The 72,089-nt window shown below is 41.8% G+C and overlaps 1 protein-coding gene and 1 non-coding gene across 2 annotated transcripts; both read left to right on the top strand.

Moving 5' to 3' along the window:
* Window positions 1-24,175: 24,175 nt before the first annotated feature.
* On the top strand, window positions 24,176-62,971 carry LOC127221003 (leucine-rich repeat-containing protein 37A3). Its single transcript, XM_051182915.1, has 14 exons — window positions 24,176-26,608; window positions 28,703-29,937; window positions 30,331-30,990; window positions 31,696-32,081; window positions 33,392-33,463; window positions 34,857-34,928; window positions 39,534-39,605; window positions 40,808-40,888; window positions 47,374-47,445; window positions 49,405-49,479; window positions 52,157-52,275; window positions 55,295-57,027; window positions 57,805-57,909; window positions 62,779-62,971. The coding sequence occupies exons 1-14, from the start codon at window positions 24,313-24,315 to the stop codon at window positions 62,830-62,832; spliced, it is 7,032 nt and encodes a 2,343-aa protein (XP_051038872.1). The 5' UTR covers window positions 24,176-24,312; the 3' UTR covers window positions 62,833-62,971.
* LOC127221981 (U1 spliceosomal RNA) lies at window positions 37,113-37,273 on the top strand. Its single transcript, XR_007834517.1, has one exon. It is a non-coding gene; the product is annotated as a U1 spliceosomal RNA (small nuclear RNA).
* Window positions 62,972-72,089: the final 9,118 nt, after the last annotated feature.

The raw sequence follows: 72,089 nt of genomic DNA, 5'->3' as shown, positions 1-72,089 counted from the left end.
ACTCTCCTGGGCTTTCTTCAGGGAATCTGACCCTGCTACATGGTGCCAAGCCCCAATTTCTCACCATTACTCCTTCAATCCTGGGCGTTCTTCCGCAACCGAGGCTGCACTTTCACTGGTGGCCTCCCACAGTGCCAAACTTTAGCTTCTCTCCATGATCCCTTCAAGCCTTTAAGACTAGTACCACCCAAGAGAATCTTACACATTACCAAATTTCTCTGCCAGCACAAATTAACTGCCTCTGCCCCTCTGGATCACAGCTTCTGTGTGATGGCCCTGAGGAAACATTTCCCAGAAGATTTCACTTCAGTGATGCTAGTCTTAGTCACAGCTGATTCTTAGCTCCACATGACCAGCATCAGCTGATTCAACAAAGCAAATATTCCACTTTAGTGAATCTCTCTTTCTCTCTTCCTCTCTATTTTATTTTTTCCACTTTTAAAATAGTTTTTTCTCACATAATATATCCTGATTATAGTTTCCCCTCACTCTACTCCACCCAGTTCTTCCCCACCTCCCCTCCCACTTAGATCACTTCCTTTCTGTCTCTCATTGAAAAACAGACTTTTAAGCGATAATTAAATGATATGATATATAATATATGATAAAACAAAAACACATTGGAACAAAATAAACAGAAGAGGAAGGACCCAAGAGAAAGTCCAAGAATCAGAGGTCCACTCATTCACACATTCAGGAATCTCATAAAATCATTAAATTGAAAGCCATAATATATACACAGAGGACATGGTACAGAGCTGTGCAAGTCTTGTACATTTTACTTCAGTCTCTGTGAGTTCATATGAGCTTTGTTCGTGTTGATTTAGAGGACCTTGTTTTGTTTTGTTAGTGTCCTTTTATCCCCTCTGGCTCTTAGACTGTTTCTGCCTCCTTTTTCAAAGGGTTTGCGGAGCTCTGAGGAGAGAGATTTGATGCAGACATCTCATGTATGGCTGAATGTTATGAGGGCTCTCACTGCATGTTTGGCTGTGGGTCTCTGTATTTGTTTCTTCCTGCCACAGAAGGAATCTTCTCTGATGATGACTGAGTGAGGCGCTGGTCTATGAGTATAGCAGAATGTCACTAGAAGTCATTTTATTGCTATGTTTATTGTTGTTTGTTTGTTTAGAACAGTATTATTTGGTTTTACCCTAGGTGACTGAGCTATCTAGTCTCATGTTCTTGGTCACCCAAGCAGTGTTAGGTTTGGGTTCCATATCATGGAGTGTACCTTAAGGAATATGAAAGAGTGAGAGTCAATAGAAATGTCACTAGAAGGAATTTGAGTTCAGTAGCTTGGGATTCTCACATGCCTAATGTAATTGAAGATGATTATCACCTAGATTTTCTAGACTATGTCATTGTGTACTCAGAAGTTTACATGTATTTGAGATGAGAAATAGGAATCCAAGAGTTTATCCCCTAAAGTGTGTAGTACAGGAAATAGTTGGAATTACCTGACAGGGCTTGTCTTTAGTAGGGGTTTCTATTGCTGTGAAGAGACACCATGACAATGGCAACTCTCATAAAGAAAAACATTTAATTGTGGTGGCTCACTTACAGTTTCAGAGTTTTAGTTCATTATCATCATGACAGACAGACATGGTGCTAGAGAAGGAGCTGAGGGTTCTTGCATCTTGACTCACAGACACTTAGAGTGGCTTGAGCATATATGAGACCTCAAAGCCTGCCTCCACAGGGACACACTTCCTCTAACACAACTGTACCTACTCCAAAAAGGTCATACATCTTAATAGTGTCACTCCTTTTGCAGGCCATTTCCTTCAAACCACCACAGCTCCTTCTCTCTCTCTCCTCTCTCTCTCTCTCATCTCTCTCTCTCTCTCTCTCTCTCTCTCTCTCTCTCACACACACACACACACACACAATATGGGTCAACAGTAAGAGGACTTGCTCCTCTTGCAGAGGACCTAATGTAGGTTCAGTTTCCAGCAACCACATGGCGGGTCATGACCAGCTATAACTCAGTTCCGGGGATCTGATAGCATCATCTGGCCTCCTCAGGCACCAGGCATGCACATGGTATAAATATATGTGAGCAAAACACTCATACATATAAAAATACAAAATAAAGTTATATAACACACATTTGGATAAAACCTAAACTGGCTTCCAATAGCCCATTCAGGAAAGCAATAAGACATAAAAGTCTTATTTTCTAAGCTATTGTTTGTCAATGGTATATTGATTTTGTTTTGTTTTTGAGGTATAATCATACATAGCCCAAGTTAGCCTCACATTCACTTTGGGTAACTGGCTTTTGAATCTCCTGTCTCTGTCTCCTAAGGATTACTGGTATGACCACCATGCATGTCCATTTTTTTTTGTTACAAATAACTAGTTTTAGTTCTACATATCAGTGCTTTTAATTTTCACCTGTTATATTTATAGCCTTTTGTAATAGAAAACTTAATATATGTGATATGTATTGCTATATATAGATATATAATTAAGCTTGCTATAGCTAAAGGTGGTATATATTAAATATTATACACACACACACACACACACACACACACACACACACACATACACATTCCCCGTCTTTCAATTTTACTTTTGCCATACTTGAACCTTCTGGGTTTGTCCTCACTTTTCCCATTTTGGAAAAATCCTTTCCTAGGATAAAACATTATTTAAACTCTTCTCTAATCTAAGAACATGTCTTTTCTTTTTATCTTTTTTACTTAAAATAGCCTATTCTTTTCCTCCTTTGGTACTAAGGATTGTTGAGCCCAGATCCTAGAACAGGCTAGGCAAGCACCTGCCCACTGAGCTACACCTTCAGGTCTCCTCTTTCTTATTGTTATTTTGAACCAGGGTCTCAGTCACTTCCCTTGAACCCATTCTATACTCCACTCAACCCTTGAACTGCAATTCTTCTGAAACAGCACCCTGGGCAGTTAGAATCATAGACCTTCATCACCAGCCCAGCAAAAACACATTTGTCAGTGAAATACCCCAAGAGTTCGGAGTCTTTCAGGGAGAGGCCCTTGCCCCAAGAGACGAGACCAGACCACTGGATGCAAGCTCAAGAGGCTGTTTATTGCTCACACAGGTACCTGTGGATGCTTCAGTCTTTCGGGAGACTGAGCGTGCCGTGGTTAAAACATATGCAGTTTATATAGGGTTGGGGTGGCAAGAAGCAGGCTTACAGAAGCAGAAGCATGGTTACAGGGATTTCATTGGTCCATCTAAATAAAGCGATTGTGGTTAACCAAGGACAGAGTTGTTTATTCGGGTTGAGCACAAAGAATTCAGTTATGACTATCTCAGCATTCTGGTGGCCTCAATAGAATGCTCAGGACCTTCTGTTCCCAGATATCGTCCTGCTGACCTTGCTTTGGTCCAAGCTGCAGACCACCAGATATCTGGTTGGCATCAGATGAGAGGAACATCTGGTTCCCTTCTGTACTTTCCCATAACTTGACCTTGGCAAGTTAGCAAGAGCAGCTCAAACAGGCAATATGCATAGTGGGGGTCTTTCAGTCAGGGCTGGAGAGATGGCTCCATAGCTCTTGCTGCTCTCCCAGAGGTCCCAAGTGTGCTTCCCACCACCCATGTCAGGTGGCTCATAACTGCTTTTAAATCCATCTCAGGGGAATCTGAAGCCACTTATCCCCCTATTGCAGTTAAATAAGGATCAGGATAAACAAATAGGCTGAATAGATATTTATTCAGGGAGAAATAACTTACAACCTAGACAGATGAACACCAGGAAATTCAACCCGATGCTCTCCTGTCCGAGTCACGCCAGCAAGAGAGCTTTTCCCGGCTCTCTCTCCGAACTCCTTCCACGGGTCACTTCCGCCCATGGCTCCACCCCCCAATGGGCGTGGTCAGTGCCACAGAAGGACTATCTCACTACAATTCCCCTTTTAGTCTAAAGAAAAGATTTAGGCTTAATACAAAACTATATACAAAACAGTGAATAACAAGTGTGCTCTAAGAAAAGGAAAATCAAGAACAAAATGACCTACATATCTAGTCCTAAGGTGAAGGCATAATGGAGTTTACAATAGAGTTGTCCTAAGCTGGAAAACGTAAGTCTAGTACCTAATATATCTAACTAGGAAGAGAGAATAATAGTTGTGATAGTTTAATCTTCAACCTCATCAAGACCTGAGAAGGAAAATAACAATACTAGAGTAGACAGGAAGTGCGGATGGACAACTTCCAAAAGGTGCAGCAAGGACAGAAACAGCAAACCACCTGGATAGTCACCCTAGGTTTCACAGTAATGTTGGTACACCCAGTTTTGGCTAAGACCAAGAGAACTTGACAGACCACAACAACAGCAGGGAGGTAGAATGGCTGTCTTACCCTGACTTGGCAAGGTCAAGCAGTCTTCTATATTTGTCTCCTGCAAGCACATAGGACTTCATGTCCAAATCAGTGGTCAAGGTGGGGGCAATTCTTTGCCCAACAGGCCATTAGCTGAGGCGAGAATGAACTCCAGCAGGAGCAACAACAGTGTCCAACATATTTTCGGGAAAGTGCACGGTGCTGTCAGGAGCAACAGTGTCTCATGTCAATGGAGTACTAATATTAAAACATTTAAATGCCATGTTCTGCATGTCTATGAAGTGATTGAAGTCTATGAAGCATCTATATCTGACTGATCTCATAGGTACAGGAAACATGAGTGAAGATAATCTGTAATACTCAGGAACTTAGCTAAAAAACTGATTAAAACTTCCCTGAGTAAAGCAGGAACAAATACTTAAACAATATAACTATATACATATACATACATATAAATCCCTAAAATAGAGGTAGAGTAGAAATGTCAAGACAAGAGGTAGAACTATAAAGGGCAGTATGATAAATATCCCAAATTGTATCAATATACAAATGTCTTGAATATAAGAAAAGTATACATACATAGAATATGGTAAAAATAATGTGCATAAAACATTGTAAGTAGAAAGATTTCACACAATATAACAAAATATAAACTTAATTTTACATAGCTTACCACATATAAGAATACATAACAATGTAAACTGTAAAATACTATCTCATTCTTACTCAAATTCACAAGAAAATAGGCTAATCTACCTATATCCCATCTAAACCATACCTTTCCCAACCATTCCCTATTCCTGTCTAAAAGATAAACCCAAGTGTAAGCATCACCTTCCATACCCAACCCTAAATAACTAAAACCAACCCAAAGACGATGACTATTATCCCAAAATTCCAAGGGTAGGGAAAGGGGGCGTCGTTATCTTAAGGTTACTTCCTGCTGAAATGGGATGATGATTACTCCAATGGATCCTGTAGGAAGAAAAATTTTTAGCAACCAAATTTCTCAACAGAACTGGCTGTGACATATGTAGCTAGTCACTGTGTGGCAGAAAATTCTTGACTGTAGTTCTATCTGAAACTCTGGCCAGGGTGTAATAAAAAGGTGCACCATTACAGCTAGCTAGTCATGAGTTGTCTCGAGCAAAACAGTCTCAAACAGGTTTTAGGGTGATGTTTGTAGTTCAGATGCATCAGGTTGAGTCAAGTGGAAATGATGATGTGGGACCCCATCTTCTTTCCGAAGAGTTCAAAGACTGCTGTTAGGAATCGTTATTATTCCTTGTGGAAAAGTTACACATCAATATTAAAGTAAAATTTTCAAGTTTTAAGGTATGCATTAGAGAAAGACAACAATAAGCATTAAAAGTATATGAGAAAATTAGGATTTCAGAGAGAAAATTGCATATAAGAAATGAGTCCCCAGATTTTGTTTTCTTCTGCCTTACACCAATTGGCTTCTTGATTTAAGGCAGAAACCATGAATTTAATCTTAACAACATGCTTGAATTTAGAGAAGGAAAGCCAAATCCAACTCCAAAGACAGCATTGGTTTACATAAATTGGGACTTCAGGAATACTAGATAGTAGAGAGAAATAGATTTCTGTACAGAAATAGTTTACTACAATTAAATATTTTTTTACCATATATCAGATTCTGCTTCCTTAAGTGATTGTTTCTGAAGAGCTGTCTTCTCTTCTGTAGGCACCTACATGTTCAGTGTTTTTTGGCTGTTTGATGATAGGTTTTCTGTTTTCCTGTAAGAACAAGAACAGAACACTTCCCCTACCTTTGAGAGGCCTCTGCACACCTCATGGGACCTAATTTGTTGGATGACTTGTCATTTCTCTGAAGAGATGTTTCTCTTGTTCAACTCGGATCTTGATTAACTTAGATGGTATCCAACGTAACACATATCCTGCTTTCCATTCTGAGGTCAGTACATCCTTGAAGTACACTGGCTGATTTAGTTCAGAAGTTTTTTCTATTGTCCAGTGTCTTTCTGCAGCTGTTTTTCCTTTTTCATCAGCATTAAGAAAGTTTAATGTTAATAAAGCATTATGTAATCTGTGTTTGGGTGTCTTGGTTCCTCCTGCCTGTTTATGGAGATTTCTTTTAAAGTACGATTGGATCTCTCAACCACTGCTTGTCCTGTAGGATTGTGTGGTATACCAATTATGTGCTTTATCTTATAATACTCAAAAAACTGTTTCAATTTGCTGGAGACATATGCTGGAGCATTGTCAGTTTTTATTTGTGCAGGTATGCCCATAATGGTCATTACCTCTAATAGGTGTGTGATAACAGAATCAGAGCTCAGAGCAGTAGCCCATTGAAATCCTGAAAATGTATCTATAGTGTGATGTACATATTTTAATTTTCCAAATTCTGCAAAATGAAACACATCCATTTGCCATATTTCATTCCTATTTATACCTTTAGGGTTACTGCCTGGTGGTAAAGGAGTTTGGTTATAGAATGAGCAAGTAGGACATTTCCTTACTATTTCCTTGGCTTGTTCCCAAGTGATAGAAAAATCCTTTTTTAAACCTTTGCTGTTCACGGGGTGTTTCTTATGAAACTCTGAGGCTTCTAGCACACTTCCTATCAATAAACGATCAATTTCATCATTGCCTTGTGCTAGAGGACCTGGCAGACCCGTATGGGATCTGATGTGTGTTTTATATATATAGGATGAGTCCTCTTTCTGATAGTATCTTGTAACTGTATAAACAATGAAGTTAATTCTGTATTGTCAGGAATAAATCCTGCAGTCTCAATGTGCAAAACGACTCTCTCTGCGTATTGAGAGTCAGTAACTATATTGAGGGGTTCTTTAAAATCCATAAGTACCATGAGAATGGCATACAATTCTGCCTTTTGTACAGAATTGTAAGGGCTTTGAACCACTTTGCTAATTTTTCCTGATTTATATCCTGCCTTACCTGATTTGTTTGCATCAGTGTAGAATGTATGAACTCCAGAAATAGGTGTTTTTTTTACAATGTGTGGAAGGATCCAAATTGTTTTCTTTGTGAATTTGATTCTCTCGGTTTTGGGATAGTTGTTGCTAATCGTTCCCAAAAAGTTACTGGAAGCTCTCTGCCAATATTCGTTATCTTTCCATAAGGAGGAAATTTCCTCATTAGTTAAAGGTACTATAATTTCTGCTGGGTCCCTTCCTATTAGCTGACGAAGTCTTAATTTACCTTTTATAATCAAGTCAGAGATCTTTTCTATATATGTTTTTAGTTTTTTATTCTGTTTATGTGGTAGGAATATCCATTCTAATATGATATCTATTCTCTGCATCAAAATCCCTGAAGGATATTCTCTAGATGGTAATATAACCAGAATACAGTCTAGGTTTGGATCCACACGGTCCACATGTGCTTCTAGTATCCTCTTTTCTACCCATTCTAATTCCTTCTCAGCTTCAGCTGATAGTATTCATGGACTGTTCAAGTCCTTATCTCCTTTTAGGGCCATTTTCAGGTTTTTCAAATCATGCCCTTCTACTCCAATAATGGTTTGCAGTTGAGAAATCTCTCCTAGTAATTTTTGAAGATCATTAAGAGTCTGGTAGCGATATCTTCTGATCTGTACTTTTTGTGGTCTAATTTTCTGTAGACCTATTTTATATCCTAAGGAGTTGATAAACTCTCCTTTTTGTGTTTTTTTCAGGTGCAATTTGTAATCCCCAGCGAGGTAAAACTTCCTTTACTTTCTCAAACATTTTTTCTAATATTTCTCCTTTAGAGTCAGCTAACAATATATCATCCGTGCAATGATAGATTATGGATTGTGGAAACTTGATGGGAGATGCCATTATGTATATATGTTTCTCATACTGGTTAATAATAAATCACTGTTGGCCAATAGGAAAGGAAGATAGGAGGGACTAGGAGACAAGGAGGAAAAAGGAAGTAGTAAGAAGGAGTCAGCATGGAGAGCCTGGAGAGAACAGAACCGCCATTCCTCTGCTCTCGGTAAGACCACATGGAAATACATAGAAATGGGTTAATAATTAAGATAGAGCTAGCCGATAAGAAACTAGTAACTGGCCAACGGGATTATATCAAATACAGAGTCTCTGTGCATTATTTGGGGCTGGCGTGGCGGCGGGACAAGACCAGCAGCAGCAGGCGGGAAAACCGTACTCCTTACAAATGGCGCCCAACGTGGCTAATAAGAACTTACACTTAAAATTTAACAGAAGCTTTAAAAAGGGTTTTAAAAACAAAAGAACAGTGACAAGCAAGGTTTCTTGGTAGCAGCATTTTTCTCGGTTGGATTCTGTTTTTGTGAGACAAGCAAAAATTTCTGTGGCTCCTTTAAGGGAAGATTCCTGACTCAGCATAAGCGGCAAAAAACCACATGGCTTTAAAAAAAAGCACTGCTAACAATTTATTGGTGTATATGAGAGATGGCGATGGCAGTGACCACATCTCCAAGCTGGCAGCATGCCTGCTGCACGGCAGCATTGACCAGGGCAGTGACCACAGCTTTCATTGCTGGCGGTAAATGTACCAGCCACCATCTTTGATAACTGCTGCAGAAACAACAAAGACTTTCATTTTAACAATGTTATTGTTTAACAGATAAAGACTCATGGCCAGAAAAAGATAAAGATTTACAGTAAAGACAGATTCACATTAAGAAAACCTCTAAAGGTTTACAGTGTGTTTTAAAAAAATACATAGGCTTGGGAGAGAATTTAAAAAAAAATGGTTTTAAAAAGACAGAGAACAGCTGGGTGTGGAGGCACACGCCTTTAATCCCAGCACTCGGGAGACAGAGGCAAGCAGATCTTGTGATTTCAAAGTAAACCTGGTATGCAGAGGAGTGAATTCCAGTACAGATAAGAGTTACACAGAGAAACCCAGTCTCAAAAAATACAAAATAAAAGTAAAATAAACAGAGTAATAATAAAGCTATTGTGTAATAATAAATGCTATTGTGTTGTCTCTGCATTGTTTGACTGCTGAGGAAACAACTGTTAAAACAAATGCTGCTGAATTAATTCAATTTATATATTTTAAAAATGCTTTGACTCCAACATTTAAGTTCAAGGACAAGTTACTGGGGAAAAGAATTTCTATTTTTGTTTCCACAGAAAATAAAAAGCTGTGGATTCCTTCCAGACTTATGTGGTTTGATCAAGCCAGGCCCCCTGAAACAGAGTCGCTGGTGATCCAACATTCAAAACAGCTTGGACAAAGCAGCCTCGCAGACTACAACCAGGATTTCTGTGTCTTTTTAGGATTCCCCCATGATAGTGCCCCCTATCAGCAGGAAGTAGTTTGGAAAGAACAACGCCCAAATTCCCAAATATTGTTTATGAATGTTTGTTTTCATTTAAATGGTGTTGGTTATAAATGGTTAATGATCACAACCAATATCTTTTTAAAGGTAAAAAGGGAATTATGGTATAGATATGAATACTTTGTTTTGGAATAGATTTTCATTTGTTGATACAATTTAAGGTCAATTTTGTGATATGTATATTTCTCTTGTTTAGGTATTGCGTTTATATAGCTCATTTAGAAATGTAATGTATAATGTAGTACATACAGATTATAGATAATTGCCTATGATAGTCAAAGCTTAGAGTTAAGTTAGTTAGGTTTTCAAGATACACAGAGATGTATTTGAGATAGATAGGAATTCTTCAAACCTTTCAAAGACCTACAGAATATGGCATTTAAAATGGTTTAGGGTTTTTCTCGACAATAAGACATAAATGCTCCTGGCAACACCACCTTCATCAAAAAGGAAGATGGACATTGAAGAAACTCGTTATGGAGTTTACTTCCAATATGTCAAAACTAGCCATTTGGACAAGATACTGCTCTTGTCTGGACTGTTTGACTTTATGCTGTATAAACTGGATATGCAGGACCCACTGAAAAGTGACTGCTGATTCAATATGGACATTGCTACAGAGTTCCTGCTTCATGGAAGAGTCTGCCAGACAGTCTGCAGGACACAGAGAAAAGTGACCGACAAACTGCCAATACAAGAAGACAGTTTAAAGTTTCCTGCTTTGCTGAAGAGTCTGCCAGACACACTATGGGCTGAAGATGGAAGATTACAAAAGAACTTCGGGTGACCAGGCAGTGAGTTGTCTCTGTCATTTCTAGAGCTTATATATGTTATTTTTCTGTGGTCTTTGAAGGAGTTGAAGACAGAGAGTTATGGTTATAGTTTTCCTTAGTTAAGCTTAAAGATGAGTTACATATATGACTTTAGACTCACAAATATAGGATAGATGATAGAATAGTTTCTTTTAATCTTGCTAAATGTTAATGTACTAAATATTGTTAACTGTGATTCTTATTTGATAGCTGTTGTGTTATATATTTTGCTATGTTAAGCTTAAAACCCTTCTTTTTATTTAGACAGAAAAGAGGAGATGATGGGAGATGCCATTATGTATATATGTTTCTCATACTGGTTAATAATAAAGCACTGTTGGCCAATAGGAAAGGAAGATAGGAGGGACTAGGAGACAAGGAGGAAAGAGGAAGTAGTAAGGAGGAGTCAGCATGGAGAGCCTGGAGAGAACAGAATCGCCATTCCTCCGCTCTCGGTAAGACCACGTGGAAATACATAGAAATGGGTTAATAATTAAGATAGAGCTAGCCGATAAGAAACTAGTAACTGGCCAACAGGATTATATCAAATACAGAGTCTCTGTGTATTATTTGGGGCTGGCGTGGCGGCGGGACAAGACCAGCAGCGGCAGGCAGAAAAACCTTACTCCTTACAGAAACTGTTTACGAATTATTTCTAGCGGTTTTTGTACGAAATGTTGGCACAGGGTGGGGCTATTTAGCATTCCCTGTGGCAAAACTTTGCATGCCCTGTGGCAAAACCTTCCATTGATATCTCTTCACCGGTTGAGAATTATTGTAATTAGGTACCGTGAAGGCAAATTTCTCTTTATCTTGTTCTTGTAAAGGTATAGTGAAGAAGCAATCCTTTAAATCAATAACTATAATAGGCCATTCTTTGGGTATCAAAGAAGGCAAGGGCATTCCAGGCTGTAGAGAGCCCATTGGCTGGATAACTTTATTGATGGCTCTCAGGTCTGTAAGCATTCTCCATTTACCAGATTTCTTTTTGATCACAAATACAGGAGAATTCCAAGGGCTGGTTGATTCCTCAATATGTCCAGCATTTAGCTGTTCCTGAACCAGGCTTTCTAAAGCTACTAACTTCTCAGAGGTCATAGGTCATTGTCCTACCCAGACAGGTTCCTCTGTTAGCCATTTTAAAGGTAGGGCTTTTGGTTCCTCTGTTTGTTCAGCACTTGTATTCTGTTTTTGTACCGCCTGGATATTTGGTATCTGTCTTGTATAGTACTTAATAATATTTTTTCCACAATCATGAGGTGGTTTATGGTTCCTATCTAATACTGGAGGAATGTTAATCTGTGTATTCCATTGCTGTAATAAATTGCGACCCCATAAATTTATCACTACATCAGCCACATATGGTCTCAACCTTCCTCTCTGTCCTTCTGGTCCTATACATTCAATCCATCTCGTGCTTTGTTTTACCTGAGACAGGGTTCCAATCCCTAAGAACTGAACATTTACCTCATGCAGGGGCCATCTTCGAGGCCAAGATTTATTAGATATGATAGTTACATCCGCCCCTGTGTCCAGGAGACCGTCAGTCTATTATTCATCTTAACTATCAATCTAGGCCTATGACTATAATTTCCTTCTGTCATGTTTGATTCAACTTCCATCACTAGTTTGTCATCCAGAGAAGTGTGAGTTTTTATAATAGGCACAGAATTTTCTAATTGTCCTGTGGGAGATTGTCTTCTACTGTGACTGGGAATGTTCGGACCACCTGTGACATGGGGGCCTTCGAGAGGCCCCCCCAAGGAGTTTCCCGATGGTAAAGGGTTTCCTTGCTTGTCTCTGGTAGATCTACACTCATTTGTCCAGTGTCTGCCTTTGCCACACCTTCTACATAACCCAGGAGGCTGAGGCCTTCTGTTTGATTCATTCCTGGGAGTGTTATTTCTAGGGAAGCTTTGCCTACAATTTCTTTTTAGATGTCCTATCTTACCACAGTTATAACATCTGACATGTTGATATCTCTTCAAACCTTTGGAGATGGCTTCTCCTACCCAAGCTTCTAAGTCACCATAGTAAGGAACTCTGTTATCTTGATGTCTTCTCAGACCTTTAGATATGGCTTCTCCTACCCATGCTTCAGTCTTATTGTCATTATACTCAATGTTGCCTGTATATAGGACCCATTCATCCAAGGGTGCTGATCACATTTTTAAAGGCCAAAGCACCTGTTTGCATTGAGGATTCGCATTCTCATAAGCTAAAGATTCTATGAGTATTCGCCTAGCATCTATGTCTGCTACCTCTAATTGTACTGCCCTAGATAATCTTTCTAGAAAGACACTAAAGCGTTCTCTAGGTCCTTGCCTTATCTTGGTATAGGGTTCTATCCTCTCAACTAATTCATGAACCTTATCCCAAGCATTCAAAGCTGCTGTACTGCATAGAGACAAGACATGTTCATCATAGGCAGCTTGGGTTTCTGGGTCAGCATAAAGACCCTCACCAAGAATTTTATCTTGGGGAGCTTTATAACCTTTCTTTAAGCCCTGAAGTTCAAGAGCTTTTGCTTCCTCTCTCCATAAAGCCCTCCATTCTAATTGAGAGGAGTTTTCAAGGACAGCTGATATTAATTGATCCCAATCCTTAGGAATTACCTTGTTATTCCTTGCCCATGATTCTACTAATTGCTTCACATAAGGTGAGTGCATGCCATAAGAGACTACTGCTTCCTTTATACCTTTTAAATCTTTCATACGTATTGGTTCCCACTGATAAGCAACTACACCTTTTGGGTGTTTTTTCATTGCTGGTTTTTCATTAACAGATAGAGGGAAAGCTCCCCTGACCCTAAATGGTGTGGAAAATTTTAAGTCTTTTTCATGCCCTGTTACCTGTAGTTCTTCTTCTGATGTATCAGACTGAAGGTCTTCTAAAGCCTGAAATCTATTCACCATTGTTTCTTTGAGTGTCTGAACTTCTTGAATCAAATAACTTTCTAGAGACTTTATTGCATCAGTCAGTTTCTTACTTTCTCCAACTACAAATGATTCCATGTTTTTAATCTTCTCATCCTTAGATATTATCTGAATGGCATGTAAACTGCCTTCCAGAAACAATGTTCTATCTGCTAGCTTGCCATTATCCTCAGACATGGAAGACATTCTATCATCTAGTCTTTCTATCTGATGTTCCAGTTTTTTAAACTTATTAGTAGCTTCCTCCAACCAGGAACGAGCTGTTTCTGCTAGCGTGTTAATGCATTGCATTGTTTCTGTTCTGGTTATTGAGGTATCTGACATGAAACAAAGTCAGCTCTCCAACGCCATCTTCAATATTCTGAACCTTTCTTTCTATACTTTCTATGCTTTGAATTCTATCATTTTCAATGTTTCGAATCCTTGTTACTAAGTCTCCTATTGTTTGTACAAGTTCCTTATTGGTTGCTGTAATCTCAAACCATTTCTTTAAGAATATCATGTTAATGATGAAACCCATTGCTATTACAAAATAAAAGTACATATTGGTCCAGTCATAAGTTTCGTCTGCTAAAATCCCTTCTATATATGAAGTAAAATAATTCCTAAAGTTCTGCATTGTAAAATTATCTGCCATAGTTATGGAACAATTGATCTCAGATTTTATATCAGCTTAAATTGCAAAGGATGTTACAATTACCTTAGGTGTAATTCTGCTGTCCTGGAACTTTGATGCTTTTAGTTGTAGATCTCAGCTTGTGGCAGTTATGCCTGGAGGTGTGCCACCAAATAGCACCTAGCCACCGAGGCCCGTCTGATCCCGGTTCTGCCTAGAAGTGTACCGCCAAATATCGTCCAGCAGCAGACGATCCTTCTGATTCCGGTCCTAGTAGAATAGCTCTTAACAAACTATGGCAAACAAAATTTTGTTAAAAGGAGACTTGTGGAATTACTGGGAACACAAGACTAAACGCGCAAGCAGGGCGGATGCCGAGCGGCTCTGTGCGAATGCAAAGTGTAGTGCGGAAATGGGCAAAAAATGAGAAGCGGTGAGTGCCTTCTCAGGTTCGCTTTAGCGGCAAAGATCTCCTTTGCCGTAAGGAAGAGGCAAATGTCCGAAAGCTGCGGTGAGTCCACCTGGTTAAACCCTGCCCGTTGGGGAAGGTGGGGGAGGGGAGCGGCGTCTGCCGCCTGGGTGAAACCCAGGTCCCATGAAAATCCTAATCCCGCTTCTGACACCAGATATCGCGGTTAAATAAGGATCAGGATAAACAAATAGGCTGAATAGATGTATATTCAGGGAGAAATAACTTACAACCTAGACAGATGAACACCAGGAAATTCAGCCCGATGCTCTCCTGTCCGAGTCACGCCAGCAAGAGAGCTTTTCCTGGCTCTCTCTCTGAACTCCTTCCACAGGTCACTTCGCCCATGGCTCCACCCAATGGGCGTGGTCAGTGCCACAGAAGGACTATCTCACTACATCCCCCCCCACACACACACACACTTAAAAATCTTTTTTGTTGTTGTTTTTTGTTTGTTTTTGTTTTTCGAGACAGGGTTTCTCTGTAACTTTGGAGCCTGTCCTAGAACTAGCTCTTGTAGACCAAGCTGGTCTCAAACTCACAGAAATCCACACGCCTCTACCTCCCAAGTGCTGGGATTAAAGGCGTGCGCCACCACCACCCAGCAAAAAAATCTTTAAAAAGAAAATGGTTTTTGCCATAAGTGTTTATGTGTTTTTCATACTTAAAGGTTCCTTTTTTTTATTTATTTGTTTGTTTATTTATTTATTATTTTACATGTCCCTCCCTTCCTCCCTCCCTCCCTCCCTCTTACCCTCTCTGCCTCCTCACATGCACCCTGACCACCCTCCCCTCCCATCCCCCCACCCCCATTCCACATGTAGGGCAATGCCATCCAGGTGGGGTCATGTAAATCTGTCAAGTCATTTGAAGTAGGGACTAGGACTTCTCTCCTGTCTCTAGGTTAAGGCAGTATCCCTCCATGGGGGATGTGTCCATAAGGTCCTTTTGTGCATCAGGAATACATCCTGGTTTCACTGTCTGAGGTCCCTTAGACTACTCAGTCCTTCTAGCTGAGACCCATATTCAGGGGGTCTGAGTCAGTCCCATGCTGCATTCCCAGCTATCAGTCTGGGGGTGGGGGGGCATTAGCTCCTCCTTGTTCAGGTCAGCTGTCTCTATGTGTTTCTGCAACCTGGTCTTGTCCTCTCCCTCTGCATCTGAACTCTAGTTCGACTCAGTGTTTAGTTATGGATGTTTGCTTCTGTTTCCAACAGGTACTAAATGAGGGCTCCATGATGGTGGATAAGTTAGTTGTTGATCTCACTATCAGGAAAAGGCATTTATGGTAGCCTTTCCATGGTTGCACAAATTGTTAGTTGGAGTCAGTCTTGTAGGTCTCTAGACCTTTCTTTAGGTTCAGTTTTCTCTTCAAACCAATAATGGCTCCCTCTTTTATGTTCCCTCTGCTCTCTCTCTCTCTCTCTCTCTCTCTCTCTCTCTCTCTCTCTCTCTCTCCCCCCCCTCCTGTCTTCTATTCCTACCCTGACTCAATCTTCCTAGTCGCACGTGCTTTCCTCTCCTCCCCTTCTCTTTCTCCTACTTCTCTCTCAATTCACTGTCCCCCATTTCCCATGTGCTCTGGGGGACTTGTCCCTTCCCCCTTCTGTGAGGGACATTATATGGATCTCTGAGAATACACCTTGTATCCTAGTCCCTCTGGTGGTATGAATTATAGGCTGGTGATCCTTTGCTCTAGGTCTAAAATCCATATATGAGTGAGTACATACCACGTTCCTCTTTTTTGTGACTGGGTTACCTCATTCAGGATGGTTTCTTCAAGTTCCATCCACTTGCCTGTGAATTTCAAGATTCCATTATTTTTTTCTGCAGAGTAGTAGTAGTCCATTGTGTAGATGTGCCACATCTTCTTTATCCATTTTTCACTTGAGGGGCATCTAGGTTTCTTCCAGGTTCTTGCTATTACAAATAATGCTGCTATGAACATAGTTGAGCTATTACAAATAATGCTGCTATGAACATAGTCTCTGTTGCATGGATGTGGATCATTTGGGTATATGCCTAAGAGGGGGATTGCTGGGTCCTGTGGTAAACTAATTCCCATTTTCCTGAGGAACCACCATAGTGATCTCCAAAATGGCTGTACAAGTTTGCACTCCACCAGCAGTGGAGGACTGTTCCCCTTTCTCCACATCCTCTCCAGCATAAGTTGTCATTGGTGTTTCTAATTTTAGCCATTCTGACAGGAGTAAGATGGTATCTCAAAGTTGTTTTGATTTGCATTTCCCAGATAGCTAAGGATGTTGAGCACTTTCTTAAGTGTCTTTCAGCCTTTTTTATTTCTTCTATTGACAACTCTTTCTTCAGTTCTGTACCCCATTTTAATATGGTTATTTGGTGTTTTGTTGACTAGTTTCTTGAGTTCTTTGTATATTTTGGAGATCATCCCTTTTGTCAAATGTAGGATTGGTGAAAATCCTTTCCCAGTCTGTGGGCTGCCATTTTGTCTTGTCGGCTGTGTCCTTTGCCTTACAGAAGCTTCTAAGTTTGAGGAGAGCCCATTTATTAATTGTTGATCTCAGTGTCCGTGCTCCTGGAGTTATGTTCAGGAAGCGGTCTCCTATACCAATTTGTTCAAGGGTACCTCCTACTTTCTCTTCTAAGAGGTTCAGTGTAGCTGGATTGATGTTGAGATCTTTGATCCATTTGGACTTGAGTTTTGTGCATGGCAACAGACATGGGTCTATATGCAATCAGTCTTCTACACACCATCATCCAATTGTGCCAGCACCATTTGTTGAAGATGCTTTCCTCCCCCCCCCCCAATGTATTCTTTTAGCTGTTTTGTCGAAAATCGGGTGTTCATAGGTGTGTGGGTTTATATCAGGATTTTCTATTCAATTCCATTGGTCTACCTGTCTATTTTTGTGCCAATACCAGGCTGTTTTCAGAACTATAGCTCTGTAGTAGAGCTTAAAGTCAGGGAAGGTGATGCTTCCTGAAGTTCTTTTATTGTACAGGGTAGATTTTGCTATCCTGGGTCCTTTGTTTTTCCATATAAAGTTGATTGTTATCCTTTGAAGGTCAGTGAAGAATTGTGCTGGGATTTTAATGGGGATTGCATTGAATCTATAGATTGCTTTTGGCAAGACTGTCATTTTTACTATATTTATCCTACCTATCCAAGAACATGGGAGATCTTTCCATTTTCTGGTATCTTCTTTAATTTCTTTCTTTAGAAAATTGTTGGTCTTTCACTTGTTTGGTAAGCGTTACCCCAAGATACTTTATGTTGTTTGTGGCTATTGTAAAGGGTGATGTTTCTCTGATTTCTTTCTCAGCCTCTTTGTCATCTGAATAAAGTAGGGCTACTGATTTTTTTTTTTAGTTTATCTTGTATCCTGCTAGTTTGCTGAAGGTATTTATCAGCTGTTGGAGTTCCCTGGTAGAGTTTATTGGGTCACTTATGTAAGCCATCATATCATCTGCAAGTAGAGACAGTTTGACATCTTCCTTTCCAATTTGAATCCCCTTGATCTCCTTTTGTTGTCTTATAGCTTTAGCTAGAACTTCAAGTACAATATTGAAGAGGTATGGAGAGAGAGGACAGCCTTGTCTCATTCCTGATTTTAAAGAAATCTCCTTAAGCTTCTCTCCATTCAGTTTGATGTTGGCTGTTGGTTTGCTATATATTGCTCTTATTACTCACCCCAGAGGAGTAGATGCCAGGAAATAATCAATTTGAGGGCTGAAATCAACGAAATAGAAACCAAGAAAACAACACAAAAAATCAATGCAACAAAGAGTTGGTTTTTTGAGAAAATCAACAAGATAGGCAAACCTTTATCCAAACTAATGAAAAAGCAGAGAGAGAACATGCAAATTAGCAAAATCAGAAACGAAAAGGGGAACATAACAACAGACCCAGAGGAAATCCAGACGATTTTCAGGTCACTCTTTGAAAACCTGTATTCCACAAAAATTGAAAATTCAAAGGAAATGGACAAATTTCTGGATAACTATCACTTACCAAAATTAAATCAAGAACAGACAAACAAATAGACCTATAACCCACAATGAAATAGAAGCAGTCATCGAAAGCCTTCCAACCAAAAAAAGCCCAGGGCCAGATGGCTTCAGTGCAGAATTCTACCAGAAATTCAAGGAAGAACTAATACCAATACTCCTCAAATTGTTCCACACAATAGAAACAGAAGGTTCATTGCCAAACTCTTTCTACAAGGCCACAATTAACCTTGGTACCCAAGCCTCACAAAGACACAACTAAGAAAGAAAACTACAGACCAATATCCCTGATGAACATCAATGCAAAAATACTCAATAAAATACTGGCAAACCAAATCCAAGAATACATCAGAGAAATCATCCACCATGACCAAGTAGGCTTCATCCCTGGATTGCAGGGATGGTTTAACATAGGAAAATCTATCAACGTGATCCACCATATAAACAAACTCAAAAAGAAAAAACATATGATCATCTCCCTAGATGCTGAAAAAGCCTTTGACAAAATTCAACATCCTTTCATGATAAAGGTCTTGGAGAGGTCAGGGATAACAGGAACATACCTAAACTTAATTTTTCTTTTTTGTATTTTGTTTCTTCATTTTGTTTTGTGGGGTTTTGTTTGGGAGGAGTGCAATGAAGATAATTCAACAGGATAGGATGATTGCTGCCATGTCTGATGACCTAGTTTTATGCCCAGGAGAGAACTGACTCCCACAAGTTATTTCCTGACAGTTGTATGCGTGTGTGTGTGCAAAGTCACATATATAAATAAACAAATGTAAAATTAGAACATTTTTAAAATGTGTTAACAGTTCTAGAGGCATTTTAATCTTACCAACAAATTAAAATTAATTTATTAGATTTATTTAAGTCCTACTGAGTTAAAAGGCATTTGGACTGAGGTTATGTGTGCACTTTCTTAGAAATGAATTTAAATTAAACCCTTTTGGGGGAGATTTTATTATGTAAACATGTCATATGACATGTCTAATGGTAGCATATTGATAAGCCAATATAATAAAAAAAACTTTATGTCAAAACTTAATCATAAAAAAGCAAAATAATTTTATGAATTTAAAAATAAATTCAAATATATAACAGAATGAAATAAATGCAGACCACCAATAATTTATCTGACAAACCTTTGTTGTTGTTCCTCAAGAAAACCCCATCACTGCATAAACTTTAGAATGCTTCACTCTTATAAATTCTTTTTAGACCCAAGCCAGTTTGGGTCTGTGTGTGTGTGTGTGTGTGTGTGTGTGTGTGTGTGTGTGTCTGTCTGTCTGTCTGTCTGTCTGTCTGTCTGTTAACTAAGAACTGAACCTAGGGCTCATCACCAACCCTGATAATTACTCTTGCTTTAGGATAAGTTGAGACAGCAACCTTGAATAACCAGTCTTATTAATGAGAAGCAATTTAAATTTGAGACATGGTAGAAAGGAAGGAACTGTCGGCCAGGAATGAATACCTTCATTCTTTAGACCGTAATAAAAAGAGATCGGGCTTGTTGAGTATGCTGCAGAGGGTCAGTAGGCTAAGCAATAACAACAACCACAACATGAAGACAGTGGTTTGGGAGAGAATGGTTGTGGTGGAGGGGTCTTGTGGTAAGTTAGTTTGTATGCAGTTTCCTGGCATATAATCCCTGCTTTGCCAATATGGGTGTTATTGGAAGTTTTAGGATCAAAGCCCAGGCCCTGGCTGTTCTAACAAACTCAGCTACTCATCATGAATATGCCAATTGGAAGGTTGGGGAGAGAAATGGCTCAGCAGTTAAGAGCATGTGTTGCTTTTGCAGAGGACAGGGTTTGGTTTGGTTTCCAACATCCATATAGGGTATTTTACAACTTGCTGTAACTCAGTTCAGGGGATACAACACCCTCTTCTGTCCTCTGTGGGCACCTGTATGCACACAGTATACATGTGTATACCCATACACATATACATAAAATTAAACACATTTGTCTTAAAAAGACAGAGACATAATAGTGAAAGTCAGAGGAAGGAGATTCTTTCAGTGTGGCCACATTAGGAAGAAGAACAGATCAACAGGTCCAGTGGTCCCAGAGTCCATCTTTAGAGCCCTGACATGGATTCATTTTTAGAGAGGAAGAGGTATGTATAATCGATCAGTCCAGGTCATGACCGCCATTAATCCAACATTGCCTCAATCTTTTCCTCCTCCCAATCTGAGATTTGGTGAGTGTGTGGAGGGAGATCCCAATTTCTTGTGGTCCATTGTTTCAATAGTCTATTAATCAAAAGGAGGGGCACAAGTGTCTTTTTAGAATATAGTCCTCCTAGAGGAAGGCCACAATTCCATATTCTTTGTCTTTACATCCCAATATTGAAGTGAACCATACCTGTGTCGGAAACAATTATCATAAACAGAATTTGGGCAGGATCCCAGGTCAGAAAATACTCAGTTACCATGAGTAAGAACTATTTCTTCACAACTTCTTGGTTTTAGTTACTTTTAGAAGGACTTTATTTCATTAAATAAAATAAATAAAATAAAATAAAATAATAAAATAAAAAGAAAAAAAAGGACTTTATTTCAAAAGTGACTCAGTTTTTGCTTTGAGACAGAGCCTTACTAAACAGTATAGTCCAGGCCTAACCTCAAACTCATAATCTTCATGCCTCACCTCTCAGGTACTACAGTTATGAACAAGGGCCACTATTCAGTGTGTGACATTTGTTTCTGTTCTGGAAGTGCTCTCCTTTGTTGTGTTTGGTTTTACTCTTTGGCTTTTTTCTTTTATATTACTTTTACTCTCTTTTTAAAGACCTATATTTTTTCTTTGACTCTCTGTACCTCTTTCTTTTTCTCTTCCTTCCTTCCTTCCTTCCTTTCTTTCTTTTGCATATGCACACTGTAAAACACACAAAAACACATTTAGATGTTTTTCCATCTGGATCTCTTTTACTGCATATCTCTAGCCTATTTTGACTGAGCAAACTTTAGAAAGCTAAGCTAAAATCAGTCCTCCTTGTGCTACGTAGGCTGGCTCTGCCTGCTCTCTAGTTGGGTTGTGAAAGCCAAGCCTAGAGCTCATAGCCTAGGAGGAGGAGGTTCGTGACCAAGAACTGCATTAAACCTTTCTAGCTATGGAAGCAGGTACCAGCATTGCTGCAAGTGGTTTTTACTTAACTTGCTGTTTCTAGTTTCTGTTTAGTGCTGCTGGCTGAACAGCAGCCTCTCTTAAAAGAGCTGTTGTCTTTTTTTTTCCAGCTTTCTCAGTCCCTACATGGAAATACAGGCCCATGTTGGTATGTCACATTCCTTGTTTCTTCTTCCATTTGTACTGCCTGCCAGCCCCACCTGTTCTTGCTCCTGCCTCGATATTGGCCATTCATCTTATTAGACCATCAGGTGTTTTAGACAGGCAAAAAAAATCACAGCTTCACTGAGTGAATGCAACATAAACAAAAGTCACACACCTTAGAATAATATTCTACCACACTCCTCTGATGGGAGATGTCATTCTATATATGTTTCTCATACTGGTTAATGAATAAAGCACTGTTGGCCAATGGGAAAGGAAGATAGGAGGGGCTAGGAGACAAGAAGGAAAGAGGAAGTATTAAGGAGGAGTCAAGATGGAGAGTCAGGAGAAGGCAGAACCGCCAGCCGCCTCTCGCTGGTAAGACCACGTGGAAATACATAGAAATGGGTTAATAATTAAGACAGAGCTAGCCGATAAGAAACAAGTAACTGGCCGACAGCATAATATCAAATACAGAGCCTGTGTGTGTTAATTGGGGCTGGCACGGCGGCAGGACAAGACCAGTGGCGGGCGGAAAAACCTTACTCCTTACACTCTTCTCTAAACATTCTCTGAAGACATCACTGGTTATCCACCCAGTGATTTGATTTCAACTGTCCCTCATTACCTGAAGGAGATCTGTCATGGCTAGTCTGATACTTTTCCACCATTGGTAGAGTAACAAACGTTGAGAAATACTATTAACAAAATCCTTTATGGCCAATTTTAAGCAGCTAAGAGTGTCTTACTCCACTCTGGTTGGCCTGCCTCTACCTCTGGAGAGCTGGAATTAACAATGTGCACCACCACACCTGGCTCTAAGAACAAATATTTATGAAGAAACTAATTTGAAAATTAAGTACTTGTTTAGAGATATGCCCCTTAAATGATCAATGTCAAATATCTTTTGTGAGGAAGTAACCTTTGGAGTGCACTATGTTAGGGCAGTCTAATTATCTTTAAAGAGAATTGCAGTGGTACACTTAGGAGCGCACAAATACAAACCATAAACACAAACATTAACAAACTAACAATTCCCCTTGGATGGCTACCAGCTTGGTTAAGAGTTTTCCAGAGCTTTGCATCTTAGAAGGCTTATCTAATACACTTACCAAAAAAAAAAAAAAAAAAAAAAATCTGACAACAATTAGCATTGATGAAAACAAGAGAAAATAAACAATCAAGCAGCTGAGAGGCAAAGACCTCAAAACTCAAAAATTCTGAATTCTTGTCTTGGTCAGAAGCCAGAAATGCTAAAATCCCTTAGGAACACAGGTCACAGCTTCTTGTTATGTTTCCTCTCATTATAGACCGCACTGAGCATAACTCCCTAGAAACTATGTATGAGGGCATGACCTAAATTCCAATCTAGTCACAGACTGTCTGAATGGAAAGGCACGTGGGTATTTCCTGGGTGGGACACCTAGACTAAGCAGCTCATGCCTCAATCTGGTCAAGTTTTGTTAACCCCTAGAGAGGGTTAACAAAGATGAACCATCTTTGAGACCTGCTCTTGCAGGAGCCCAGCTTTCTTCCTATATTTTTTCCTCAGTTTTCAAGATGTATTCATTTGTGTATGCATCTCTTTGTGTGTGCACAAATGTATTCAAGTGGCTTCTTATATCTTAAGCTCTCCCCTATGAATCTATGATAAAGTCTTTTCCAAAAAAATCTATCTTCCTGTTGCCCATGAAATTCATCCATCGACTTTGCTGGATCCAGAAACCACTGACCTGTAGTAACTTTGGTTACCATTGACTGTCTGGGACCCTTGCTCCCGAGTTAATGGTCACCTAAGTTAAGAAAAACTCACACTCATGAGGACCCTGGCTTTATCCCCAACCTCCCTGATTACTATAACCACACACAAAAATCCTTTACATAGTAACTCCACTTCTTTTGAAGCAAAATTTAGAATATTTGAATCAGTAGCATAATGGCTAGACATGTGTTCTTCCTGAGAAATATACCATTTAACTAACATGAAAACATATCGGTGTATACTTGAAAAGGGTCTTAAATGTCTTGCTTTGGGGTGGGAAGGACATATTTTGAACATACCTACAAATTTACTTTTCCAAAGCACCAACAAGCTTTCAGGCTATTTTAATGTTTATAACTTGGGATTGTTTGTGATTGAAAAAGAGGAGTTAAAGAGCCTGGCCCTGGGCAGGCACTTTTGAGTCCACGCCCCGCCCTGCCTGGATACTTTCTATTGAAGCTCCGCCCCACAAAAACAAAGGGCTGCTGGGTAAGGACCACCCAGGACTGAGGCCTAAATCCGGGTTAGGGTAAGACCCAGAAGAAATCGGTGTTCTTTTCAGCCTGAGTAAGGGAAACTTGGACCCTGTCACGTAGAAGGTTCTCTTCAGGTGCAGAATCCACTTAGTCACGCTTTGGTAACAAAGGAATCCTGTCACAAAGGGCAGGGCAAGGTGGCCACAGTTGCCAAGGCTCCCTGATGAGGTCAGGGGCCTTTTCTCCAGTTTATCCCCCGCCAGTGCACTGCGGCACTGTGGATCGCGAACTGCAGCACTGTGGATCACCTCGATATTGTATGCCATGTCCTTAATGCATGTCATGACATCTCTGGACTTTCACTTCGTCACCCCAGGACTTCTCCTCATCGGACAAGTTTTGCTGGTCCTGAACCAGGCAATGGATGCCCTTTCTGAGTTCGGTCAGAACCCAATTCAGTTAACTTCAGAGCCTTGGGTGCCGACCAAGCTCTGGTCTTGGCACCCCTCTGATCATCCGCCCAAATCCCCACAAACTCATAAATCCCAGGCAGGAGCAGGGGGCTTTGATTACCTGGGGTCCTCTGCTCCCTCCCAGATGTTCTCCCCACCCCGGGAGTTGACGGACAGTTTTCTTTCATTCCAAGATACGGATACCTCTACGCAGCCGCACCCAGAGTCAGCCCAGTTCACTGTTCCAAATCAGCATCCGATCTACAAAATGACTCCACCTGGGAAGCTGCCAGAGAACATTTTAAAGCTAAATGGGGATCAAAATCAGTCTCCACAGTTCAAAAGTATTTCCAGTCTGGATGAGGCTGCAGATAATCAGTTATATGAAATACTTGTTCCACCGCAAGATAGTGAGAGTTTGAAAGTGACAAAGTTCATAGCTTCGCCCCAGAACTTGAAGAAAGGTCTAGCTCAGCACAGGAAACTCGCTAAGGTGGTTGCCGGAACTACAAACCAATTTGCAAAACCTGAACTCCAGGAAGAAAATATGGAGGATGATTATGAGGATACAAGTATAAATGAAACTTATTCTGACAGCTTACCTCTGCAATCCCAGGGAAACAGAAAGGAGCCACCAGTACCTTCTGAGCAGGTTGAACCTCCTGAATACCAACTGGAGGTACAATCTCAAAATTTAGAGAATCTTGGTTTGGTCCAAGAAGGCCCAGATCATCTCCCACTGCTCTCTGAGGAAGAAGAACAGAAGGGGGCTCATCAGTTCGCTCATGAGGGGGCTGCAGTAGTAGAGCAGCCTGAAATAAATGTTCCATCTCCAGATAGAAATGAAGCCCAGCACTCAAACTTGCCAAATGTCACAGTGAATCCTATGGATATGGAGGTTACAGTGAGTTCAGAAGCAGATAAGGACACACAACATACTTTGAGCCAGCAGCAGGCCCAGGGCCATCTTTCAGAGGAGGTAGGACCTTCATTAGTCCAAGAGGTCCCAGTCCAGCTTTCAGAGGGTTCTGAGGAGGTAGCATTAACCCAACAAGAGTCTGCAGCCCCAACTTCAGAGCTCTCTGAGGAGTTAGAACCTTCGTTAACCCAACAAGAGACTGCAGCTCCAAACCCAGAGCTCTCTGCAGAGTTGGAACCTTCATCACACCAGCAAGGGTCCTTAGCTCCAACTCCAGAGCTCTCTGAGGAGCTGGAACCTTCATCAACCCAACAAGAGGCTCCAGCAGAGATTTTAGAGATTCCTGAAGACCTTGAAACTTCTGGTAGCCAGCTAGAAGTTCTGGCTCTACCTACAAAGCCCTATGAAGTCAATGCTCCAGTTGAGCAAGAGGCCACAGTTCCAACTCCAGAATCCTCCATACAGAATTTAATTGAAACTCCAGCAGCAACAACTCCACGTCCCAGTCAGGATCAAGTTCACCATTATGCTTTGCCCACAATTACGGTCAAACCTGTGGATGTGGAACTTACAATAACTTCTGAACCTTTTAAGGAGATTGAGATGTCTCCAGTTCAGGAGACTTCAACTCAAACTCCAGGTCCTCTTGTGCAAGCTGAACATTTTCCTAGCCTGGAGCAGCAGCCAGCTGAACTTGATGAAACTCCCGGGAAGGATGAATCATCTGAAAGTAGTCTGGAATCCCAAATTCAACCTCTGGAGGAATCAGAGGAAGAGGAAGAGGAAGAGGAAGAGGAAGAGGAGCCTTCTTCAATCCAGCAGGATGTCCCATCACAACATCCAGGCCCTCTTCTGGAGGATGAGTCTTCTGTCGAACTAGAGCAGCCAGCTCAAACTTCTGAGTCTCATGAGGAGGTAGGATTAGGTCCTGGAAACCAGCCAGAAGCCTTAGTTACACCTGCAGAGCTCCCCGAACAAGGCTCGCCCCCAATTGAACAAGCGGCCCCACTTCATGCTGCACAATCTGCTATTGAGAATATACTTGAAACTCCACCAACTCACCTAGTGACAGTCCAGCCAACTCAGAATAAAGAGCACCATTATCACTTGACACATGTTACAGTTAGACCTGTGGATGTGGCACTTACCATAACTTCAGAGCCTACCAAGGAGATGGAATCTGCTCTGGCCCAGCAGGAGTCCCCGATACATCATCCAGAGTATACTGGAGTGGAGGCACCTCTCCTCAGTGAGCAAGAACAGCCAGCTCAGCCTTCTGAGCTGGAAATGCCAACTCAATCTTCAGAACATGCTCTAATCCACCAAGAACAACTAACTCAGTCTTCAGAACATCATGAAGTAACAGTTTCACCCTCAACTCACCATCAAACTCACTATTCAAGCTTATCCACTAAGACAGTTAAACCTCCCGATGTGCAGCTTACCATAACACAGGAACTGGGACCTCCTCCAGTGCATCATGAAGTAATAGCTAAACCAATTAAAGTCCCAGAAAATGATGTAGGCACTTCTACAACCCAGTATGCCAATCCAACTGTAACTCCAGAGCCTTCTGAAGGGGTTGAACTCTTATCAAATCAACATGAGGCTCCAGTTCAATCTCTAGAATCTGTTCAGTATGAAAAGCCTTCTCTGAGCCAGCAGGAGGACACAGATGAGAATTCAGAGCTCCTAGAGGAAGTCAAACCTTCTTCAGCCCAGCAGGAGACCCAACTGCAATCTCTAGAGCACCCTCATGAAACAGTAGTTGAGCCTCCAGCACACCATGAGGCAACAGGTTCCGACCTGGTTCATAGTCAAGTTCATCCTCCAGCATCACACACCATCACAGCAAAGCCTCCAGAGTTCTTTAATGAGGTTGAAACTTCAATCCAACATGAATTTGAACCTTCAAAAGACCAGCAAGAAGAATTTTTAACTCAGCATCCAACTCCCCCTGAAATTCATTCTCCAGTTCACCCAGGGGTCCCAACCCAGCCTGTAGAGCTTACAGGGGAAGTTTCTTCAGGTCAGCAGGAGAACTTGTCTCCACCCCTAAAGCACCCTTTGGGTACAGAATTTTCACCATATCAGCAAGAACTCCCAGATCAACCTCTAGAACCACTTCAAGAGGATTTCTTAATTCCTCCACTGGGAGATACCCTGTTCTTTTCACCTGAAGATTTAGAAGCAATATTCAGATATGAGCATTCAATGTTGCATAAAACCACAGTTAAACATCTAAACCGAGCACATACCAAATCTCCAGAGTCTATGGACGTTGAATCTCTTCAGGTTCAGGAGGAGGACCTGGTTCAGCCTGTAACTCCCAGTGAACAAATTAAATTTTCACAAATCCAAATTGAGTCCCTTTCCCATCCACCAGAATTCCCTGAAACTGAATATTCTCAGCAAGAGGCCAAAGCTCAGAAAAAAGGCCTCCACAAAGAGGTCTATCCTTTTCCAACTCATCAGGAAGGCCCATATCTACCTCCAGATTCCACTATGGGTGCAGAACCTTCTCTAGCTCAGCATATGACCCGCTCTCAACCTGAGAGTGTGGAACCATCTCCAGTGCTACAGCCCACCCCCACAGAGGCTTCAGAACACCTTAAGGAGATAGAGCTTTCTCTAACCCAGCAAGTAGTCCAACACCAGCTTCCAGAGTCAATGAACAATATTGTAACTCACCCTCAAACACATCAGATGGTAGTTCTAACACCAGGTCAGATTCAAGCTGAGTATTCAACATCAGCCATTATCTCATATCAGACTTTGGACCAGGAACTCACCATAACTTCACAATATGCTCCAGTACCAAAGAAGACTACACCTCCTCCAACACATTTCCAGGTGACATCTCCACATCAGACTCAACATCAAAACCCAACTGGAGGTACAGTTCAACCTTTGGATCTAGAACTTACTATAACTCATCAACCAACTCCTGAGGAACTTCCTCAAACTACACCAGAGAGCACAACTCATCTGACAGAACCACTTACAGAAATTGTAGCTCCAGTCCCCATATATCAGGAGGTGAAAGTTCCTACACTAGGTCAGGATCAAGCTGAGTATCCAACAGCATCTGTTATTTCATTTCAACCTTTGAACCTAGAACTCACCATAGGTTCAGAGCCTACTAGAGAGACTCAACCTCCTACAACCACACAGAAAACTACAGTTCCTCCTCCAAAGCCCCCTCATGTTCAATCTTTGGATCTGGAACTTACCATAACTCATCAACCGACTCCTGAGGAACTTCCTCAAACTACATCAGAGAGCACAACTCATCTTACAGAACCACCTACAGAAATTGTAACTCCTGCCTCACTATATCAAGAGGTGACAGTTCCAACACCACATCAGGATCAAACTGAATATTCAACAATGCCTGTTGCCTCATTTCAGTCTTTGGACCTGGAACTCACCATAAGTTCAGAGCCTACTAGAGAGACTCAGCCACCTACACCCACACAGGAGACTACTACAGTTCCTCCTCCAAAGGATCCCCACCCAACAGAATTCACAGTTCAATCTTTGGATCTGGAACTTACCATAACTCCACAACCTACTCCTGAGGGAGAACTTCCTCAAACTATTCCAGAGACCACAACTCATCCTACAGAACCACCTACAGAACTTGTAGCTCCATCCCCAATATATCAAGAGGTAAGAATTCCAACACCAGGTCAGTATCAAGCTGAGTATCAAACAATGCCTGTTGTCTCATTTCAGCCTTTGGATCTAGAATTCACCATAAGTTCAGAACCTACTAGAGAGACTCAACCTCCTACAACCACACAGGAAACTACAGTTCCTCCTCCAAAGCCTTTGGATCTGGAACTTACCATAACTCATCAACCAACTCCTGAGGAACTTCCTCAAACTACACAAGAGATCACAACTCATCTGACAGAACCACTTACAGAAGTTGTAACTCCAGCCCCGCTATATCAGGAGGTGGTAGTTCCAACACCAGGTCAGTATCAAGCTGAGTATCAAACAATGCCTGTTGCCTCATTTCAGCCTTTGGACCTAGAACTCACCATAAGTTCAGAACCTACAAGAGAGACTCAGCCACCTACAACCACAAAGGAAACTACAGTTCCTCCTCCAAAGCCTTTGGATCTGGAACTTACCATAACTCATCAACCGACTCCAGAAGAACTTCCTCAAACTACACCAGAAAGCACAACTCATCTTACAGAACCACTTACAGAAGTTGTAACTCCAGCCCCAATATATCAGGAAGTGACAGTTCCAACACCACATCAAGAACAAGTTGTCACATTCCAGTCTTTGGACCTAGAATTCACTATAAGTTCAGAGCCTACCAGAGAGGTTTACCATTTTACAACCCCAAAGGAAACTATCATTCCCCCTCCAAAGCCCCCTCAGATGACACTACCACAACAAGTTCCCATCCAGCATCCAAACCCAAGTGAAGTTACAGTTCAATCTTTTGATCTAGAACTTACCATAACACCACAACCTACTCCTGAGGAAGAACTTCCTCAAATTGTGCCAGAGACCACAACCCAGAGTACAGAACCACCTACAGAAGTTGTAGCTCCAGTGCCAATATATCAACAGGTGGCAATTCCAACATCACATCAGGATCAAGTTGAGTATCCAACAATGTCTGTTGTCTCATATCAGCCTTTGGATCTGGAATTCACCATAAGTTCAGAGCCTACTAGAGAGACTCAACCACCTACAACCACACAGGAGACTACAGTTCCTCCTCCAATGCATCCTCAGGTTCAACCTTTGGATCTGGAACTTACCATAACTCTACAACCTACTCCTGATGGAGAACTTCCTCAAACTATTCCAGAGAGCACAACTCATCTTACAGAACCACCTACAGAAGTTGTAGTTCCAGCCCCACTATATCAGGAGTTGGTAGTTCCAACACCACATCAGGATCAAGCTGAGTATCCAACAATGCCTGTTGTTTCCTTTCAGCCTTTGGACCTAGAACTCACCATAAGTTCAGAACCTACTAGAGAGACTCAGCCACCTACAACCACAACAACAACCACAACAACCACAACAACCACAACCACAACAACCACAAAGGAGACTACTACAGTTCCTCCTACAAAGCCCCCTCAGGTGACACTTCCAGAACAGGTTCCCATTCAGCATCCAAACTCAACTGAAGTCACAGTTCAACCTTTGTATCTGGAACTTACCATAACTACACAATATACTACTGAGGGAGAACTTTCTCAAACTATGCAGGAGACTACAACTCAACCCACAGATCCAACTAAAGAGGTTGTCACTCCAGCCCCAGTAAACCCAGAGGTGACAACTTCAGCACCACCAAGTCAGGATCCAACTGAGTCTCCAACTACAGTTGCTCTTCTACAGTACCATCAGACAACACTTCCAGAACAAGTTCATATTCAGCATCCAAATCTAACTGAAGTTACAGTTCAACCTTTGGATATGGAACTTACTATAACTCCAAGTTCCCATATGGATGTTGAATCTTCTCCAAGCACACAGGAAATCCTTCCTGAGCCTGAACAGTCACATGAGGAGATTGCAGGTCAAGCTCCAGTATTTTATGAAATACCACCAATTCAGGATCAAACTCAGCATCCAATTCCTTCTGAAGTCCCAGTTCAACACAATCAACATATAGAAATAGAGCATACCTTAACTACAATATCCAATGTAGAGAATGAACTTCTTGTAGTCCCATATAATATTACAGCTATTCCTCCAAAACACCAAGAGGTGACCCTAGTACCTGAAGACCAGCATGTAAACCCAACTCAAGGCACAATTCATCCCTCACAACCAGAGTTTTCCATAACTCCACGACCTGCTACAATGGTTAAACGTTCAGCACCAGTTCAGCCTACAGAGTCTATAGCTCAATCTTCAGTACATGTTGAAGTGACAATTCTAGTTCATGATCAATCTCAGCATCCAAACTCAGAAGCTACATATTCTGAAGTTCCAATAACTACTCAACCAGAAGCTACATATTCCACAGTCCCAACCACTATTCAGCCAGAGATTACACATTCCACTGTCCCAACAACTACTCAAGAGACTATACATTCTACAGTTCCAAGTACTCATCCAGAAACTACACATTCTACAGTCCCAACAACTACTCATACAGAAACTACACATTCTACAGTCCCAACAGTTACATCCCCTCCTCCAACACACCATGAGGTGACACCTTCAAACCAGGTTCAGACTCAGCAGTCAAATCCAACTGAAGTCACAACTCAGTCTTCACAGACAGAATCTTCCACAACCCCACAATCTGCTACAGGGGTCAGCCTTTCTCTAGCTACACCTCAGTCTACAGAGCATTATGAGACAACAGCTGGAACATCAGTTCAAGATCAAGGTCATCCCCCAAACTCAGAAACATTAGAGGCTGAAGTCCCGACAACTACTCCATCATATCCTAAGGTGATACTTCCACCTACAGAACAGGTTCAGATTCAGCAAGTCCCAAGTGAAGTCACACTTCAACCTATGGATATGGATTTTACCATAACTCCATATGCAGAAAAAGAGTTAATTATCCAAATGAAAAAAAATGCCTCCACAAGCGCCAACTTGTGTGACTTTTGCTCGTGTGAAAATGAGACACTATTGTGTATTCATCTGAGCCCAAAGCGGAAACTTCACCAAGTGCCTGTGCTAAGGCCCAACACCTACAAAGGCACCTTAACTGTTTTGTAAGAATAACCTTTTCTTATTTCTGTTTTACATTCAACTTGATATGGTAGCCTTTTCCTCGAAGCCTTAATGGATGTTCTTTGTTACCCTGACCAACACTTTCTTCTTTATCTTTGCTTGTAAAGTCTTCCTCATCCTCATCCTTCTTACTACAGTGCCCCTTCTCTAATTAGCCCCATTATATCATTGCTCAACTTTGGCCTTTCCATTTTCACTCCAGCCTCTTTATAACTCATTTCACTGATGCAATGAAGGGGTTAGAGGAGATTCCAGAGCTAGACTCTTGGGGTTTTAACCTAGGTGGTAGCTCTGCAACTCTAGGAAGAGTGCTTAGCTGTCATTTAATTCCCTACCTGTAAAATAGGGAGTATGATAACTATTATTTCATAAGACTGTTGTGAGGTCTAGTTGAGTACGTGTGATACTTATCTTAGTTCTTAGAATACATGAATGTTAGCTATTAATACTATGAAATCTTTTGTTCTGTTCAGAACCCACCTTTGTTCTAGGACATAAAACTTTTTGTATACAATTTGGGATTAAGACCTGTGAGAGCCACATATGTATGTATAGAACATGAAAATGGTAAATTGGAAAAAGGGAGCATTTAACCTTTACCTGTGGCTCAAAGGGTGTCTATTGTTGAACAGAGTGAAATCAGAGAGTACAGCCTAGGCAAAGACATGGCTATAAGAATAATGGGGATTTAGACTATTCAGATTACAAACAAGCAAAGATACTGTGTAAGATCTATCAACTATAGGATTTAGAAAGTGACACAGGGAGAAAGGGAAAGCCATTAGAAGTTTCCGGGAAAGAGAGAAAACTTAATAAGAATTATTTTTATAAAGACAGAATAGTAGTATAGTCTGGCCTGGAGTCTCTCATCCTCCTGCCTGGCCTCTCAAGTATTAGGATTATGGACATATTCTACCATTCTCATATCTTGGATCACTTGAGAGAGAGAGAGAGAGAGAGAGAGAGAGAGAGAGAGAGGAGAGAGAGAGATCCTCTGCCATGATGGCCCATGAGAAAGAGAAGACAGGAGTGAGATTGAGTGACTGTTAAATATAAAGTTGGGCCTGTAGAGTACACAACAAAGAAAGAAGTAGAATGTGCACTCTCAGATTGGAAGTTCAAGTTTGGAGGAAATGTCTCACTGCTTGCACTTGGAAACTGATAAAGCTGGGAATTAGAAGATTGGTGGTTTCCTTCGTTCCTCATTGAACACCTCCACACAGCTGTGATGATTTTTTTTTTACTGCTTCTGCTTATTCTTTTCCTACTTATGTGAAATGTTTCTTCACAGGAATTTCCAAGGAAATGCTATTTCTTACATTGACAAAAATATATGGAGAGCATACCGGTGGACTGAGAAACTGTGAGTATATTTTCTACAAATATGATCACAAAAAAAAAAAAACTACACAGTAAGATCCTCCTTGATCTAGATTTTGAGGTAAATACCTCTGAGAAAATGTGTTTCCTCTTCACAGCCCAAATCAATCTGCATTGACTAAATTCTCTGGTAAATTTTGTGGATTTTGTGGGGACCAAGATGTAGCTCAGGGGGAGAATAATTGCCTAGCATGAATGAAGCCATCGATTTGAACACCGTCAGTTCAGCAAAGATTTGTTTTACATTATATTTTGTATGTATTTTTTATGAGCGAGAGCCAGTGCATGCTTGTGTAGATCAGAGAACAGCTTACAGAACTTGGTCTTCTACCAACTTTCAATCTTGGCAGAAAGTTCCCTTTCCATTGAGGTTATTTTGCTGCCCTGATTTTAAAAATTAAATTTTATGGACTTTCTTTGGGGGGGGGTGGGAAAATGGCAATTTAAATTGGTCTCTGATATAGCAGTCATATACCATAACAAAAGCAACTGAGAGGGGAAAGAGTTTATTTCAGTTTAAAGTTGTAATTCCTCATGAAAGAAAGTCGGGGCTTGGACTTAAGATAGGAACCCAGAAGCAGGAACAGAAGCAGAACCCATGGAAGGACACTGCTTACTACTTTGCTCCTCCTGGCTTGGTTGGTTTGCTTTCTCATACATCCCAGGACCACCTACCCAGGGACGGCACCACCTACAGTGAGCTGGGCCCCACACATCAATGATTAATAAAGAAAATGTCCCACTTGCCCACAATGGAGACATTTTCTCAACTGGAATTCCCTCTTTGCTGATGATCATAGTTTGTGTCAAGTTGAAAAAAAAAAACTGACAGGTAACCACTACTGTGAATTTGGTATATATCTTTCCAAACATATTTAGAAAAATAGATTTAACACCTATTTATCATTTTTTACACATATGATAAATCCCAAAACTTGATTTTTTCACTTTATGATATGAAAAGTTTCTTTTTAACACAGTTATTCTATGTATTCCCAATCATGCATAATATTTCATAGTATGTACACATCAGTGAGAATTTAATATTACCCTACTGATGTTTAGAGAATATCTGGTTCTTCTGATATATATATATATATATATATATATATATATATATATATATATGTCATGAACATCCTATATACTTCTTTCTGAATATGCACAAGTTTCTGTAAACTAGATACCTAGAAATGGAATCTCTAGGATGAAGACCATTGTATAGATGCAATTTTATTTGCCCTAAAAATAAATAGTACCAACTTATTCTCTAGGCAATAGCATATGGAAACATGTATTTCTTCATCCCATTTCACCACTGGATGTTCTCCATCTGTTTGATGATTTTTGATCCAGATAACCTTTTAATCTTCCAGAATTCTCAGTGAAAATCTCCTGACTGAATTACATAAGGACTCATTTGAAGGCCTGCTATCCCTCCAGGTTTTGTAAGTTAGTTAAGCATATCTATTTGTAAGTTATGAGTTATCTATAGATGAACAAGGGATCTGAATTAGATACCAACATCTGTTCAAGCAATAAAATTGTGCAATTATCGACTGGGTTTGACAGTGCTTGGCTATAATCCCAGGACCGAGGAGATAGAAAACAGGAAGATTGCTATGTTGGAGATCTTCACGGTCTACATAGTGGGGTTCATACCCATTCCGGGGCTGGCTCTAAAGGCAAAAACATAATAAAGCAAAATCTGTAGCCAATCTGGTGGGGGCTCAGCCCATCTCTAACATGAAAATGCCTCTATACACTTTACATTTCTTAAATCATGTAGAGACTTCAGCTAGAAGAACTCCATTTGTAGGGGGAAAATGTTAGTAAGGGCTGAGCAATTACTGGAATTCACTCCACCCTTTGTTTTCTAAAGAATATGCTTGCATTTGAATCTAGTTGTCATACCTCGATCAAGTCTGATCCATGTTCTCATTTACTACAGCCCATGATTAGGAGTGGGTTGACACTTTTAGGGGACTTATGCCAGTGTCTTGTTTGTTGATGTGACAGAGAGCGCCTGATGAGAACAACTTGAAGGAGGCAGGATTCATTTTGGCCCTTCAGTTCAGAGGTTTTTTGTTTACGATAGCTGGCTCCATTGTTATTGGGCCTGTAGTGAAGCAGAGCATGATGGAAGGATGTAGTAGCACAAAGCTTCAGAAAGAGTGGAAGAAGAAATTCCCAGTAATAAACATGCCCCCATTCACCTGTTTCCTCCAATTAGGCCTCACCTCCTCATAGCACGTTCAGATAGGGACTCCTCAGTAGGTTAATACATGGATGACCTTAGTGCTTACCAACCAAAAGACCCCCAGCTGAGAACCAAACCTTCAGTATCTGGTCCTTTTCTTATTTTGGTGGAGGGTACTATTTCATATCCAAACCATTAACAGAGCTAAAAAAGAAAAAAAGTGAATCAATAAAGAATGTGCAACAGAGACTATGTATTGCCTGTGAAGTCTAAAATATTTGTTAACCTAATCTTTATAAAAAAGATAACGTGATAGGATGATAGGATAGAAGGAATTAATACGCTATTCAAACTGTTGCATATAAGACAAGAGCCATCCTCATTAATTTGAAGGTCATTAATCCAGAGTGTTTTGGGGGTTTTGTTGTTTCTTGTTTGAGTTTTTGTTTGTTTGTTTTTGTTTTTCAAGTCAAGATTTTTCTCTGTGTAGTCTTGGCTGTCCTGGAACTCAATCTGTAGACCAGGCTGGCCTTGACCTCACAGAGATCTACTTGTCTCTGCCTTCCCAGTGCTGGGACCTCCCAAGTGCTGGGATTAAAGGTATGTGCCAAACCCCCCCCCCCAGGCAACCCAGAGTGTTTTAACAGTTTGTGGGCTTTTTGGTTTGTTTGTTTCCTTTTTTAATCATGGCGTAATGTAAGCCCAGACTGACCTTAAATTCACTAAAAATCAAAGGTTCGCCTTGAATACCTGATTCTTTGGACTCTACCCCCCAAGTGCTAGGATTGCTGGCATCCACTACCACACAGTTTATGTAGTCTTGGGGCCAAACCCAAGGTTTCCTGTACGCTGGGAAAACACTCTACCAACTGTGCTATATCCTATATTTTTCTCTGAGCCTGGGTCTCACTATATGGCCTAGCCTGACCTTGAATTTACCCCATTCCTCCAACCTTAGTCTTCTAACCCAAATGCTGGAATTAGAGGCATGTGCCTACTATATCCAACTTGTTCTTACAATTAATCTGATTTAGATTTAATATTGCAGTGCTAAGTAATTAGATGAACACACAAATGACATAAATGATATCAACATGATAAACGTGTTAGGAGAACAGACTTATTAAGACTTTCAATGTAAAAATTTTATGCCCATGTCAGAAATAGATATTTTGAAATGATGCTTAAGAGGTATGCCTAGTTAGTTCCAGGCCAACCAGGACTACACAGTGAAACCCAAACAAAAAAAATTATATATATATATATATATATATATATATATAAAATAAACATATATATATGTTTATTATAAGTGAGCATATCAGAAATTCCCCTACCATTCACTAACTGAACAATAGAAACTTTGACAATCTTGTTGCCAAAGAGGGACTAATTGCCACAGTAATTCTGCCTGTTTAGAGATAAGAATACAATACTTAACTGGCAAGGGAGATACCATGATCACAAAGGTGCTTTCCTAGGGCAAAGCTTATCCACTGCACTCTGGATGTGCTGGCCCGTGCAATTTCCCTCAGTTTGGGAAACTTGACTGTATAATTTGTGGTAGCAGGTGTCTGTATTCATGAACACCCCCTAAAAATCTAGAGAATATACTCTGTTATTTGTTATGAAAACTTGGTTTCTATCCTTTACCCATAGGTTTCTATCCTTTACCCATAAGCAAGTGCTCTTAATCCTTACTGAGCCAAAAAGTGACACCTTTAAGCAAATAGATTATACTCTATATTGTAAACAGCTCTTGGGAAGAGCCTTTCATGGTGTTAAAAATCTTCCTTCTAGGCCCTAAAGGATACTACTTTTGTTTTGTTTGAAACAGGGCCTCACTGTGTAGCCCTGGCTGACCAGGAACTTGCTTTGTAGATCAAACTGGCCTGACCTTACAAAGATCCACCTGCTTCTGCCTCAAAAGTGCTGGGATTAAAGATGTGTGCAACCATGCCCCCAAAATGGGGGCTCTTGAATTGCCACTCTTGAATTGACCTTTTTGAGATCTTATGCATCTGAACCAGTCTCAAACCTTATGAATATGTTTGGAGAAAAAGAATGAAATAACTTCTCAATGGAGTAGTCCTTCTATTATTTATATTTGTAAGCAGGCAATTGATTCATGTTAGCATGTATATATTAATTAACTTTTTAAATTCCTCTCAGCTTAAAACTTAGCTAACTACTGTGCCTATAATTGGAGGCACAGCAGCAAGGATTCCCTCCCTCTCAGATTAAGGAACAAACACACAAATTCAAATCATAATGCTGCAGAGATGCACAGCAAGGCTCAGCCATGAAGCCATAAACTCAATTCCTTCCAAAATAGTTATTCACTTACGCCCTCTGAAGTTCTTTGCTTTATAAATTCAGACTGCTTAAATATTTGTGTCAGTCTCAAACTTGGTAGGCAATGGAAACTGTCACACTTTCAAGGAACTTGTGAGGAGAAAAAATTAGGTGCAAAACTGACCATTAAAACATAGTAAATATAGACACAGAGGTATAAATTGCCATGCCTCCAATAATAGACACAGTGTTTGGCATTTTTGTTTGTTTTTTGTTTTTTTGTTTTTGTTTTTGTAGACAAGATTTTTCTGTGTAGCCCTGGCTGTCCTGGAACTAGCTCTGTAGACCAGGCTGGCCTCAAACTCACAGAGATCAGCCTGCCTCTGCCTCCCAAGTGCTGGAATTAAAGGTGTGCACCACCACTGCCCTGCCAGCTTTAGGTAATTTATTTTTAATTTTTGAGAGACATTCTAAAAATCAACTGGTACATACATGACACACAAGAGAAGACTTGAGTTTGTTTCAAAGAAAATGTTCCTTGAAACAACCAGTGCAGTGTTTTCCTTTGGCTGTCCTAGAACTCACAATGTAGTTCAGGCTGGTCTTGAACTCAGAAATCACCCTGCCTCCTGAGTGCTGGGATTAAAGGCACACACTACCATGTCAGGTAACCAAAGCAACTGAACACTGGGTATCATTAGAAATCATCAGGCCTCTTTTTAAAAACCTTCCTTATTATGTTTGTGAGTGTGTGTGTATATGGGGAGGGGTGAGAGAAGAGAGTTAATGCCAGAGACAAATGTGGAAATCAAATGACAACTTGCAGGATTTGATTCTCTCCTTCCACCATAGGGGCCTGGGGGGGGGGCAAACTCAGGTCATTGGTCTTAGCCATAGGTGTCTGTACACATTAAGACATCTCACCAGCCCCATACAGGTCTCTTGGGGGACAATATGCTAGGCACTTAAAACAAGAGTGAAGATAAAAGTAAAAACATGAGTTAGATGAATGCCCACAAGCACCTGTACAGCCAGGCCTTCAGGCAAATGCTAAGGCAAAGTACCAAGGTGACGACCATGGAACTGCAGCAGTGCTCTCAGACAGCCAGGAGCCTCGCAACATCACCAGAAGGATTTGTGTCCTTTGTCAATGCAGTCTGAAGCACAGCTGAGAACCTGCATCTACAGAGGTCCCAAGCACCCGGTATATGCCCATGATTCCAGGACTCAGGAGGCTAAGGCAGGAAAACTGGGAGTTTGAGGTCAGCCTAGCCTACATGGAAAGACCCTGTTTCAAACACAGAAAGCTATATGATCTCTCAAAATAACTAACTCAAAAAATCTATAAAGAACTATAATTTTCTGTATATGAATACTATAAAGGATGAAACTCTTGGGAGATGGATGGACAAAGTAAGTGGCTCTAAAATATGCAAATCCAAAGGTTTAGAGTTTAGACAAAAATCTATTTTCTATTGCCAACTCTAAATTCTACTAATCGTACTAACTAGATATCTAATAGCTAAGCAAAACAATATTTCTCTTTTATGTTTCCTAGGGATTTATCTTGCAATAAAATACGTTATATTGAAAGAAGGACATTTGAGTCATTACCTTTTTTGAAGTATATGTAAGTTTCAAATAGCCTCTTCCTTTTTAATTTTAATCCCCACTTGTGACTTTCTGATATTTGACTTACAACTTTGCTAGGAGGAAATAAGTTAGACTCAAAAAAGGCAAATATTGCATTTTTACTCATTTTGGTTATTGGGACAAACCTAGGGTCTTGTTACCTGCTAAGCAAGTGCTCTGTCTGCCACTGAGCTACATTCCTAGATTTTATGTGTATGCTGAAAATAGAAGAAACACTATGAGGTCTGAGAAGGGAGTCTAGAAAGATGGAGAACAAAGAGGATAATGGGATAAAGAAAGCTAAGACATCATGTTTTCTCAAATATGGGCAATCAATCGCATGCGTGCTTGTGTGCATGCTTGCATACGTGTGCGTGTGCGTGTGCGTGTGTGTGTGTGTGTGTGTGTGTGTGTGTGAAACAAGACAGGAAAGTAGGACTGTTCAGGGAGGGAGAAGACCAGCAGAGTAGAGTGGAGAGTAGTGGGACAGATAAGAACAAAGTACAGTGAGATTGAGATATGAAATTGTCTAGCTGCAGTCTTCTGCACACCATCACCCAGTTGTGTCAGCACCATTTGTTGAAGATGCTTTCCTCCTTCCATTGTATAATTTTAACTGTTTTGTTAAAAAGCAGGTGTCCATAAGTGTGTGAGTTAATATCAGGATTTTCGATTCGATTCCACTGGTCTGTCTATTTTTGTCAGGATGAAATCCATTATTTAAATAACTAAAACTTGCGGCAAGTAAAAAGTCGTAAGAATTCTATCCCAAATCCCTTTAGTCAGAGTGCATAGTGACAGCACCAGAACGTGCGAAGTGAAGGTGCATCCTTAGCAATTGTGGATAAGCTACTGCCATCAAGGGGGCAGACAGCATAGCTGATCCTCAATATCCTACAATCTGTAAAACAAACCTACACAGCAGAGTGGTCCAACCCAAAATGTCAGAGGTGCTAAAAACCCTCTCAGAGAAGTAAAGATCACTTTAAAAATTTTTGAGCATTTACTATGGCTAGTGTATTACATATATAAATATGAAAATGTAAGTCATAAGCCAGTATCATCCTGAGAGCTCTTTAGCTAATGGAAAAAGTATTCTGTATGTTTAATTATATAAATTAGAATCACCACAAATGTAAATGTTCTAAAGAGTATCTTTTCGTTGGTTTATGTCTTTTTTTTTTTTTTCCATTATTTTAGGAACCTTGGGTGCAATTTACTCGTTGAGCTGAGCTTTGGAACATTTCAAGCATGGCATGGAATGCAGTTTTTACAGAAGTTGTAAGTGACATAGAAGTTAAGCACATGTAAATACTTACTTGTGTGTTAATAACCCAATGAAGAATTGATTTGTCGAGTGGAAACACTGTGTGAACTGTGGATAGTTTGTCTTAAGGTCCAATCATTTTCTTCCAATGAGGAAACTAAAGCACAGGAGGCCAGGAGACTTGTGTAAATTATAGGTCATGATCTGCTTTCCTAGTCCTGACCTTCAGCACAGACACTACAAGTGACACCACTCAAGTAACACTCACTAGGTCTCGTCATGGGGCCCCAGGGCTGTGGCTCTGATGTGTGATGCTTTTGGAAACCCACTTGTGAATTTCACTCTGATTTCCTCTCCCATGCACAGTTAGTTCCCAGAGAGCAAAGATCAACACCAAATCCTCCAAGGAGCAAAAGGGTTAGGTGCTTCCTCAGAAATGTAAAGCAGAAAATTTGCCTTGGGACTTCTCTCCCCATCCATCATCCAGAACATGGATTTTCAAGAAATATATGCCTCTGGAGTCATGGATTACCTGTGGTTGGGAGGCACTTTTGCAAAATGGGATGAGATGGCATCTGCATTAAGCTATATGGCTGAAAATATTCATAAAGAAAATATGTTGTCCTAGCCTGGTTCTATATAATACTTTTCTTCCCCAAGAAGCGAATTTTATTAGCTTTTAGCTAAAACTCTGTATTTGTCAAACATTGTGGCATAAGCCTAAATACCAGCCAGCAGTTGCACTCAGGAGACAAAGACAGGAGGATCATAAATCAGAAGCAGCCTGGGACTAATAGTAGACTCCTGTGTCAAAACCAAGACAAAGCAAAAACCCCACTTTGTGTGAGGTTCAGAAACCAGGAGGGCATTATGCACTCAAGAGGAAATTTCTGCTCTTAATCTGACTTTGGGTGACTGTAGTCTGACAGGTCAGAGACCCAGATTCACAGTCCAGTTCCCATTGGAGGAAGGGTTGGGATGTCTGTGGGTGCTCTTTGTAGCAGTCTCCTGTCTCCAGCACAGCCTGCTGACCCCTAACTTGGGGACAGGAAGCAGAGAGTCTGCTTTTCATGCAGGCCTCATGTAGGAGGCCCTGACTTGTCATCTCTAGTTTGTGTCCATCTTTGCAGAAAGGGAAGAGCAGAGCTAACTGGTATTGGATATTGATATTCTCATCATGTGATCTGAATGGAACAGTACCTCTCAGAATTCAGTTACTATCACACATTGGCCCAGTGCAGCAGGCTGTGCTACTCAAATGCGGAGGCAGGAGGAAGTCTTGAGTCTAGGAGTTCAAGGCTGACCTAGGCAGGATAATGAGAACTCATTTTAAAAAGAAAAAAAGAGCTTGACAACAATTAACACAACCCACCAAATGTGTGCTTGGATTTGGACTCTTGTTAGGATCCAACACCCAACCCTTTGTGATAGATGAGGCAGATTTCTTCAGGAAATATTTTCCATGGTAGGACACAAGCTTCTTGCATCTTTCCAAAGACAAGTTGCTAAAGGAGAGAGCAGGAATTCTGTGATATATAGCACACAGTTCTTGTAGTGTTTGTATGTTGAAGCTCTGTCTTCCCTGCATTGAAAAAGTCTGTACAAGGGTCCCAACTGAGGTAGGTTTGTCTAGAGCTCAACATAGCCTAAACCCAAAAGGCTTCTTATTGCTTAGGCCCTAAGTCCTGCTTGGAGCTTTATTTAGCAGCTCTATATTAATAAACTCTACATGTTATTTTGAGAGGCCTTTCTCAAGATAGGATAAGGTCAGGCATCTCAACATCCATATTCATCCCTGCTCCCAGGTACCTATTTGGATACAGCTTCCATATTAGTGACAAACATGATGAAATGTTAGCAATACCCTCAGGGTCAGATGCTCTTGAATCTGAAACCCAGGTCAGGTCAAAGACACACCAAAATCTCATTAGTTAAGTACCATTGTTTTATTGACAGTAGGAATCATGCCTCTTTCATATAAAAAAAATGTTACAAAAAAGGAATAGTAGTTGACAATCTACATGGTAAGTGTATTTTCCACACCAACTTTAAAGTGCTTCTCCTTCATTTACCTACACAGGTCCAGACCAGTGATTTGTTTTCAAAAATTCTCTTAATCACTTCATTGTTGTTCATAATAAGCTCCCTAAAGGATTTCACTAGACAGAAGAGCTACACATCATTCAATCATTCAGACTGCGAGAGAACATTCCCATGATAGTTGTCTATGGCTCATCAACACTGTACCAATAGCATAGCCCTGAAAGACAACCAAAGGAAAATTCAAGTTGTATACTTACTGGTGTGTACCCAATATTAATAATATCCATGGTAGTGGTGCATGCCTGTAATCCCAGCACTGGGGAGGCAGAAGGAGGTGAGCTCCAGGACAGCCAGAGATGTCTTTTAAAAAAAGAGTATCCATAAGGTAAATGGCCAAAAATTGACTCGGGGGTCCAAAAATAACCCAGTGCTTCCTTCTAGTCCCCTAACACTGGCTTCCTATAGAAAATGTTCAAGTCTAAAAGTTTGCTCCTGGAGCTGGAGAGATGGTTTAGTGGTTAAAACACGTATTGCTCTTGCCGAAAACCTGAATCTGATTCCCAATACCCACATGATGGTTCACAAATGCACTATTCTGATTTCCATATGTGGTGCAAATGCATACATGCAGGCATAATACTCATACACATAAAATAATAAATCTAAAAATATTGATTGTGTTTTTTTTTTTTAATTGCACTCTTTAGGTCGTGGTCCTCCTTTTGGTTTGCACAGGATCTTGGCAGCTAGCTTCTCACATTGAGAGGCACAAACATTAAAGAGGAAAAGAGCAACTCTTTGGGATGATCTAGACAAGATATTTAATTTGTAATCACCTAGCAGATTTTAGAGGGTTACATCCAACATTGTGATACCTTTCCTCTCTGTGTGGCATTCTATTCTTCCCACTGTTGTGGGAAGGCACTTTCTCTTGCAATCCTAGTAATTCTCCCTCTGCCTGTAACAATTCTTTGAATCCTCCAGCTATGAGATGTTATGTTCCAGGCACTATATGAAATACTGAAACAAATGAAATAATGCCATGAAGTTCCTACAAAAATATTGGGCATGTAGTACATACTCAAACATGTCACTTTTTCCATGTCCCCAAACCCTTTTGCAATGAAACTATTATATCCACATTTTGTAATTGATAGTTGAAACTAAGAGATATTGGCTAACTTGTCTATGCTCACATAATTAACAAGTGACAGAACTACCAAGAGACTGTGTCTTCTGGGCAGCTTCCCCCAGCTTTTTGTGCATTGTATGTTATCACGAACTTGACTTCTACTTCTAATAGCACCTGTGGTGGTTTGAAAAATAATGACCCCCAAGGGGAGTGGCACTATTAAGAGGTGTGCCTTTGTTGGAGTGGGTTTGGTCTTATTGGAAGAATTGTGTTACTGTGGAGGTGAGCTTTGAGATCCCATATATGCTCAAGCCACATCCAGTGAGTTAGTTCACTTCCCATTGCCTATATATGAAGTTGTAGAGCTCTCAGCTCCTTCCCCAGAACCATGTCTACCTGCATGCTGCCAAGTCCCACCATGACAATGGACTAAACCTCTGAAACTATAAGCCACCCAATTAAATGTTTTCCTTTATGAGAATTGCCGTGGTCATGGTATCTCTTCACAGCAATAAAACCCTAACTAAGACCAGACCTGTGGAGCAGAAAGCTGTATTCCCTCTAAGAAATTCATACTTACAGAGCTCCTGGGCACACTAGTATCTGACATCCCCAGAGTTCCTGCCCCTGGCCCATTGTACATACAAAGTCACTAGTGCTGAGCCACCTGCTTCTAGATACCTTGAATCCTGGACTCCTTGATGAGGAAAATGCTTACTAAAAGAACTCAGGTCTTAGGCTCTCTTATTTACATCTCTTAACTAGAAAGGTATAGAGCCAGAGTTTGAACCCAGGTCCTGCTGGTTCAAGCCACCTTTCCCTATTCTTCACAGCTATCTTATGACGAGTTTAAGCACTGTGGCTCTCTCTGCACTGTGGTTAAGATGCAGGCTCACCATTTTTTTTTCCCCTTGGGATCTACTGGTGTAACACAGAATCCTACACTGAGGAGCTTCACATGGGGGTGGGGCATGCTTTCAGGCTCCTGGACCTTGCAGATGAAGAGAAGAAAGGGTTTCTCCTTTCCTCACACACTTCATGCACATTGGAGCAGGGTCTGGGTCCCTCTGCTTCTTTCTCTCACCATCTTCTAAGGAACCCATTTCCCGCCTGTCTTTGGGATTCTGGTGTGGGTGCTTTTAGAGGCAGCCTTAGCTTCCCCTTCAACCTGTACAGAACTGCAAGATCAGCCAGGGGTGAAGTCCCTCTGGTATTCTTGGGTTGTTTTTCACCTAGGCTTAAGCATACACACATGTGCATAACTCTTCCCCAGAAGACCACTTGGGGTCTCTGTTTCCCAGGCTCATGTCTGAGCCTCTCACAGTCCCTGTGAGCATCAAATTCCTCCGCTCTCCTGTCAGTCTTAGTGCATAGGTGCTTTGTTGTCCCACTGTCCTCAGCTACAACACTTGCCTGCAGTTGTTTTCCAGAATCATCTTCTGGGGAAGTTTCTAGAACCAGAGAATGCTCAGTCAAGTCAAAAACAGAAGTCTAGTCTCACTAGGGGCCACTGTTGCACAAATTCTAATTGGTCTTAATAATAAAAACCTCAGTAAGGTATAGGGGTAAATGCTGAAAGATCAGAGAGACAAAGGAGCAATGCCTTACCTTGCCAACTTCCCATCAGAAAAGAGAGCGAACTCCTATCTCCTCCTGCTTTATATCCTTGTCTCTACCCAGCCATATCACATCCTGTCTGTCTGTACAGACCTCCACCTCCATGGTTAACTAGTGGCTAGCTCCGCCATCTGACCTTCAGGCAAGCTCTATTTGTTAGAGTACAAACAAGATCATCACCACAGGCCACCAATTTCCTGGGGTTGAGGTTTTGCAGGAGCAGCAGCTCCATTCTGCAACCTCCAGTGTTTTTTAAGGTTACCACGGAGCTAAGATGAGGAATGGCGTAGGGCAAATTAAAACAACACAAGTCTGAGTGTTCTCACAGAAATTGAGTTGGTTTTCTTGAATAAACAATACTGTAGTGTGGCAAGCCTTTGCTTAAATTTCCACAGTTTGATTCATTGCTTTATGGAGGGATGAACTCTGATGTCTTCACTCATTGACATCAATATGTTAAAATGGTTTTTAATCTCTAAAGTCTCAATGACAATGGGATAATTAAATGTTAATCACGGGATATGATTAGAGAAAAAGAATAAAAGGAAACTATAATTCGTACAGAAGCATTCAAAAGTGAGCACATGAGGTTTAAACAGTTAACTTCTAAGCCAGCACATGGTAGATAACGTCAGATGGAATCAGAGGAACAAGGTCACCCTGAGCTGTACAGTGAGTCTCCAATAGCTAATACTACCCAGACATTCTTAAAATTTGCATCTCAACTTTTTAACCTTTACTTATGTAGTTTGCATATCCCATGGTGTAAGTGGAAGACACTGGGTCCAGGGACTGAAATTTGGTTGTCAAGCTAACTGCCATTTGTTCCAACTGGCCAGCTCAAAAAATAGTTTTTAAAAGTTTCCTAGAAAGAACATGGTCAAATGCCTTGTGGTATTGACACATTCCCTTTAATCCCATGAGGCACTTGGGAGGCAAAGAAAGGCAGATCTCTGTGAGTTCGAGGCCAGCCTGGTCTACAGAGGGAATTCCAGGACAGCCAGGGCTACACAGAGAAACCCTGTCTTCAAAAACATAAAGAAAAAAATATGAACAAAATATATTGTATGAGCTTGAGCTGTGGCTATAGCCCAGAAAGAACACATGACACCTTGTATGAAGTCCTAGGTTCCAACCTCGCTGTCAAAACATAAATAAAAGGAAAAGGCTATGTTAGGTGTGGAGATGGCTCATCAGGAAAAAGTCTTGCTACACAAGCTGGATGACCGAAGTTTGATTCCTGGAAGGAGAAAACAGACTGACACATGCACAGGCTTGCTCAGTACGTGCTGACCAAGAACATAAGTTAGATGTGATGGAGGCTGGTTGGGACATGAGCCTGACTGTGGCTTCTCTAACTGTCTTCCATTTCTTCCCAAAGCCAGGGAATTATACTATTGTCTTTCTTTCTTTCTTTCTTTCTTTCTTCTTTTTTTTTTTTTTTTTTTTTTTGTTGTTGTTGTTTTTGTTTTGTTTTGTTTTGTTTTGTTTTGTTTTTCAAGACAGGGTTTCTCTGTATTGTTTTGGAGCCTGTTCTGGAACTAGCTCTGTAGACCAGGCTGGCCTCGAACTCACAGAGTTTCACCTGCCTTTCACATGGTGTCTTTTTAACATGCTAATATTCCATACCAAAGAAATTAATCCAGACTTTTCAAGAAGTTTCAAGCTGTTGAAATGTTTGTAATGTAAATTCCATTGCATTTTCAGAATTCTCAGCCGAAACCCTCTGACAGTTGTTGAAGACCCTTATCTTTATAAATTGCCAGCATTGAAGTATCTGTAAGTATTCTGACAACCCCATGGCCCTTAGACGATGTCTGCTTTTCCTTATTTCCATCAGGAGGGTATTCTGCCTTAATTTAAAAAAAAGATCACAATTTTAGTTTTAACTAGATTGTTTAAAAAATTGACAAAAGGATGGAATCCAGGAGAGGGGGTGCCTGCCTTTAATTCCAATATTTGGGAGGCAAAGGCAGGCAGATTTCAGTGAGTTACAGACCATCCAGGGCTACACTGAGAGCCAACTGTCTCAAAAGAAAAATGAAACGAAAGAAATAAAACTAGGGGCCTGACAAGATAGTTCGGCAAGTAAAGGACTTCACCACCAAGCCTGAGGGCCTGAGTTCAAGAACTAGATCACATTTTTTGTCTTCTGACATCTACATATACAATGTGGTACATGTACACACACACACACACACACACACACACACACACACGAAAAACTGTGAAAAGGATAAAGAATGATACAATAAGCAAGATATTGAGCTGAGGAGGAAACAGTGTTGAAGAGCATAGAGATGTGTAGGTAAATATATGTAGGGTAGCATCTCAGCAAAAAGCCAAAAATATATACTACTTTTTTTATTCTTTCATATATTACATCCCAACCCCAGTTTCCCATTCCTACCCCCTCTCAAGTCTCTACTGCCTACTTTCCCTCTCCCCCAGATCCACTCTATTTTTTTAAGATTTATTACATTTATGTTATTTTGCCTGCATGTCTGCCAGATCTCACTATAGATGATTGTGAGCCACCATGTGGTTGCTAGGAATTGGACTCAGAACCTCTGGAAGAGCAGTCAGTGCCCTTAATCGCTAAGCCATCTCTCCAGCCCTCTGTGTTGCTTTCTTTGTGTGTGGAGAGTCACAGCATCTGATGAAGCAGACCTGTAGTGCCTCCTTGATGTGATGCTCAAGGCAGACTCAGGGGCACACCTGCATCCGGCTCTGCAAGCCCACCTCTGAATCCCTCCACGAGGGCATGTACCACTTGATTACTGTAGCCATCTCTCTAGCCCCCCAAGATCCACTCTATTTTTTAAATTAAAATATTTCTCATACACACACACACACACACACACACACACACACCAGTGGTTTTTTTTTTTAACTAAGAAAAGGGTTTTGGAGAGATGACTCAATGATTAAGAGGACTTACTGTTCTTGTAGAGAATCCCAGTTCAGTTCTCAGCACATATCAAGTTGCTTGCAACCACCTGGAACGCGTTCCAGGGTATCTGTGTTGCCTTCTGGGCTCAACAGGCACCTGAACACACACATACACATAAATAAAAGTAAATATTTTTGTAAAAATAAATTAAAAGGAAGCTCTGTGTGATGGTGCATGCCTGTAGTCCCAGGACTTGGGAGGCAGAAGCAGGCAGGTTGCTGTAAGTTTAAGGTCAGCCTGGTCTACATAGTAAGTTCTAGGCCAACCAGAGCTACAAAGAGAGCCCCTGTCTCAAAAATTAAAATACCCAGTTTCCTGTGTTTTTAATATATAGACTGACAGAACTTTAAATAAATGGGAATTAAATGTTTAGAAATTAAAGTGAAAAATAAAATATAGAGTGGTAGTTGTAGGGTGAATGCAATATCAAAATGAGAAGTAAGATAATGACCAAAAAAAGGGACAAGTTTGTTAAATTGTAAACTTAATTTCTTTTTTTTTTTCCAGAGATGTATTTATTTATTATGTATACAGTGTTCTCTCTGCATGTACACCTGCAGGCCAGAAGAGGGCACCAGATCTCATTATAGACAGTTGTGAGCCACCATGTGGTTGCTGGGAATTGAACTCAGGACTTCTGGAAGAGCAGTCAGTGCTCTTAACCTCTGAGCCATCCTCAACCCCAACAATGGATTCCTGAGACAAATATTGTTTAGGAAAGCTGGAGTTTAAGTAACCACTTGTAATGAAAATGTTTCCTCATAAAATCTGGCTTTCTCCTCCAGAGACCTGGGAACAACACAAGTACCACTGACGACGCTTGAGAACATTCTCATGATGACTCTGGAACTGGAGCATCTGTAAGGTTTATTTTCTCAGAATAATTTCACTTAGATTTTAAAATGTTAATAATGCCTCTGCGTGCACGTGTGCGTGTGCACACACACTCACATGCCTGTATGTGTGCGTGCGTGTGTGCGTGTTTGCGCGTGTACCTGTTGCAGGCATGAGTACCACAATGTGAATATGGAGGTCAGAGGACAGCTTTACAAGGGTGGCTCTCGTCTTACACCGTGGGGTGCAGGGATCAAACTTATTGTGTGGCTGTGGACTTTCTGCTGAGCCATCTTGCCAGCCCTGGATTTCTTTGTGCTTTCTTGTATTTTAAATGTTTTTGAGTTTTTCTTTATTTCTTGAGTCTGAGATATTGAGATAATTTTCATGCAGTTAACTGAAGTGCATGGTTTAATGAGATTTCACAGTTTCCTACCACTATTGCATCACTGATATAGGCGTTTGTCCCCTCCTAAGGGCCCCTCCTGAACCTTTGCACCCCTCCCACTGGTAGCCTCTGTAATCCACCAGTCCTATTTCTAGCCCTATAGTCTTCCTTCTCCAGAACAACTCAGAATTGACATCCCATAGTGTGTGGCTGTTGGATCTATCTTTTCTCACTGACTGTGGTCTTTAGCATATCTCACCAGTACTGAATGAGAAAGCAATGTCTTTAAAAGGTGTTCATCTGGATTGGAAGTGTAGCTCAGTGGGTAGAGTGTTTACCCGGCATGCATGATGCCCTGGGTTTGATACAAACCAGCATTGTGGTGAATACTTGTCCTTCCAAGTCAAGATCATCTTCAACTATGCTGGCAGTTCCTGGCCAGTCTGGCATGCAAAACAACTTTGCCTTTCTGCTAGCTCATCTAAAGTGGGCTCTGGGTCCTTGTCATCTTAACTCTTTGCTAGCATGTGTTCTATAATGTCTAGTCACATGCAAACAACCTTTTACCATGCATGCTTACTTTAAGTTAATGCCCACATTGAATGAGATGTCTGTGTTCTTGTTGAGTTTTTGTTTTGTTCTGTCTGAGGCAGGGTCTCCTTCTGTAGCCTAGGTTGCCTTGAACTTGTGATCATCCAATCTGGCTTCTCACTGATGTTCGTTTTACACACTGGCATTTCAATCTGACTTTGTTTCCTCGGGAATAGCTCAGGTCAAACGTATGGCACTGCCTCCCTGACTGGGATTTCAGGTAGCCTATCATGTCAAGTCTGATCACCCAAAGGTGGGTGGAAGTTCTTCAAGTTTGTTTCATGGGTGGTACTTAGTAATCTGTGGGAATTTGTGGAAGGCCCACTAGAGATACCACACGTTACCAGGGAAACCAGGGTTAGGAACTGACTCAAAAGGGAACTTGAGGCCAATTAGAGTTAACAAACAGAGCAAGCAAGTTTCAGGCTCAGCATCTGCCTAGAGGTATCAGACGGGAAGAAGAGGGAGGGCCATGCCAGTCAGCCACAGAGCAAAGGCGAGCAGAAGGCTTCGAGGGGAGGAGGGAGGGTACAAAGGCCCAAGAACTAGAAAAAGCACACATCAGGCTGTGGTCAACATCTAGAAGAATGAACTAGAAAAGGAGGAAAGTGAAAATGGCACCTTTCAGGACTCAGAAGGGCATGGTGGCTCCGCAGCAACTGCAGAGAGGCCAGGGATTCTGGAAAGGAAAATAGATTGTCTCACTGAAGGGAAAATTATTCTTGTCTCATTAGCGTGGCTTATGTTAGATCTCCCCCTCTTGTGGGGTGGTTCCACCCTCTTGAGGGGTGATCCCTCAGACAGGTGGTTGACTTGCCCAACTGGAATGATGTTACCAACACTTCAGATCTGAGTTCTGACCTCTTGACCAGAAGGAGAGAGATTTTCCGAACGGGCCCTCGCTGCTACTGCAGCATACATCGTCCCTCAGCATCTTGTATGAAGCAGTTTTTTTACTTGGTGGTTGAAACTGGCACATTTATTAGCTGGTGTTCTGCTGCAGAATTACCCTGCTTTTGTTTTTGACTACCATTATCAACTCATGGATTCTCTTTACACTTATGTTGTACTTTACTGTGGCCTGTAGTGTGTGTGTGTATGTGTGTGTGTGTGTGTGTGTGTGTGTGTGTGTGTGTGTGTGTGTAGGGGGGGGCGGGAGAGATATTCTAAGATCAAGCCCAGGACCTCTCACTGATACAGGAGCACTATACCAAAGACCTGCATCCCCAGTCCTTTCTGTCAACAGCACAGATTATGCAGCCTTGGTCACTATGAGCACTAATGCTATTTAACTACACAATATAGTTTAAACTAGGCTGTTTTAGGTTTGAGATGATTTCTAGGATTTCCCATCCACATCAGGAATAAAGTATCCCTAGATTGGAAGTTGGCTCAGGCCCTTCTTGTGCATAACCAACCCAGAGTGAGACTTGAGCTAAGGAGAGAGGCTTCTACAGTCCGTGTCACCTATTTCTGTTCCTGTCACCTTTGTTTTAGGCACAAACCCACCCTGACACTTACCCTTCTTTGAGCACTTCTGTCCTCCTTCATGATTACTTTCAATATCAGAGAGCAGTAATTTACTATTGAGTCCCCACCCAACTGCCCATGCCATGTGCCTCAAGAACTCCTTCCTCTACAACCCTGTGGTGGCCTTGACCTGCCTTTTCTGCACCTCAGTAAGGCTTTCCCAGTAAGCCAGTTCTCTGTCTTTCCATTTATAGAATCTTACCTAGCCACATGACCTGCTGCCTCTGCAAATATAAAAGTGATATTGAGGTTGTCTGCAAGACAATCAAACTGCGTTGTCATGCTGGATGTCTGACAAACACCACACATTGTCGTGAGTCTCTTGCCTAATGATAAATGTTTTAATTTTGACATATGATTTTTAACTGGTAAAGATAATTTTTAATTATTTTTATTTTAATTAAAAATAATTATTTCACTCCCCTTCCTGCCTTCCTTTTCCTCCTTCCAATTTCTCCACTATTCCCCCTCATTCCCTCTCAGATTGTCTCTTTTTGATTATTATTGCTGCATAGACAGAGATATAAACACATAAATATATAATAAGCCCTGCTGAGTCTTCTTGGTGTTGCTAGTGTGTGTATGATTGATGGCTGACCACTTTTATTGGATAACCATTTAGGAGGCTCATCCCTGGGACAGACTAATTCTTCTTCTCAGCAGCCATCAATTGACTGTAGCTCTTTGTCTAGGAGTGGGACCTCATGATATTTTCCCTTTAATGTGTCTGGTAGTGTTGTCCTTGTTCCAGTTTTATGTAGGCAACCATATTTTTGAGGTATCATGAGTACAACTTACCTGTCATTCATAGATGACAAAATCTCACAGCTGACTTACTGGTCCTCTGGCTCTTATAATCTTTCTACCACCACACCCCCTTCTGTCATGTTCCTAAAATTTATACTAATAATTGTCTATCACTCATATATTATTAATATATAATAAAACTCCCTACACTTCTGTATTTCTTGTGAAAACTGGGCTCTCAGCTATTATTGCATTATTATATATATGACTGCTCTGTGGGCCAGAGAGATAGCTTTAAGGGTCAAGATGCTTTGCCACAGATATCTGGTGTTCTAAATCAATCCCTGGAACTCCCATTAAGGTGGAAGAAAAAAACAAACTTCACAAAGTTGCCCTCTGACCTCCATACTCAAACCATCACACATGTACCCATTTGCATCATGCACATACAGACACAAAATATGTATGTATATAAACACACACACACGAAGCTATAGAGTTCATTTAATGGTTTAAAGTACTTTCTGCTCTTGCAGAGCACCAGGGTTCGGTTTCCAGCACCAAAATGGTAGCTCACAATCATTCATAACTCCAGTTTATGCCTGTTTATGACCTCTGCAGGCTAGGAACACATGAGGCACATATACATAAATGCAGGCAAAACACTCATACACATAAAATGAATCCTTTAAAGGTATATATGTATTAGCCAAGTGGTGATGATGATGGTGACTGTGGTGCACACACCTTTAATCTCAGCATTGGGGAAGCAGAGGCAGGGAGATCTCTGGTTCTCAAAGTGAGTTCCAGGAAAGCCAGGGCCACACAGTAAGACCCTATCTTGTTGCTGGATTTTCTTGTCCCACCAGGTCCCACTGCTTCAGCCCCAAATGAACACACTGAGACACTATATTAATTATTAAACTGTTGGCTGATGGCTAGAGCTTCTTATTGGCTACTCTGTCTTAATTATTAACCCATAACTACTAATCTATGCATTTCTACATGGCCTTATCTTACCAGAGAACGCCTGGTGCATCCTATCCTCCCCGTCTCTACATGGCAACTCTTCATGATCTCCCTAACTAACTGTTGCCAAATAGTGTTTTATTCATCAACCAATAAGAGAAACATATATACAGAAGGACTTCCCCCATCGTCTCCCCTTTTCTGTCTAAATAAAAAGAAGGGTTTTAACTTTAACATAGTAAAATTATATATAACAAAACAGTTATCAAGTAAGAACTATAGTTAACAATATTTAGTCTATTAATACTGTCTTGAAAAAAACAAAAGTATATACATATAAAAGCTGTTCCATACACAAGAGTAAGAAACGGAGTGAAACAGGAGGGGTAACATAAGTGTTCACACTCTGTGAACTATATACACTGTGGTTGGGACCTCGTTTCAGTGGTCACTTGCATATGGCACTGCCATCCAAAGCTGGCTATATGTGTATGGTCTCAAGCACTCCTGACCTATAGGGAAGGTGCTTCTCTTTTGTAGAGTTTTTAACACTGTGATGCCCTTTTATTTAGAATCCAAGAGCTTCTGATTCTAGAAGCAGTGAGTGTACCTGTCTCTCCTGATGGAACACGCCTAGATTGGCCAGCTCTGTATTTGTGCTCAGCCTCAAGTTCTTCTATCCACTTATATGATTTTAATTAATTTTTTTGTTTTTTGAGGCAATGTCCCATTGTGTAGGCTTGGCTGGCCTAGGACTTGCTGGATATTCCAGGCTGGCCTTGAACTCATAAGATCTGACTGTCACTGGAATTTTTTTTGCCAGGATCAAATCATATGTCTGGTATCATATGATTTTTAAAGTGTTTTTCTAAGTTGAGTGTGGTGGCAAATGATGGCAATGCCACCTATTCAGGAGGGCTGAGGCAACAGAACCTGAACAGGGAGGTTTTCTGCCCCGGCAGTTCCCACAGCTGCTTCAGCACCAAATAAGCACACAAAGACATATTATTAAACTGTTGGCCAATGGCTGGGGCTTCTTACTGGCTAGCTCTCTCTTAATCATTTATCCAGCTTCTACTAATCTCTATGTATTGCAGTGAGGCTGTGGCTTACCAGGTAATGCCCCAGCAAGTTACTCCTTCAGCACCATGGCAGCTCCTCTCTGCCTTCCTCCTCCCTCTCAGAGCCCTGATATCTTCCAGCCTGGTTATTCTGGCTATTGACCAAACAGTGTTTTATTCAGCAACCAATAAGATAAACATATATACAGGAGAATATCCCCCATCAGGAACCTATTCCAAGGCCATAGGGCCAACTTAGTGAGACCCTGTATTCCAGCCATGAGCTTGTACTGAGGACTGAACATGTGTAGCTCTCCACAGATACCCTGTGTGCATGCTGTAGATTGTTCTAAGCAGCCACTTAGTGGGCACTGTCTTCTCTAGTTGTCATTGACATTTCATGGGTTTAAATTTGGGTTGGTTTTTCTCTCCACTAATGGGTACTCTATCCAGTATTTGCTAGCCCCTAACTTATTTGGTAGAGTTGAATGGCTGTGGACTGGGGAAGGGCTGCCAGAATTCTCTGACCCAAAACAATCTCTTCATCTTTGACAGTTGAAGCATCTATAGGGGACCCAGAAGGAGCATTCATGAAGGTGTTGCAGGCCCGGAAGGAGAACACCAGCACTGAGCTTACTATTGAACAGGAAAAGAGCTATTCAGAAAAAGATGATCTTAGCTCTTCAGGCTTCATGAATGAACAACTCGACTTTAACGATGAAAGTGATGTTATTAGTGCCCTAAATTACATACTGCCATATTTCTCAGAGGGAAATCTGGAAGATGTAGTATCAACATTGTTACCATTCATTAAACTGCTGTTTTCTAATATACAAAATGCAGATAATTCACTGGGATCCTACAAAAATGATTCAAGGAACATTTCTCTTAATCCTGCACCAAAGTCGAAGAAGTTGGCTTACAAAAATAAACTGAATAAGCTTTATTTTCTAGAGAATTTGTTAGATGCAGAAATTGATGAGGTTAGGAAGAAAGAGAAGACTGCCATGCTTATGCAGGGGTCTAGCCGCCTGAGTCCCAAATTTAAATGGCGAATATTTGAAAAGAGATGGGAACCTGCCCATGGAGAGGAAAACAGTCTTGCAGAGATTGAGAGGGCAGAGAAAAGGCTCCACAGGATGGACAGAGTGCTCAAGGGGACAGGAAGCATACAGAAAAGGCACTTCCTTGACGTGCATGACAAGAGCCTGTGGAGTAAGCAGAGCGTCCAGACACCTGTGGAGAACATCACCATAGATGGGCAGCTCGGGAGCCCACCCACAGCGGAGCTGCAGCAGCTCAGTCTGGTGCAGAAGCCCAGGAAGTTAGTGGGAAATTCCTTCCACTCAGAGCTGGTGCTCCCAAAGGAGCCCAGGGAGGCAGTGTCTTCTTCCCCAGAACCGGCCCTGGTGGACAAATCTCCCACTACAGATTCGCTACCCGAGTTCATAGACAGACGAAAAGACTTGTCCTACACCATTTATGTTTTGGAAAGTGCAAATGCCAATGTGAAAAAAATGAAGGAGTCTAACCCTAGTTTACAGCCTGAAAAGAGACATGGAAACCTTAGGAAGAAAAAATCTCATTTCCAGTTGATTGCAAAGAATCCAGCATCCTCTGCAGTAAGGAACCTGGTAAATTCCCCTGCACGAGGGGTCTTTTCATCTTCAAGAGACCTGAGTTTTTCAGAAAAACCTTTTTCAGAATTATATGATGCTTCAGAACTTTCTACAGAAAAACCTCTTGAAGAAAACCAGGCTACAACAGATAACAGTGAAGAAAACCTCCTCAAACCAACTATGATTGTACCTGAAGAAACTGCATCAGAGAATACACCCCCTGAGAATCTTCATGTAGAGTCTAATGTACTTCCATCAGATTTAATTCCAACTCTTCATCAAACCAGGGATCCACATTTAGACTTCGACTTGGAATCTCACTCACATGACCATTTCAAAGAACTTACTTACCCATTGCTGATGTCACCGGGTGAACACTTTGAATCTCATCTAAACCAGCAGCTGCGGCCCCTCATCCCCAACAACAACGTGAGAAGGCTTATTTCTCACGTTATCAGGACTTTGAAGATGGACTGCTCTGATCCCCATGTGCAACTGTCCTGTGCCAAGCTCATCTCCAGAACAGGCCTCCTGATGAAGCTTCTCAGTGAGCAACAAGAATTCAAGTTGTCCAGGACCGACTGGGATACAGACCAGTGGAGAACTGAGAACTACATCAATGAGAGCACAGAAGCCCAAGGTGAACAGAAGGGTCTGGAACCAAGTCAGGTGAGGACAGTGCCCCAATGTGGGGGCCCCGCCTTCTCAGTCATTTAAGCAGAAAGACCAGGAGCTCCCACTCTAGATTTTGTACTGGCTACATAACTCTAGCCCAGCCAAGACAGTGATCCCCACTGTGTTTATGTGTATTGTTGTGTTGTTTTGTTTTTGAGACAGAGTCTCCCTGTGTAGCCTTGGATTCCTGAAATTCCCAAGCAAACCAGGCTGGCCTGGAACTTGCAGAGATTCGCCTGCCTCTGCTTCCCAGTACTGGGATTAAATATGTTTGCTACCACACCTAGCTTCCACTGTGTTTCTAAGTTTAGAGAACGTAGCAGACCTAAAACACAGGAAATGTACACTAATAAAGCATGTAACACATTGGATCCACTATGATCTTTTATAAGTATGAAAGCTACTCACCTGGAAGAATGTTTTTAGGGTTTTTTTTTTTTTTCTTCATATCCTTTTCTTCAGTGTAGATCAAACCCAGCACCTAGTAGAAGCTAAGCAAAGGGTTCAGCCACAGTTGTTCATCCCAGACCTTGGTTCTTTGAGTTAGAATCTCACTACATAGTTCAAAATGACCTGCTCACTATGTAGCCTAAGTTGGTGTCAAACTCATGGCAGTTCTCCTATCTTAACTTCCAAGTTGCTAGAATATATGTTACCATGCACAGATCAAGAATGAATTTCAAACAACTATTCTTCACCTTCTTTCATTCTTTTTACTTTATTATTTGACAACAATAATATCTACTTATTCACTTATTTTGTACTCTTTAGCTCACAAAAGAAGTTCCAGGATACGGCTACAACAACAAAGTCATCTTGGCAATATCTGTAACTGTAGTAGTGACAGTTTTGATTATCATTTTCTGTCTCATTGAGGTAAGGATAATACATTTATGTGTCCAGAATATACAGTCTGTGTAATAGATTTAGAACCTGGGAACTGAAAACCTGAGCCACTTACCATCTCTGTCTACAAGTAATGTCCCCGTGTGTTCACAGGTATTCTGTCTGTGAAGCAGGACTCCTCAATGTCAGGCCCTTATGTAACATTCTGATTTGGTGTAGGATGATGGGTGGGGTGGTGTTGGTGTGAGATGCTGTGAGAGCAGTGGGAAGTTCTCCGTCAATGACGATGACAGAATTTTGAGCCTAGAAGGCAGAGATCAACATGGGATCAGTTCACAAACCCCCTGGGAGGATGTCCTCTGGCTACTGCATAGACAGCACCTGCACACCTACTGTGGTTGTAACCTCCCAGGAATTATCTGTAAAGTCCTATATTGCTCTTTAGTTGTGTCTACAATTCACCCTGTGCTTGCCTTTATTCACATTTTCATTATTTCTTCTGCCAGTTTAGATGATGGGCTCTGTAAGAACAGTAAGCATGCCTGGTGTTTTGCCTGTGATAGATAGCAGTGGTGTTCAAAGAATAGAAGTGAAGCATCCCATTAGTTCTGCTAATGGGGGGGAATAACACAATCCAGTACTTACTTAAAATAGCAGCAGAGAAAGATGTTTGCAAGCTTCTGCAACTCGAGATCTTGGGAAACAAAAGCAGGGTGACCCAGAGTTCACAGTCATCCTTAGCAATTTAGGGAACTCAGGCCAGGAATATAAGAAATGCTGTCTAAAAAAAATACAGATTAAATAATAACAGACAGAAAAGCAATGGACAAACCAATGCTCCAGTCATTTGAATGCAGGGACTGAAGTCTGAGGATTTAGCTATGGCCTGTGCACACTAAGCATGATCTACTTTCCTAGACACTAAAACCTTTGAAATGTGACCCTGTAATAGTTTAGTCAGTGGTGAAAAATGAATAAATGATAATAGAACCTAACTATTTTGTGGCCAAGTAATGAAAGCTTACTATAACTCTTTACCTTAAAGAACTGATGATAGAGAAAACAGAAGTAAATTTACAAATAAGTGTGTGGTGGAAGAGTGTTATGAGCACTCATTCCCACCAGCCTGGTCCCAGAGCTTCATCAGTCCCAAAATAACACAGAGAGACCCTATTAGTTATAAAGCTGTTGGACAATGGCTAGGGCTTCTTATTGGCTAACTCTGTCTTAATTATTAACCCATATTTATCAGTCTATGTATTGCCATGAGGCTGTGGCTTACCCAGATGTCCTACATCTCGACTGCTATCTGCCTACACTTCCCAAATCCTCCTTGTCTCCTAGTCCCACCTATCATCCTGCCTCATTGGCCACAGTGCTTTATTCATCAACCAATAAGAGAAACATATGTATAGAATATATCCCCATCGGGAAAAGAGCTGTCTAGTCCCAGCTCCATAGACAGAAAGAAGCCTTTAGCAGCCTTAGGAATATTAGCACTTGTGCCTGCTGAGCACAGGACAGAGTTCTCCATTCATTGTCTGATCTAATCATTGACTCCTTCGGGAAAGATCTTCTCAAGCCTCTCCTAGAATGAAAGAGAAATGTATGTGACCAATCCAAGAGTAAAGCTCCAGGTCCCCCTAGCCCTACCCCTTCACTGACCCTTCACATCACTGCTCAGTTTCCCCTGCTTAGAGACAATCAGGAACTATTGGGAGTGTGAGAGAACAAGGAAACCATTGCAAACCACCCAAAGTGTTAATCTATTTCATGGAAAAATAAACCAGTGGGAAAAGAAAGTGTCTGTAGCCAAAGCCACTCATCTACCAGCCTGTTCCTCCTTGTGCATGAGTTATGCTTTGTTATAGAGACTTTGTCACCTCAGGGAATCCAGGCACTTCTGCTACTACTTTCTAGCACTTTCCTAGCATTATGTTGTCATTTCACTCCACCCCAGGAGTGAAGGGGCTTTAGACAGGGCTTCCTGTAGCTAGAATGGCCTGGAATTCACTATGTGCCTGAAGCTGGCCTTCAACTTGTCATCTTCTTGCTTTGTGTATGTCTGTACACCATGTTTGTACCTGGTGCCTATGGAAGCCAAAAGAGATTATTGCATCCTCTGAAACTGGAGTTACAGACAGTTGTGAGCCACCATGTGGGTGTTTGTAATTGAACCTAGGTTGTTGTTGGCAGATGTTTCTTTTCCACCCACCAGTTTCCAAATAACCAACATAGAGACTTAATGGTAATTACAAATGCTTAGCCAATAGCTCAGGCTTGTTACTACTAATTCTTACATTTAAATTAACCTATATTTCTTTTTTAAAGATGTATTTATTTATTTATTTATTTAATTATTATGTATACAGTGCTCTGTCTGCATGTATGCCAGCCGGCCAGAAGAGGACATCAGATCTCATTACAGATGGTTGTGAGCCACCATGTGGTTGCTGGGAATTAAACCCAGGACCGTTGGAAGAGCAGTCAGTGCTCTTAACCTCTGAGCCATCTCTACAGCCCTTAACCTGTATTTCTTATCTATCCTTTGCCATTGGTTTGGGACCTTTTCTCAGTATGGCATGCTCATGTTGCTTCTCTCTGCTTCTGCTGTTGACTCCTCTGACTCTACCAACTCTGCCTTTCTCCCCACGATCTCAGTTCGGCTCTCCTGCCTAACCTGTTCAGCTATTGGCTGGTCAGATTCTTTATTAAACCATCTGAATCTGAATCTATCTTTATTGCATATCTATAATCTTTTTTGACCACATGAGCCTTTAGACTGCTAAGCAGAGTGTCCTCTGCCTCAGGAAGCTGTCAGAAGATGCTTTTCTTTACTGTGATTGGTATGAGAGACTGCAGGAATGCCCCACACAGCTTGACTCATGGTACACTGGCTGCTCAAGTCCACAGGCAGGACACTCAGCCCTGTACCATGGCTGGCCACTCTGGTGGCCTTTTCTAGGCTCTCTCGGGTTTTATATGAAAGTCATGCCTCACATTGGGCACCATTTGTTGACAGATGTTTCTTTCCTTCCCACCAGTTCCCAATAACCAACATGGAGACTTAATATTAATTACAAATGCTCAGCTATTAATAGCTCAGCCTTACTAGCTAACTCTTTGCATTTAAATTAATCTATATTTCTTACCTATCCTTTGCCATGTGGCTTTGTACCTTTTTTTCAGTGTGGCATGTCCATCTTGCTCCTCTCTGCTTCTGCTGTTGACTCCTCTAACTCTACCCTTCTCCTCCCCACATTCTCAGTTTGGTTCCCATACCTAACTTTATTCTGTTCAGCTACTGGCCAGTCAGCTTCTTTATTAAACAAATTACATCCACATATAATCACACAATGTATAGGAATATTCCACAGGTCTTCTGGAAGGTCAGTCAGTGCTCTTAACTTCTGAGCCATCTCTCCGGCCTCTTATTTATATTTTTTCAAATATATATATATATATATATATATATATATATATATATATATATATTTAAATTAAAAACAATCTTATTTTATATATACCAATCCCAGTTCCCTCTCCATCCCATCCCCTATCCACTACCCAGGGATGGTGAGGCCTCCCCTGGGGGATCACCAAAGTCTGTCATTTCATTTGGGGCAAGGCCTAGGCCCTCCCCTGTGTATCTAGTCTGAGAGAGTATCCGTCTATAGGGAATGGGCTCCCAAAATCCATTCGTGCATTAGGGATAAATACTGGTTCCACTGCCAGAGGTCCCATAGACTGCTCTGGCCTTCCAACTGGCACCCACATTCGGGGGGCCTGGGTCAGTCCAATGCTGGTTCTAGCTGTCAAACTGGGGTCTGTGAGCTCCCATTTGCTCAGGTCAGCTGTTTCTGTGTATTTCCCCAGCATGATCTTGACCCCTTTACTCATCATTCCTCCCTCACTGCACCTGGATTCCATGAGTAGGGCTCAGTGCTTTGCTGTGGGTGTCTGCTTCTGCTTCCATCAGCTACTGGGTGAAGTATCTAGGATGGCATTTAAGGTAGTAATTAATCTCATTGTAGAGGAAGGGCATTTAATAAAATGGCATGGCATTTACAATTCTACTTTACGTGACAACTGATGCCTTCACAGCATGCCTTATAGCTGTCATTGTTATTGCCACCTCCTCCTCCCTCTTCTCTTTGGTATTAAACCCAGGCCTTGCACTCTATCACTGAGATAAATCCCTAAGCTTTTGCTGTTGTTTTAGTCTGGTTTTTGTTTTTAGACAGAAATTCACTCTGTGGCCTAGACTGGCTTGTCATTTCTCTTAATGTTCTCCAGAAGAATTGCCGAGTTTTAATCAGAAAATTTGCTCATTCTAAGTTACATTTATTCTGAAACACTATCTCCATTACTATCATAAGTAGGAACTTGCTTGGTTTGTATTGGAGATTGATGAGAAATCCACTGGGCTTGGTATCCTGATCTCTTTTACTTTGTGATTAGTATTGGGTGCTCTTATTCTAATCAAGTGTTAGTTGATTGTCTTGGACTTTTTGGTTCGTTATTTCAGATACTAACAGTAATAGTTGTGTTCCTTCTCCTCAGTACCATATCTATATTCCTTGTCACATTTCAGGACCTCACCAAGAGACAAATGCTTTGTAGCTGTGGTAAGAGGTACTGCTAATGCTCTTCTGGTGGTAGATACTTTGATAAAGTTAAAGATACTTCTTTCTTTGACTTTTAAGAGTTGTTATTAGGACTTGTTGAATCTTATGTAAAAGAGTCAATACACAGTATTAAGTGCCAGCTACTTGGGGGACCCTAGGGTGTTACAGAAGAGAAGAATAGCAGGTAGATGTCAACTAAGTAAAAGGATTTGATATAGATTGAAAACAGAAGCCACTGTGATAATCATGATTGTGTTTTCTTCCAAAACAGGTTTATTCTCACAGAGCAGCAAGAGAGGGAGATGAAGAAAAGTCCGCAGGGTAAATACAAGATTAGCAATCCTTCCAGGAGAACCTGAGAGATAGCAGAGAGCTTGGGCCTCATTGGGGAAACTCAGGAAGAATGGTATTTCCCCTAATGTCTTGCCTGGTTCCCCAAAGAGGCATGTGTACCCAGGCCTAGCAAGGGGCCTCCAAGTGTCCCCACTTCCTTAAGGAAAGAAGATTAGGCTGTGCCTGTTCTGCTGTTGGTAGCTTCAGGACCTCACTATGTACCCGAGGCTGGCCTCAAACTCTTGTTTCAGCCTCCCAAGTACAGGAATCATAGGTATGATCCACCATGCCTAGCCAGTCAAGCCCTTCAAATATCTCACAACTTGGGGCTGGAGAAATGGCTCAGTGGTTAAGAGCATTGACTGCTCTTTTGAAGGATCCAGGTTCAATTCCCAGCACCCATATGGCAGCTTACACTGCCTGTAACTCCGCCATCTAACATGTGGCATACATGCAGGCAAAACACAAATGCACATAAAAATAAATCATTTTTTTTAAATCTCACAACTCACTCATCAGAGGAGTCTGCAGGGTGAAATCCGTGAGTCTGTGAGCTGTGCTGTGGACTTGGGCATTGTTGCACTTGGAGGATGAAGCAGCTAGACAAGCAGGAGAGGCCTCTCCTCACCTCAGCAAGTCTGCATGTGAAATTTGTTCTGAAGGACAGCAGAATGCTCCTGCTCAGGGTGGCTTCTTCTAAGGAATAAGTCTGCTCAATGGAATAAGTGGGATTTTTGTCATGCTGGCACTTTGGCTATCCTCTAGGACAAGCCACATACAAAGATCTCCCCAAGGGCATTGTGAGGCCTTAGAATAGACTTGGAAAGTTCCTAGAAGCCAAACATGCATGGAATTGTTCTCAAGTCCCAGTGCTGGGGTGATTTTTGTTATGAGGAGAGCCAAGATGTTCCCCAGAGAGACACTCAAAAAAAAAAAAATGACACAATCACTAACTATTTTCTGCTTGTGTTTTATTCCAAGGGGTAAGAAATGCTACAAGGACAGTGAGAATCAGGTAAGCCTGAGACTCAGTGTTTTGGCTGCAGAAGGCGGAGATTAACATATCTAATGTCTCCCTTTCTGTTTCCTAGGAAGGGTTTTTCTGGCTAAGGTGGCCACTATGGCTTAGAGATATGTACAGGCCTCTTCATGATACACGTAAGAAAAACATGGCTCAGGATCTACAGGACAAGGAGTCCTCTGGCGAGGAGGAGATCTTCAATAAGGATGTACCAGGGTAAACATCTGGCTCAAATGAGGAGCTAAGGGCAACTCGCTCCATTTCAGGGTTTGAAAGCCTTGACATTGCTCTTCTTCCAGGGAGGTCAAGGGAGAAGTGGTGGTGGCACAGATCGTGAAAACGTCGGTCACTGAAGCAACAGAGAGCGAAGCAGGTGACGACGCCGAAGGCACAGAATGATCTGCTATCATTTATTAATAAATTATTTTTTTTAAACTCGTGAGTGTCAAAGGCCTTTGTCCTGGAGTAAATGAAAGCTGACGCACAGCAGTTGAGAGTGTGGGTCAATAAGATGGCTCCTCACATGAGAGCAGGTGCCATGCAAGCCTTGTGACCCAAGTTTGATCCAGAATCCAAGTTAAAAAAAAAAAAAATGCTGCATGGGGTAGCAAACATCTGCAATCAAAGCAACATAGGAGGTGAAGACAGGAGGGTGACTTAGAAGCCTGTAAGCCAGCAGCCTGGAGTGCACAGCAAGAAACAGACAAGGGAGACCCTGCCTCAAAAGGTGGTAGGCCAAACCAACTCCCAAATACTGTCCTCATTGTAAGGATTCAGGCATTATGCTGAACCCACCACCAACAATTGGCAGGATATGCATACGGCCATTCAGGCAGATACTCAAGACAGTTCAAAGGGCCCTGTTTTTAAGTGAGCACCTTCCCACCATTTAGCCCCTTTCTTTCCCCTTCCTCTTCCCCCCTTCCATCTCTGTTCCTGGTTGGCCAATACCTACCCCTCCCTTTGCTCCCTTTCTCGTCAGAAGCTATCTTTATGGGGCTGCAATCGGAACCAGCCCCAAGTTCGTACCTGAGTGCGGGGTGTGAGGATGAGGGAAAGGCTAGCTATAGACGATAAAGAAAAGACAGAAACACAGAATAAAATCAGGAAGGCAGATTTAGTTAATGCTGAAATGCCACTCTTACAAACCTTAACCAAAAAGGGGAACATGGTATCATGTATCGTGGTTTAATAAGGATCAGGAGATAGGCTGGATAGATGTTTATTCAGGGAGAAATACCTTACAACATAGACAGATGAACACCAGCAGGTTCCTGATCCCAAGGATGCCTCTGGATGCTCTCTGTCCCTGTCCAGCAACCAAAAAATGCTATAAGGACAGTGAGAGTTAGGTAATCCTGAGACTCAGTGCTAGCTCTTCTGGAGCTGAATTTGTAGATCAGGCTGGCCTTGAACTCAGCAATCTTCCCGCCTCTGGCTCCAGAGTGCTGGGAGCATGTGCCACTATCACCTGGCTAGATTATGGAGTTTTACATCCAAGTTACATATACAGTAAACTACACAGAGCTCTCCCAATCCAGGCAGCTTGACTCATAGCTCTTTAGGTGGTGCCGCACCTGCACGGCCTCTGTATGAGAATCTGCAGAGGGTGTCAGGATTAACAACACAGGACTCTTGGCTCTTCTTATATTTTGCTCTGGGGCTGGCTTTTATACCCCGGCACCAGATGGAAGAGGAGGAAGTGAGGAGGGCAGTTAGTCATCTCAGGTTCCAAGGACCGGTTAGAGCATTTTTTAAGAACCCATCCCAAGGTTGCGGAAAACAAAGGAACTTCTTGCCTTAGTAAACATGTTTTTCTTTTCCTGCGGTTACAGCTGCCTGACCTGAGGGCAGCAGGGGGAAGTGAATTCTTAGCCAAGGACTTAATTCCCTTAATTCCCTCTTTTTTATTTTCTATGAGAGATCCCTGGATTAGGTTGTGTAGGGTGTGCCATCCCTTACCCATTCCCGGGGGACCTGGCAACCCCTGCCTTAGACAGGAGGTTCCCCTACAAGTTGCCTGTCATAGGTGATCCTCATTTCTGCAGCATCTGTAACCAGACCTCATGACTGCTGGGAGAGCCATGGGTCAGACTGAGCAACACTTGTCTATGTAACTGTTCCTTTTGTGAAAAGATCTGTCGCTACCAGTCCCCTAGAGACAATGCGCCACCCCAACACTGTATCCAACCTCCGATCTGGGCCATTGCATTCCACCAGCCCTCTGCTGAAATAGGAGCAATTCGAGTCTTATTGACCTCTACTATCTGGTGAGCCAAAACATTGGTAAAGTTTACAAAAGAATTCCAAGGCCCTGCCAAGTATGCATTGATGCGGTTGACCTCTACAGAGACATTTGCATTTCAAACAAGGTGACACAAGAGGAATGACAGTGTGATCAGGAGGCCTGATGCACCAACCGCAATACACCAACTCGTTCCTGAAGTAAGGCAGTTTGCTGATTTAAGTTAAGGAGTCCAAACTGAATAGGAACATTCAGGGCATTTTGCATAACCAGAGCTTCGCTGACTCTGCCCGCCAGCTGGTTAACAGTCTCTGCGTTGGTGGCGGACTGAGCGACAGTTGGCGGCGCCCTGCAATGGCAGCAACAGTTGCCGACACGGCAATGGCAGTAACAGTTGCCGACACGGTAATGGCAGTAATGATGGCAGCAGTAATACCAAAGTCCCTTTTTGAGCGGTAGAGGATAATCTCTTCTCCCCCATGTCGGTCTTCCACCACCATGGGGGCGAGGGCAGGAACTCTAATTACTAGGCCACTGGTGTCCGTCGGGGACCAGCAGTTGCTCAGGGGGCAGGTTCTGGAAGAACAATTGAGAGATTCTCCCTCCCCAAGGACCCATTAAAGGTCACCCACATAAAGGGTGGCAAGACACAAACCAGGCTGACCACTGAGAAATTTCTCCCAACAGATGTGTTAACCCTCAAGGAGTCCTCAAAAGCCTGTGACTGGTTTCAAATGGCCGTGGTGTTAAACCCAGTTCCCCATTGTAGAACAAGGGGACGGGCATCTGTACAGGTCCGTGGCCCACAAAGAAACATCCCTGAGAATGTTGGGGTCACTCTTGCTTGATTTGGGTTTCTAAAATGGAACTTGAGCCCGTTATCTATGGAATTCTTATGGGGAGGGCAATGTCTGAACCACCACAAAGACCCTTTTCTGTTCAATCGCCATGGCTCTTGTGGTGCACAGTGTCCACAAGGCAAAGGCCTATGCAAGTCATAGTTTTCAGGGAGCTTCCAGCATAGGGGCCTGAGTATAAGGGGCTATGTAGTAGCATTCCCCTGTTCCAGCCTGAAGTTTATAGAGTATAGGACATCTCTAGGACCCAAGCAATTGCTCATACTGGCATTGGGGTGAAAATCAGCAATGGAAGCATTACTCAAAACTATGCATGACACCGAGAATGACCCATTGGGCAATTGAGAAACATTAAGCACTCTCTGGAAGCAAAGGCTCCCCTGTGTCAGGAAGGTCAAAGTACTCAGTAATGAAGTTTCCAGGGGCATGTTGGCAGCCGGTAGTCCCAGGGAATGATTGGTGGAAAAGAAAGGGAATTGGCACCAGGACAGGGGGTGGGAGGGTCCCCACCAAGGCCCAAACCGTCCATCCCTCCATGGGCAAGAGGTTCCAGTAAAGCAGGACTAGATTCCCGATCAGGATCCACAGGGTGAACATGTCATTCTGGTATCCAAATAGGTTTCTCTGTTCCTGGGGAAAAAACACAAACAGCCCCTTGGACCCTAGCTAATGGGGGGGGGGGGTTGCCTTGTCCTGTAATTTTGTCCTTCCATTTGACCCATCCCAGTGTTTGAGAGGGTTTGTTCCAATGTCTCTCCATAGCAGACAAGTTATTTTTATCTATAGTCAAAAAATTTTAAATATAAAGTATGGTAGATAATTGAGAATTGGGGGAGGTCCTATACTCCCCCTTTTTTATTTTATTAAAATATTTTTAAGGGTGGCATGAGTGTGTTCCACGATGGCTTGTCCCGTAGGGTTGTGTGGGATGCCAAATGAATGATTAATATGATGTTCCTTGCAAAAGGCCATGAAGCGATGACTAGTTTATGCGGGGCCACTAACTGTTTTTAAGATATCAGGAACACCCATATAAGCAAAGGCCTGTAAACAATGAGAGATGACATCTTTAATCTTTTCTCCAGATGCAAAAACCACCTTAGAATATATATCCACAGAAACATGCATATATTTTAATTTTCCTGCTTGAGGCAGGTGGGGGACAGCTATTTGCCAAAGATTGTTAGTCCTTCAACCCCAGGGATTCACCCCCTCCCCCTCACTGGGGGAATTATGATAAGGGGCACAATCAGGGCATCGAGAAGTAATCTGAGTGGCAACAGGTAAGGAGCAGTTAGTATGAAACTTAAAGGAGTGTGCATTTAGGTGATACCACTCATGAAGCTGGCGGGTGTGTTGTTCCTCTGTGAACATGACTATTGGGGGCTGAGTTAAGGAATCAGCAAGTTGATTGCCCTGGGCAAGGGGTTCTGGGAGAACTATATGGGCATGTAGGTACCCCACAAATGCCAGATAAGATGGCAAAGCTTAACTAGAAGAGAATGAACTTGAGAGGTGGGAAGAACATATGGAGAAGTCTCTAATGGCTTTACAATATTAGCAACATAAATGCTATCAGTATATAGATTAAAAAGTTGTTTATCAAACAACTGAAAGGCCATTCAGCAAGCAACCAATTCAGCAGCCTGGGTGGACAATTGCCCTGTAGGTGTCCTCTTTTGCATTTGACCAGAAACTACTACAGCAAAACCCTTAGAGGAGCCATCCGTAAATACTGTGCGTGCCCCTAAAAGGGAAGCCTCCTTTATAATCTTAGGAAAAATTACAGGGTGCTGCCTAAAAAAGGACAGCAAAGGGCTATTTGGGTAGTGGTTATCAAATCTGGCTCCTGTAGATGTAATTGATAAAGAGCATCCATCTGTCATGAGAGGTCTGTAAATGCTCAACCTCTTCCTTGTCATAGGGGGGAGAATGATCTCATCAGGGGGCTTTCCAAAGGTTTGGATGCTAAATTTATGCGCTTTCCATAACAATTGTAATATCAAATCATAATAGGGGGACACCACCTTCTTAGGGGAGGCTGACAAATGAATCCAATATATGAGGCCGTTTTGACAAAAAAAAAAAAAAAAACAGCGGTGGGTAAAAAACCAGAGGAAAGAACAACCACAACAAGGGGTTGTCCATAATCTAGGCGGCCAAGATGGGCTGCTTCAATGCTTTTTAATAACAACTGGATGGCCTCCTTGGCCTCCCGGGTAATTTGTCTGGGAGAGGTTGGAGCTAGATTCCCCCCCCCCCCAGAAGAATGTCATAAAGGGTCTAAGCTCTCCTGTTTTAATGGAAAGAGAGGGGTGGATCCATTGAACATCTCCCAAAAACTTTTGCCAATCATGAAGAGTTTTTAAGTTTGAACAATCAATTTGGAGCCTTTGAGGCCGGAGACCGGTATGTTGGATCTGGTGGCCCAGATAGGTGTAAGGAGGTTTCTTTTGAACCCTCTCTGGGGCCAAAATAAATCCGTGGGCCTCCAGGAGCTCCTGCAATTTAGCAAATGCTTTAAGACATCTCTCTTCAGCGGGAGCTGCCAGCAGAATATCATCCATATAATGAATGGATAATGTAAAGATCCAAAAACTTGGGCCTTATAGGATCCAGGCAGGCAGCCACATAATCCTAGCATATTGTAGGACTATTAGCCATTCCCTGGGGGAGCACCACCCATTGAAAGCGAAGGGCGGGTTCCCGAAAATTAATAGGTGGAGGGCTAAATGCAAACCTGGAGCTATCTAGGGAATGCAACAGAATGGAAAAGAAGCAATCCTTTAAATCAATAACAATTAGATGCCAATCTTTAGGGATAGCCACGGGTGAGGGCAAGCCAGGCTGAAGAGCTCCCATAGGCTGCATTGTTGCATTAACGGCCCTCAAATCCTGGAGCAATCTCCATTTTCCTGAAGCCTCTCTAATAACAAATATAGGGGAATTCCAGGGGGAGGTGGAGGGGTGATGGGAGATGTCATTCTGTAAATATGTTTCTCATACTGGTTAATGAATAAAGCACTGTTGGCCAATAGGAAAGCAAGATAGGCGGGACTAGGAGACAAGGAGGAAAGAGGAAATAGAAAGGAGGAGTCAAGATGGAGAGACTGGGGAGACCAGACGCCAGCCCCACTCTCCGGTAAGATAAGACCACGTAGAAATACTTAGATTAATAAGAATGGGTTAATAATTAAGATAGAGCTAGCCGTAAGAAACAAGTAACTGGCCAACAGCATTATATCAAATACAGAGTCTCTGTGAGTTATTTGGGGCTGGTGCGGCAGCGGGACAAGACCAGCGGCGGGCGGAAAAACCATACTCCTTACAGAGGGGATCACATGTCCTGCCTCCAATTATTCTTGAACTAGTTGATGAGCCACCTGAAGTTTTTCTGCTGGTAAGGGCCACTGTCCCACACACACTGGATCGTCAGAAAGCCATGTAATGGGTATGGGGACTGGCGGCGCAACAGCGACCCTCATTAAAAATGGCCAAAGCCCTTCTCCACGTATGGAGGGGGACTCCTCTGTCCTTCTGTCCAATCTCTAATTCTAGCCCTCCTCAAATTCCCTCTTAAGAGCCGCAATTTTGGCGAGCAATTTTTCCTCTTCTGACTCAGAGTAGGGATCTGAATTACTTTCATTTTCTATACCTGACAAGGAAGGATATAGGCGGCTTTAGGGAGGGTGCCTCTCCTTGGGCCGCTCTCCAGGGTCCTTAGGAAAGGCCCTGTCTTCCCCTATGGTCTTTCTCTGATCTGCATGGGCACCCAGCGCCTTCTTGGATAACCTCTTAAGCTCATCTTCCTCACTTTCCGACTCAGAACATAATGACTGCCGGGTCTCCTGTATCTCTTTTAAAACCTCTTTACTAGCCTGGATCACTTGTCTCAGGCAGACCTTATCTGTTAGAAATGCATCCTTTACCAGTCTCCATAAGGAGAAGGTGGAGAGTGGCAAACTGTCAGGCCCCTCTTCCTCTAGCATTTTCTGCAGGTCGCGTCAGACCTCCTCCCAATTGGGCATATTCAGGCCTTCCCCCGTTATGAACCAAGGACTAGTCCGTTAACTAGCCTTCGAGAGTTTTTGTCTTTACTGCAGTTCCCTGTTTCTCTAGAAGTTCCTTTAATTGAAATTCTAATTCAACCTTGCCGGGTGAATTCCCCAGCTCTCTTTACTATTTATCCAATACGTCCCAGCTGGCACAAGGGATGGCCCTGTCCACTTACCTGGCTTTCAGATCTCAGTGGGACCTCCAATTGCCGCGCCTGCACGGTCAGGGACCAAGAATCTGCAGAGGCCGTCAGGATTAACAACACAGGACTCTTGCTTGATGTTAAGAAGGCTCTTCTTTTATTTTGCAGGGGTAGAGGGGAGGCTGGCTTTTATACCCCAGCACCAGATGAAGGAGGAGGAAGCAGCGGAGGAGGGTGGTTAGTCATCTCAGGTTCCAAGGACCAGTTAGGGCGTTTTTAGGGGCCCATCCCAAGGTTGCAGAAAACAAAGGAACATCTTATCTGAGTAAACACATTTTTCTTTTCCTGTGGTTACAGCAGGGGGAAGTGAATTCTTAGCCAAGGTCTTAATTCCCACAAGGTAGGGGATTCAAGGTGCCTTGCTTGTTTCCTACACAGATTTTAAAATGGAATATGGATTATAAAGTTGGAACAGCAACAGGGTCAGAAGTAATATGCAAGGAAAATATCTGAGGTCCAACCCATGAAGGAATGAATAAATGGATCATTGTGAGTGTACTACGGCAGCTGGCCAGCTGTGGATGAGCTGTCAGGTACAACCTGGCTGTACACTGAAAGAGGAGTGTCTAAACACATGGAATTCTGATGTCACTGAAACCTAGCAAAGACATCAGACAATTCTCACATGACGGTGAAACGAGGCGATCCATGATCCACACAGAAGAGATGTGTGATTGTGAGGCAGCCTAGGACAGCCTGTGAGGACAGTTGAACTTGAGCAGCTGGGTCTGGGCTCAAAGCTAGACACTCTCTGGCTCTAGGGAAACCTCAGTGGTGGAGGGTGGGGTTCCAGGGGGAGAGATTGAACATGCTCCATTATCATTCTGCAAGTCCCTCCTCCTCCAAAAATGTCACCTTATTTTATAAT

Source organism: Phodopus roborovskii, unplaced genomic scaffold (assembly GCF_943737965.1).
Source record: "Phodopus roborovskii unplaced genomic scaffold, PHOROB, whole genome shotgun sequence".
Taxonomy (NCBI): Eukaryota; Metazoa; Chordata; class Mammalia; order Rodentia; family Cricetidae; genus Phodopus; species Phodopus roborovskii.
Note: the sequence above shows the minus strand (reverse complement) of the source record. Positions and strands in the feature narration are given on the sequence as shown.

Coding starts and splice junctions, on each gene's coding strand:
- LOC127221003 (XM_051182915.1), top strand. CDS start 24,313: ATGTCCTTAATGCATGTCATGACATCTCTGGACTTTCACTTCGTCACC. Junction 26,609..28,702: donor AGTGGAGGCACCTCTCCTCA/GTGAGCAAGAAC, acceptor CACTATATCAAG/AGGTGACAGTTCCAACACCA. Junction 52,276..55,294: donor GACAAACACCACACATTGTC/GTGAGTCTCTTG, acceptor CATCTTTGACAG/TTGAAGCATCTATAGGGGAC.